The 72,089-nt window shown below is 34.3% G+C and overlaps 5 protein-coding genes across 6 annotated transcripts; 3 read left to right on the top strand and 2 right to left on the bottom strand.

Moving 5' to 3' along the window:
* The first annotated feature begins 21,223 nt into the window (after positions 1 to 21,223).
* Positions 21,224 to 28,208, top strand: Las (lipoyl synthase, mitochondrial). The gene is made up of 8 exons (XM_085958578.1): positions 21,224 to 21,363; positions 21,460 to 21,658; positions 21,754 to 21,887; positions 24,016 to 24,172; positions 24,748 to 24,805; positions 24,939 to 25,091; positions 25,332 to 25,453; positions 25,700 to 28,208. Exons 1-8 carry the CDS (start codon positions 21,319 to 21,321, stop codon positions 25,933 to 25,935), a joined length of 1,104 nt encoding a protein of 367 aa, XP_085814704.1. The 5' UTR covers positions 21,224 to 21,318; the 3' UTR covers positions 25,936 to 28,208.
* Positions 28,209 to 29,990: 1,782 nt separating this feature from the next.
* LOC147064076 (transmembrane protein 184C) lies at positions 29,991 to 40,875 on the top strand. Its single transcript, XM_085958577.1, has 6 exons — positions 29,991 to 30,515; positions 35,700 to 35,939; positions 36,670 to 36,951; positions 37,225 to 37,327; positions 37,687 to 37,861; positions 38,882 to 40,875. Exons 1-6 carry the CDS (start codon positions 30,253 to 30,255, stop codon positions 39,160 to 39,162), a joined length of 1,344 nt encoding a protein of 447 aa, XP_085814703.1. The 5' UTR covers positions 29,991 to 30,252; the 3' UTR covers positions 39,163 to 40,875.
* A 5,949-nt stretch (positions 40,876 to 46,824) lies between these two features.
* On the bottom strand, positions 46,825 to 56,167 carry Cnx99A (Calnexin 99A). Of its 2 annotated transcripts, none has more exons than XM_085958545.1 (13): positions 56,132 to 56,167; positions 54,958 to 55,080; positions 52,963 to 53,142; positions 52,618 to 52,767; positions 51,833 to 52,038; positions 51,517 to 51,724; positions 51,119 to 51,239; positions 50,805 to 50,947; positions 50,505 to 50,621; positions 50,274 to 50,414; positions 49,464 to 49,586; positions 48,874 to 49,077; positions 46,825 to 48,728 (listed from the first exon to the last, which is right to left on the bottom strand). In XM_085958545.1, the coding sequence occupies exons 2-13, from the start codon at positions 55,078 to 55,080 to the stop codon at positions 48,651 to 48,653; spliced, it is 1,794 nt and encodes a 597-aa protein (XP_085814671.1). In that variant the 5' UTR covers positions 56,132 to 56,167; the 3' UTR covers positions 46,825 to 48,650. The 2 variants fall into 2 exon arrangements, with proteins under 2 accessions (XP_085814671.1, XP_085814672.1); XM_085958546.1 differs by having other exon boundaries at positions 46,825 to 48,725.
* Positions 56,168 to 58,594: 2,427 nt separating this feature from the next.
* Positions 58,595 to 69,522, top strand: nSMase (neutral sphingomyelinase). The gene is made up of 6 exons (XM_085958547.1): positions 58,595 to 58,813; positions 59,236 to 59,409; positions 65,847 to 66,030; positions 66,935 to 67,089; positions 67,201 to 67,399; positions 68,602 to 69,522. Exons 1-6 carry the CDS (start codon positions 58,671 to 58,673, stop codon positions 69,034 to 69,036), a joined length of 1,290 nt encoding a protein of 429 aa, XP_085814673.1. The 5' UTR covers positions 58,595 to 58,670; the 3' UTR covers positions 69,037 to 69,522.
* LOC147064074 (uncharacterized) lies at positions 60,954 to 65,068 on the bottom strand. Its single transcript, XM_085958544.1, has one exon. The coding sequence runs from the start codon at positions 62,883 to 62,885 to the stop codon at positions 60,972 to 60,974; it is 1,914 nt and encodes a 637-aa protein (XP_085814670.1). The 5' UTR covers positions 62,886 to 65,068; the 3' UTR covers positions 60,954 to 60,971.
* Positions 69,523 to 72,089: the final 2,567 nt, after the last annotated feature.

Genomic DNA, 72,089 nt, shown 5'->3' with positions numbered 1-72,089 from the left:
ACTCAGAGTGAACTATGGATGATTTCTTGCAGACCAAATGGTCAAAATGTAAGTAATTAAATGGTCTAGAATTTAAGGTTAAAAATAAACAATAACATGTAAACGACTTATGCGATATCATTAGCTAAACGCTGTAAACTAAAGTTAATTTATAACTAATCTTTTTTGTATTATATAGAATCAAATTTTGCTTACGTAAAAATTTGAAATTTCGCTCGCGATCTTATCTGACGTAAGAGCTGTAAGAAAGAAAGAGAGATCTCTTTAATAAATGTACCCGTACGATAGAGCGAGACGCTCATCTGAACGAAAATAATTCATATCTTGAATAATTAAATAATACTAACTGAGCCAGCTGCCGGTCGCTAGTCTGTCCCGCTAGGTCTTGCAGACGGCTTGGCGATGTTGGATTTTAATATAATTGTGAAGTATGCATAGATGGCGCCATAGTTTTCCCTTCGGGATGGGTTCTTTATTCACGTCAGACAGTTTGACATTTCGCTGATTTGTCATTTTTACGATTTGCAAATCGTCATTGCCAATATAAATGTGGACTCATATGCGTAGTCTACTCAGGAGTCTGCCCTTCACAATATCGTCTAACACCGCCTTAGGCTGCTATGCCTAGCAGAACAGCTGGCAATCGCCGATTGCTACCACTGACATTTTAATTTTAATACAATATATGTGCAGTTAAATATGATAAATAATTATACATCTATATCATTCGAATATAAAGCAATATATTATGTGATTATCATAAATAACGATCCAATATTCATCATCATCAGCCGGGGTCAATCCACTGCTGGATGAAGGCCTCCCCAAGCTTTCTCCAACTCTCTCAGTCCTGTGTCATTCGCTGCCACGTATTTCCGCCGAACTTTACCAGTTCGTCAATCCAGCGGCTTTTGGGGCGACCCTGTGGCCGTTTCGTACCCCTTGGATAGCATTGGATGACGGCATTTGTCCAGCGGCCGTCTTTTCGGCGAGGAATGTGCCCCGCCCATCTCCATTTCAGCTGTTTGGCAACGTCTATTACATCGCGTACTCTTGTCTGCTTCCTAACCCATTCGTTTCTCTTACGGTCCTTTCGTGTGATGCCCAACATGCACCTCTCCATGCCTCGCTGTGTGACTCTTAGCTTTTGGACATCTCTCGTAATGAGGGTCCACGTCTCGCAGCCATACGTGAGCACGGGTAGCACACATTGGTTGAACACCCTACGCTTAAGACATAATGGTAGGTCACTCTTGAAGATACTATTCATACGTCCGAAAGCACTCCATCCCAGCTTTGTTCTTCGAGCAATTTCATCGTGCATGCTTCCGTCTATGGACACCAGCTGCTGTCCGAGATAGATGTAGCTGCTGACTTGCTCGAGTTGGGTGCCAGAAATACAGATAATTGCAGGGTCCGAAAAACAGTTCCTCATCACTTTTGTCTTTGAGACATTAATCTTTAGACCGACCGTTTGACTGACATCCGCGAGTTCTTGCATTCTACCTTGGAGGTCTTTCGGGTCTTGTGAGAGTATAACAATATCATCTGCAAAGCGCAGGTGACTGAGGTGCTCTCCGTTAATTGGAACACATTTTTCCTCCCTATAAAGTTTCCTAAATAAGTCCTCAAGAGTAGCGGTGAATAGTTTAGGTGAAATGGTATCACCTTGCCGGACACCTTTGTTAATGGGGAATTTACACGACCGTTTGTGGATTTTCACGCATGCTGTGGCATTACTGTATATACTGTTTAATATGTTTATGTAGCGTCTGGAAATTCCTTGGTTGCTAAGGGCGTCTATAATTGAGAATTTTTGATGGAATCAAACGCCTTTTCATAGTCTATAAAACCAAGATATAATGGCAGTTTGTATTCCTGGTAGCGCTCTATGATTTCTCTGACGACCTGTATATGATCCATAGTACTGTAGCCTCTTCTGAATCCGGCTTGCTCTCTTGTTTGGTTCTCGTCTAGAATTGTTTCGAGACGGTTTGAGAGTATTTTCGTGAAAACCTTATACAGAATTGGCAGTAGACTAATTGGTCGATAGTTTTTCAGATCTTCAGTGTCTCCTTTCTTATGGAGAATAATAATGGAGGCATTTTTCCATGACTCTGGGATGTTCTCTTCGTGCAGACAAGACGTGAACAGACGTGCGAGCACTTCGCTCACCGTCCTCCCGGCCCGTTTGAGAACATCGATAGTCAGCCCATCTTCTCCCGGGGCTTTTCCACTCTTCATGCACATTATAGCATATTCCACCTCTGTGGTAGTAACCTCGGGAAGAGGATCTCCATATTCTCCGTTCACCGGAAGATCTGAATTGATGTCAGTGTCATCTTTGTATAGAACGCTGTAAAACTCTACAACAGTGTCCAGTAGATGATCCCAGTTACGCACGATACTTCCATCTCGCGCTTTTAGTGTCGTGATCTGCCGTCTCCCTATTGACAGATGCTGCTTGTTCTTATGTAAGCTCCTTCCTGACGCAACAATTGATTCTACAAGGTTCATATTGAACTTACGAAGATCATCTCGTACGTTTTTACGTAGAATTTTGCACAGCGTGGAGTACTCGAGATCATTTGCAATTTGTTGCTCGCTTTTCGTACTCCTACGCAGCTTCATAAGATCCAACGTTTCCTTTGAAAGTTTGCTTACTCGTTCAACCACAGCAGCAACTGTCTCTTCCGAAGATTCTATAATGATTTTTGTTATTGTTTCGGTGTTTTGTAGGGAGATGGGGTCATTTTTAGCCTGGAAAGCCGCTAGCCTGTTCTCCAGCTCTTGTTGGAATTCGACTCTGCTTCTCAAACCTCTGCAGACTCTGGGCTTCTGCATCAGTTTGGATCTCTCACGTTTGATGTTAAATCGTACTTTACACCTTACCATTCGGTGGTCGCTGCCAGTATTAAATCTGTTAAATAAATAAAAAATTAAACGATCCAATATAACGTGGCAATAATCTCCTTCGGCTGCCATTGAGATAATAGAATAAGGTTAGCAGTGTACAAAATAAATTTAAACATTATTTTGTTTCATTTTCTATAAAAAATAAATACTTGCAGCCACAGAATAATATTGTAAAATCAAAATTTGAATTAAAAATTAACCTTAAACAATATAGTTTCCCGGTGCGGGACATTCATATCGAGACAAATGTCGATAAATAATGAAGCAATACATATTATATCTGAGAGGAATAGAACAATTCTGATAAAAATAGGAATTTATAAGACCTAAACATGTGGAATCAGCTTAAAGAGGCCTTCATCCAGCAGTGGATTGATACAGGTTGATGACGATAAGTAATGACGATATAAATGGGTAGGTATATAAAATCACAAATTTTAAAAATATAGCAATTTATATGACCAAGTAGAGTAGAATTAGGTTGGGATAACCTTCATCCAGCAGTGGATTGATCTTGGTTGATGATGATAATGACGATATTATGAATGGGTAAACACAATATCAACAATTTTGATAAATATAGCAATCGTTTAACCGCTAGTAGTAGAATCAGGTTGCGGAACCCTTTACCCAGCAGTGGATTGATCCTGGTTGATGATGATAATGATTGTGATGACGATATGAATATGTAGATAAATAACATTAGCATTTTTAATAAATATAGAAATTCAATACTGTCGAGAATACAATCAACGTAGAGAGGCCTTCATCCAGCAGTGGATTTATTGAGGCTCGTAATAATAATGGCATTATATATAGATAGGTGGATAATAATGTCAATGATAAATATGGCAATTCAAATGACAGAAAGGAATAGAATCAGGCTAAGGAGGCCTTTATCCAGGAGTGGATTGGTTCATGTCGATGTTGATAAGGATTATAGAAATAGGTATAATATCACAAATTCGTTAAACCGCTAGTAGTAGAATCAGGTTGCGGAACCCTTCATCCAGCAGTGGATTTGATCCTAGTTGATGATGATGATAACGATATGAATATGTAGATAGATATAATATCACCGATTTTGATAAATACAGCAATTTAAATGACAGAAAGGAGTAGAATCAGGCTAGGGAGGCCTTTATCCAGCAGTGGATTGGTTAACGTCGATGTTGATAAGGATGATAGAAATGGGTATAATATCACAAATTCGTTTAACCGCTAGTAGTAGAATCAGTTGGCGGAAACCTTCATACAGCAGTGGATTGATCCTGGTTAATGATGATGATGATAACGATATAATTATGTAGAAAAACATAATATTACAGATTTTGATAAATACAGCAATTCAAATGACATAAAGGAGTAGAATCAGGCTAGGGAGGCCTTTATCCAGCAGTGGATTAGTTCAGGTCGATGTTGATAAGGGTGATAGAAATAGGTGTAATATCACAAATTCGTTTAACCGCTAGTAGTAGAATCAGGTTGCGGAACCCTTCATCCAGCAGTGGATTGATCCTAGTTGATGATGATGATGATAACGATATGAATATGTAGATAAATATAATGCCACTGATTTTGATAAATACAGCAATTCAAATGACATAATGGAGTAGAATCAGGCTAGGGAGGCCATTGTCCAGCAGTGGATTGGTTCAGGTCGATGATGATAAGGATGATAGAAATGGGTATAATATCAAAAATTCGTTTAACTGCTAGTAGTAGAATCAGGTGGCGGAACCCTTCATCCAGCAGTGAATTGATGCTGGTTAATGATGATGCTGATAACGATATGAATATGTAGAAAAAAATTATATTACAGATTTTGATAAATACAGCAATTCAAATGACAGAACGGAATAGAATCAGGCTACTGAGGCCTTTATCCAGCAGTGGATTAGTTCAGGTCAATGTTGATAAGGATGATAGAAATAGGTGTAATATCACAAATTCGTTTAACCGCTAGTAGTAGAATCAGGTTGCGGAACCCTTCATCCAGCAGTGGATTGATCCTAGTTGATGATGATGATGATGATAACGATATGAATATGTAGATAAATATAATGCCACCAATTTTGATAAATACAGCAATTCAAATGACATAAAGGAGTAGAATCAGGCTAGGGAGGCCTTTGTCCAGCAGTGGATTGGTTCAGGTCGATGATGATAAGGATGATAGAAATGGGTATAATATCACAAATTCGTTTAACTGCTAGTAGTAGAATCAGGTGGCGGAACCCTTCATCCAGCAGTGGATTGATACTGGTTTATGACGATGCTGATAACGATATGAATATGTAGAAAAACATTATATTACAGATTTTGATAAATACAGCAATTCAAATGACAGAACGGAGTAGAATCAGGCTAGGGAGGCCTTTATCCAGCAGTGGATTAGTTCAGGTCGATGTTGATAAGGTTGATAGAAATAGGTATAATATCACAAATTCGTTTAACCGCTAGTAGTAGAATCAGGTTGCGGAACCCTTCATCCAGCAGTGGATTGATCCTGGTTGATGATGATGATGATAACGATATGAATATGTAGATAAATATAATGGCACCGATTTTGATAAATACAGTAATTCAAATGACATAAAGGAGTAGAATCAGGCTAGGGAGGCCTTTGTCCAGCAGTGGATTGGTTCAGGTCGATAATGACGATGACGACGATATGAATATGTAGATAAATATAATATCACCGATTTTGATAAATACAACAATTCCAATCACAGAAAAGAATAGAATCAGGCTAGATAGGCCTTTATCCAGCAGTGGATTGGTTAACGTCGATGTTGATAAGGATGATCGAAATAGGTATAATATCACAAATTCGTTTAACCACTAGTAGTAGAATCAGGTGGCGGAACCCTTCATCCAGCAGTGGATTGATCCTGGTTAATGATGATGATGATAACGATATGAATATGTAGAAAAAAATTATATTACAGATTTTGATAAATACAGCAATTCAAATGACAGAACGGAATAGAATCAGGCTACTGAGGCCTTTATCCAGCAGTGGATTAGTTCAGGTCAATGTTGATAACGATGATAGAAATAGGCATAATATCACAAATTTGTTTAACCGCTAGTAGTATAATCAAGTTGCGGAACCCTTCATCCAGCAGTGGATTGATCCTAGTTGATGATGATGATGATAACGATATGAATATGTAGATAAATATAATGCCACCAATTTTGATAAATACAACAATTCAAATGACATAATGGAGTAGAATCAGGCTAGGGAAACCTTTGTCCAGTAGTGGATTGGTTCAGGTCGATGTTGATAACGATGATAGAAATAGGCATAATATCACAAATTTGTTTAACGCTAGTAGTAGAATCAGGTTGCGGAACCCTTCATCCAGCAGTGGATTGATCCTGGTTGATGATGATTTAAATAATATGTATATTATAACACTAATTATTGTGAATACCTTTTAAATATTTTATTATTTTAATTGAATATATATAAGTTTCACTGGTTCAAAAAAAATTCATTCAAAAAAAAGTAGAAGATCAATTTTTGAAATATTTTTCCTTGGTAATCGTTAAAACATCAATACGTGCGCCCGCGTTGAAACGAAATAAATAGTTTTCATTGGAATTCCTATAAATGTTATTGTTTATTTGAATAATTAAGTTATCTATGGGTACTTGCTATAAATGTGAGTTATTATATAGTGCTGTACATCTTTAATAAGACATTATAAGACGTAAATAATCTCAGCTACAACTTGGTAATGATGTCGGATGGTAGTTTTTAAAAGTGTTTTTTTTGTGACTGTGTTGAGTTTTATAAAATTGTGCTCGATTTGAATTATAGCCACTCGAATGCATCTAATAAGTAAATATGTGGTGAGTAAATTCAAATAATGTAGTTTAGTATACATAACGTGTAAATACATAGTGTCAAAAGACTTTCTTTCCGTCAGAGGTGTAGAAACTTAACTTAAAACAAAGAACTCAATTCATAAAAATATAGATAAATCAGTTCTAATATGTTTATCGGTTAATCATATTATGATTATTTTGTGAAAATTGATTGTATATATCGGTTAAAACGCATTTTAAATTTAAAGCGGCCATCTTTGGTGAGTTGGTTTGAGTGTTGCAAACATTGTGAAAAAATAAATTCCCGACATAATCAGTTGTCAATAAAGTCGCCTGTCGTTCGAAAATGTATTGGGAAATGAACAAAAATCACCGAATTCAAATGGTAACCAATTATGCGGGTGTCAACTATGAAAAACCCATTTTAAACGATCCGAGAACCGATTATTTTTTTGAACCCATCGGACATGACGAATAAGGCACACTATCGCTCGCCAAAATCCGGAAAAGCTGTAGGATAATAATATATAGGAGATGATATCAAATAATGTTGTAATTAAAATCTAATGATAAGATATTATCATTAGATCGTCTCGGCTAGTATCGGCTCGTCTCGTCTCGGCTAGTATCGGCCGTACACACCAAATGTAAATGATAGATTAGTATTATTGATCGTAATAAAGTACGTATGAATTTAGTACGTACTTATGTAAAAAAGTAGATAAGAAAATTACGAAAATTGCGAATCTAATAATGTAAGTCTTGAGGCTTAATTTACAAATAAAAATTATTTCTTAGATCTGTCAACTAAGCCTTACATTTCGTTCTTAATTTGTAAAAAGATGCCCTAAAACAGGTGATCTTTGAACCTCGAAAACCCGTACTTGTCGTGGGAATATTATTTAGATCTGAATTTTTATCTTGACCTTATAGTGCCTCATAAATGTATTCGTATAAATTAAAGTCATGCTTCCTCCTTGAAGGAGCGAAAATGACACGGAAGGTACTGACTATAAAAAGCGACGCAAGATTAAATTTCGATTCATTCTCACAATCGTAAAATATTGGCGCGGTCGATTCCGACACGAAATATTTGTATATGCTAATATTATGCACCGTTTTAAACCGACGATCTGTCTTTTTATATTATTGTTATCCTGATATTCTAATCAGAAAATATTTACCTGATCTGCGTTAAAAGTACCAGAAGGGATTTGCGATGATTATGAAATTTTCCCTACCTGTGAATACCTGTAGGCCGCTTGTTTTTGACTTAATTAGACACTCGTAATATTCCGGGAAAGCAGGAAAATAAACCGCTTTTCCGTAATTGGTCCGAGGGTTTTACTCCTGGTCTGATGGAAGGAGGCAAAAACAACCTTATTGGTCCACTTTTCGCGTGTAAGCACGCTCCGAAAAGTCATGTACGGCTTTTCCTCACCTTTTTCTAAACTTTAAGTTATTAAAATCTATATTATGATGGCAAGTATCAGAACCCCTACGAGCTTACATAATTTCTTAATCAGAATTATTAACGGTTCTTCAGATAATTAATGAAAACCTAAGATTAGGGAGGGGGTTTTTCGAATCCCTGACGTCAGTTTTTCGGGAAGTTCCGTCTGACGGGTATAAAAGTCCGTGTTTTTCCATACAAATTCAGTCTTTGGCCCTCACTTCTAGAGATAAGTTCTCTAACCTGCGCAGCTCCTCTCGGAGATTTGACAGATATTCGCGTTATTTTGAAAACTCCATCGGGAGCTTTTCTCGCGAAGTACATGTAGCTTGTCATAGCGACCTACGTCATCACAATCTGCGTCGTTGATATAAACGCAGCGGCGGGAAATTATTCACTCGTAAGTGAATACGTCACTAAGTACTTAGTATCAAGTACTTGCGAATATAAACGTAAAAGGAACATGGTTTCCCAACCTTTATAGTCGGTGCCTCGATAATATAATAAGTGTGCAGCCATACCTATAAATAAAAATAAATATAAAATTAAATACAGATAGTTTTATACGATAATAAATATAGTTAATTATTTAGAAATAAAATATAGTGGTAAGACGTTTAATAAACATTAATTATAATAAATTTATTTATGAAGAAATAATTTAATAAATAATTAAAACAATACTACTGAAGATTTTTAGTTTAAAATAAATCCGCGATCTTTATCTCGGAAACACAATTCGGTATAATATAAACCGAATGACAGCTATCAGCTGTTTTCTAAAGTTTCGCTCACGTGGGTGCGGAACGAATTTGGATTAAAATAAATAAAGTATCTAAAGGATTCTGACGTCATCCTATTATTAGGTGGCGATTTCAAATCAATATATACCAATATTGTTGTGGTGTGTTCGCAAGTGTCGATAAGAACTTTTATTTGACTACCCCCTCCTATCTTACGCTGAGCTAGCCTAAAGCAGGGGTTCTCAACCTGGTCTAAGGGCTGGGCCGGTTGAGAATATAACGCCCTTGTGGTTTTACCAGGACCGGGGTAACGTCACTTCTATAATCTAACCCAGCCATTTCCAAACTGGGAGGCGTGGAGTGTTCCAAAGGGAGGCGCGAAAATTTTAACACAATTAATATAGCCACATGTTTGCAGTTTGCAAATGCATAGTTTATCAAACGGCCGCTAGTTATAAACTACATAAAAAAACAGTCCTATAAAAGGTTGTTTGCAAACCTGTCTGAAAATATGGCGACTAATTTTATAATACCTCACTTCAATACTATTGTGAAGCGCGCTGGCTATCTCGTGAAAAAATAAATAAAAGGGTCAAATCATAATGTTGAAATTTGAGGCAAACTTGTTAAGGAACGATAATTTTGTTGTTAAACTTGTCTATTTGGTTGAAATTAAAAAAAAAATGAGTGAATAAATCAATGTAAGGACCACTAATGCATTCACTGATTTAAAAAGACAAAGTGAAGGCATTCATAAAAAAATCGGAGCTTTGGAAATCACAATTACAAAAAAAAATAAGTTCGCCATGTTTCCACTTTTAAATGATTTCTGCGCCAGATATATTGAAGCAAACAAAAATCTATTTACTGAGTGTAGTCTTGGTTAGTTTGCTAATGCACTTTTCACATTATTTTATTAATAGTAAAAAAAGTAAAAGGCGCTGCTTTGTTTCAAGGCTATTAAATATTTTAAATATGTGGTTGTGCGTTACGTTGACGTGATACCTATTTGATGATTGTTATACTTAAATGATAACTCCCGTGTATAATTTAGGAAACACTACATTAGAGCACCACACTGCCCTTAACCTCAGCAATAGGTAGGTGGGTCCGCCAAAGATTTTGGTCTGGGTGCCCGCTTCAGGATGTGGGGCCCATGATAGAATTCATTTGTCAATGAACGATGATGAATTTGGATTGACTACTATTGAAATTGATTCTGCTAATAAATAAGCACATTCATTGCATGAAAAACAAATTATTTTAAAAATGAATATAATATAAGTAGTAAAATTGTTTATTTTAATATATTTTTTTCCATTTATGTATTAGTACATTGTTGACTATTTAAAAAGGTGTCTTTTCGTTAAATTTTAATTTCATTAAATAATAATGAAATAAAGGGGGGGCAGGCGCCAAGATTAGATTTTTTAAAAGGGAGGCGTAGTAACATAAAGTTTGGAAACCACTGATCTAGCCCATGCCACTTTTTTTCTAGATACCTTTATGGATACCTCGCATTTACTATCGAGGTTTCTTTAAGAGCTTTGGCACGCAAACTACTCTACTTGATGCTAATCAAATAAAAATTGTGCCGGCTGAGAGAATATGCCTTATTGAAAACTATTCTTCTACCCGCATCGGGTATTGCTAATTTGAATTCGGCCAGGGCCTATGAAACAGCCTTGCAAACACCCTGGAAAATTCTTTGTAGCGCAAGGCGGTGGTGATTCTGGTGAATATTTTGTCGTATTCATTGGGAACTGAGGACTGCGATTTGTAGCCAAGTTTTTCCCGTAGTAAAAGAAATGTCGCATAGGACTGATATTCTGAGCATATACTTATCCTATCTTATATGACTGCAGTCACTGGATCTGAAAGGCATGAATCATCATTACATGTCACTATTTATTATTTCTATTCTTTTTATTACATCAATACAGAAATTAAAAAGTGCATCTCTTCCGGCGTCGTTTGCTATGGTCCCCGGAAGGTCTCGAATGTCCGCATCTGCCATCTGTAATAAAAAGTTCAGGTTGTGCCGCTCCTTGCTAAAGATTTGACAATCTAGGAGTAAATGTAGGACATCCTGGTCGCTTCCGTCGTCGCATGGACACTTTCCATCAGATGTTATTTTAAACCGGTGCAGGTATTCTCACATGACTCCGTGACCTGTAAGAATCTGAGTCATCTCAAAACACATCCCCTTATGCACCCTGACGTCTCGTGCTGCCGAAATTGAAGGTAAAAACTTTCGGGTCAACTCCCCTGTCGGAGAGTTTAGGTATCGTGAGTTCCATTCGTTTGTAACCATATCTGAAATTGTAATTTTCGCGTAGCTCAGAGGAAATTTGTCATAAGTTATCGCGGTCTTGGATTTAGAGGCACCATGCCGAGCCAATTTGTCGGCTCTTTCATTTCCTTCTATCCCGGTGTGTCCCCTTATCCACTTGAAGTGCACCTCGGGGTGGCGCCGTCTCAGTATTGCGGACTTGCTGTGAATAGAAAAGATAATCGGATTAGTAGACAAAGGATCTACAATCGCTTGGATTGAGCTTTTGGAGTCCGAATAAATACAAATACCATGGTTTTTGATGAGCTTTCATTGGATTGGATCTGAGCCTGCCGACTCCAGAGCGCATTGGATGGCATAGAATTCGGCCTGTATTACCGTACAATAGCTGGCAAGGCGGTACTTACGATCCGCTATCTCACCGCCATTAATGTATGCCACAAACCCTGCACCAGTACCGCCGTCAATTTTGCTCCCATCCGTGAAAATCGGCATGTTATTGCATTCGTTGCTTTCCAACGTTGCAGGATAAGAAACCACTTCAGAAAATAGTTTAGCCGGGTGTGGCAGCCTTCTATAGTCCACCGGTTTTTCGTAAAGCCTATCGTCTGGCAGAAAACCTGCAAGGCCCTCTTTGTCCTTCTCTGTAAGTGAGAGCGATTTGTTTTAAACGTAAATCTAGAGGCATAAGTCCTGCTAGATCTTTCGTTGAATTTAGCGAAGCCGTGCGGTAAGCTCTGCATATTCGTATCGCTAGTGCTCGCTGAACCTTATTGAGTTTTTTTGCTATGTTTTTCCGTTTGGGAGCTTCATACCATATTATGCTGGCCGCATACGTGATCATAGGCTCAATAGCACAAGTGTAGAGAATTCGAAGAGCTTCAGAAGATACAACCCATGTGGGTTTGGCCATTCTTGCTAGTTTGAGCGAAGTCACCGCTGCTCTTTTGCAGATGCTGTCCGCGTCCTTCGACCAATTTAGTTTGTCATCGATTACTACCCCTAAAAGCTTAAAATCCCTAGAAAAAGATAGAGGTTGCCCATTCATCACCAGCGAAGGTGGAGAGGCGGAGAGACCTCCTAGTAAAGAACAAGGCATTCGTTTTCCCCGCGGAGAAAGACAGTTTGACCTTCCTTCCCCAGGCCTCGACGCTCTCCAACACGCTGTTAGTCATGGTTTCTAGAGAACCAAGTTCTTTGGATTCCACAATTAGCAATACACCTTCAGGAAACGGCATAGAGAGAAGATTGTCGAGAACTATGTCCCACAGGATAGGGCCGCAAAACGAACCCTGTATGCATCCCTTTGATGTCTCTTTGGTAGCAGATGCTCCAGCATATTCGACGAAGACTTCTCGGTCGGATAGATAGTTTTTGATGAGCCTGAAAATGTTAGCGGGACAATTTTTTACATTTTAACTGATGAAGATATGGCCACCGTGCGTTGTCAAACGCAACTTAGATATCTAGAGATACCGCCACTACGAGCTGACTATCGCGGTTAGCCCCCCTGATTCGATCAATTGCTGCATGAAGCGTGTCTTCAGTACTCTTTTGAGGGTTGAAACCGTACTGGTATTCGCTGAGCAGGTGTTTAGTCCGAAGGTTCCAGGAAACTCGATTAATAAATAATTTTTCGAGTACTTTGCCGAACACGGGCAGCAATTCGATGGGCCGATATGACGAGACGTTAGCGTAATCGTCCTTTCCCGGTTTGGGAATGACCACCACTCTAGCTACCTTCCAGGTTTTTGGAAAATGACCAATTCGCAAACAAGCATTATAATAAAAGAGCGACAACTATGCTAGGAACAGTTAAGAATGAATTGAGACAGATATCCGCCGTGAAGCTGTCGTGTCCCGGAGCTTTAGCTGAATTGAACAGCCTCATTGTTCTTTCGACCTCCTCGAGAGTGAAGTTCTCGTCGTCATCTTCCTTTGAAGGAATCGAGGCGGCATTTCGGAACAATGTCTGTTGCTCCGTTTCGTTTGCAATATTGTCGTCTGGAAAAAAATACGCAAGAAGAGCCTCTGCAGATTCGAGAGCTAAAGAGGTCATGCGACCGTTGATTGTCAGAGTTTCAGGCAGTTTGAACGCCTTACTTTTGAGCATTCTCTGAAGACTATACCATACATTATCTTTTCCCTAAGCCGAGCAATGGCTTTTCCAGCTTTCTAATTTCGCTTCCGCCATCGCAATTTCGTACTTATTCTTTGCGGCTTCAAACATCTGTCGAGTGAGCGGCCGTCGAACCACACCTGCTCGTTGGATTTCAAACATGTTTGATATTTTACTCTCCGAATTGCTAGACTTCGTCCGTCGATCACTATGCAAAATCGATTTGACATTCATATGCAATCATTCGGACCGAAAAAATCTGTAATTGTTTTAAGCATTTTCATTGATTAATTTGTTAATTTACTCATTAGAAGATGAGAGATTTATCAATTACTTTTATTTGTATTTATGACATTCATAAAAAAAACGTAAAACTTGTGTTCTTTTCTCTGTTATATTATTTTATGCAAGTTTATCTAAATAATAACACAAAATTATAGCATTATCGGAAGACATTACGATAATCGTAACTTTTGTCTTTTGGCTTTTGACTTTTGGCTTGCCAATGGAGCGCTGGCATTAAATACGGTACAGAATGCTCTAGAACGGATCACTGTCCGTCGCAACCTGGTAGTTAACGGCCCACATGCTCAGTGTAGGTCAAAATGGAGATTTTATGGTATTTTCAGAGCATAACCCTGGACATTCCTTAAACGTTGTAGATAATCTATTTATATAATTTTGAAGCCATCCTTTAAATTTATTTTAAACATTTTATGACTGCATAAAGTATTTTTATTAGATAAAATAGTATTTTTTTAAACCTCTCGCTCTAATGTTTAGAATATAGTCATATTTCAGTACATCCATGTGCAGTGGTGTTAAGATTTTTTAAATTTACTAATTTTTAAACGCATTTACAAAACCATTAGCGAAATTAATGTTAACATTATATAGTGACATATTTACGATAAAAAAATATATTTTATAATCTTTTTGATCCCAAATTTGACAAGAATTAGGCATTTTATTATTCAAAAATGGGCACGATTAACACATTTGAAGATAATTTTAAAGGTACTGATTATAAGCTATGTCTTTGATCATTCAAATGTGTTAAACATCCTACGAATAATGTTTGCTTTATAATAATTTATTGACCTAAGAATAAGGTAGTATTTTTTTGAAATACGCCATTTCTATTAGCATTTCCCAGTGGTTAAGCTACAACATACGGCCGTAACCATAAATTGACAAATGACAGCGCTCGAAATGTAAAATTTTATGAACCGGATCGCTCGATAATTTTACAAAAATATCTATATATTATTATCTAATTGTATATGTATTTAAAAAATAAGTGTGTTAGATTTTTTTTATTATATAGCATATGTCGCTCAGACGGTCAAATTAATATTTCCACGAGACGGAGCGATAATTTTGGGGATGTTACGAACCGGAACGGCGCTCCGGTGCGTTCCAATCCATTTCGAACCCTGACAAATGATAAATGAAGTAGGGAGTAAGATAATGTTAACGCGCGTGTTTGAACATGTACCTAACCGAAAAAAATCTTTTTTTTTAAATGGTACATGTTACCCTTAACCCACCGCCGGGCCGTTTATGGAACATTGCGTTGCTTTGCACCGGCCGGCTGTCGTATGCGGAGGTCCTTAAGTAAACTTTCGATGCCTCCCTTCAATGTCGAGTCTCAATTATTTTTTTGTCTCGGCCATCTTAAACGGACAAGTGCGACAAAACGCCAATTCTGTATTCTATAATCTATAGTATGTAAGTATCTCTTTTTTAATAATTTACTAGTTCAATAAGATCAGTGTGCTCCTCAAGGACACCAAAATCACTAGCACGTCCAACATATTAATTTATGTGAAAACTGTATTATCATAATATTGTAAATTTTATTAATATTGGTGTTTCGTGGAATAATGAAAGGAGTTTTACCTACCAATAAACCTCGTATTATTCATGTTGACTTTGAAGTCCTTGATATAGGGTTTACTCTTTCTACTTCGCGTGAGGTTATATTCTACTAATTTATTTTCCTTTTTCTTGTCGTTGGTCATTCCTCCCTTTTTATTTACTGGTCATACCCGCGCGTCTATTTTTTATGTAGGGAGTTTGGGACCCCTTTGTCTTCATTATGATATGGCTCAAGGAACCAGGTAGAAGTTACCTGGACTTAAAAGTCAACATGAATAATAAGAGTTTTATTGGTAGGTAAAACTCCTTTGATTATTCGAATTTGACTTGAGATGTCCTTGAGATATCTGTTTGTTATCACCTGGTGATGGGTATGCCAAATTCTTGTATGTGACAATGATTCATTGACGAGGTATAGACCATCGTGACTTTCTGTATGTATGTGGTTGATGTATATGGTTGAATAGAGAAGTTAATGGGTTCTTTTCCCCTTCTGTTGGTGGTGTGTCCATCGTTCTCTGGCAGTTGTCGTGAAATGTCGACTCACTACGCCAGTTACCTCTCTTTAATATATCATCTATTGAGTATATTTACAGTTTAAGGAAGCCACCACTGAGCGAACACTGCCTGGTGGTTCTTGTACCCCTGCTTCCAACAGTACTGACCTTATCCAATTCCCTATAACTATCCTGGTGGTCCTCTTAAAGATATAAATAATTCCGAAATATCCCCACCTTCCTCTCTCTTTGGGTTTGACATGCAGACGAGTTTCCGTAACCAGAATACTGGGTCGATTACATTTGACACGTGGAAGCGCTTAGCTTCCATTCCGATTGATGATGCTTGGCGGTATCTGTCTTTGCGCCAAACATTGGCCACACTATTATGTGGTCACCTTTATCCACCAATCCATTGTCTACTATCACTGAGTAGTGTGATGTCATGTACCCTTCGTCCCGATGCGAGAAGCAGCCGAGTAGGTAGCTGTCCTGCGAGACGTTTCGAATAGGTTGTACTCCACCGGTTTTGTTTTCCTAAGATGATCTACCACTCGTCTTGGATCCCAAACCGGTGGTTTGACAGATTTCTTTTTATATACCGAAATTGCCTGTAACATATTGTGTTATACTACCACGTTGATACTGATATCTACAATGATAATCGGTTTGCAAAATGTGGCTATGGCTGACCTATGCACCAGGATAGTGTTGTACGACAAACCCTCCATGTTGTGCAAGTAACTTAGGTATCTGGCCAATTCCATTCGTTGAGGGCTATTATGATCCACTAGGTTCATGTTACACCATGTTATTGTCTTCCATTTGTTCCAAGCTGGTTTGTAAATTTTTAGAGTCGAAAGCCGCCATCTGGAAGTAAGGAGTGCCATTTCTTCCACCATTCAATTGGATGTTATTTCACCCCACCCGAAATTATCCATAGTTAAAGGGATAGGTCCTGGGTCCTTGGAGGTGGACGGTTGGTCTCCATACCTACTAGTGTCGTATGTAGGTGAGATATTGTATAAGGAGGTACCATCACCCTTTTTCGTAAGTCCACTCCCCAAAAGCATTGTTTCCAGCTCAGTGCCACTAGTAAGTACTTCCCTTTTGCTAAGTTCAGGTGCGCTAGGACTCATGAAAGTAAGTTTGGTGGGGGAAATATCCACGCCAGTCTGAAGTTCTATACTCGGCTGAAGGCGTCGTGAAACAGCGCGCCACTGTCTGTAACGTCTCGTGACACATACGTTGCAACGACATGTGCTGTTTCGCTTGCGAATAAATCCACCTCGGGAACACACCACCTTTGAAACAGGGGGGTGGTTGCGGTGTTGATGAGGTGCCATTCGGGAATGAGTTATCTGCGGAGAGATGATCTGCCACGCAGTTGTAATTTCTGCGGAAGTATTGTGCAGTAAACGTGATGTTGGCTCGACTGGTAAATACTAGTATCTGTCGGCATAGGTTTAGGAGGGTGACAGATTTTGTGCCGCCCTCGTTGTTGATGTATCGTCGCTATAGGATTTGTTTCCCGAATAGACCAAATGTCAATTTTTCAGGAGACGAAAAACAAATTTCATTGTCGTATATTGAAATATCACTAGATGTATCAATCATTCTTTCTACACTGTATGATTGCAACATTATCTAAGAATAGATTCCAAGAATAATATACTGGTATAAATCAGTAAATGCACAGAAAATGCGTTTTATTTACAAGTACTCGTTGTGGATATTCGGGAAATTATTAGCGCTCTCTCAGAATAATGGATATTCGGGACAAAACATGGACGTTCGGGACTTAAGACCGTAGTGTGTTGCTGCACGGCCCACGGATTACTGAGTGGTCAAAAAGTACGCACCTCAAATGTTATATTTATTTACACGATAATTGTTAATGATTACTTTTACTATTTAAATATCTAATGATCGTAATAACCCAAGTTCGTAGGTAATAATAACATGCGGCATTCGCTTTTTTCGGTTTTTTTCGTAATAAGTAATAAAATAGTTTTTAATAATCTTTTTTTTTTATTCAACGAATAATTCACAAGATTTAAGAATGTACCACTCTAATTATTGAACATACATAATTTTGAAAATCACTTCTGAGAAAATATATTATAACCAATAGAAAAAATCTTTTTGAAAACAGTAAGACACCCGGCAGGAATCGTCCTGCATCTCCTGGGTTTACGACCCAGTCCACGAATTATCCACTATGCTACGAGGTGACATAATTATGACGACAAACTTTAACTATTGGCCTTTTAATACCTGCTCATCAGTATTCTTCAAAATCAAGCGACTATCGGCGATCGGTTTTTGTTTATTAAATAAAAGTAGGTATCTACTACTTCAATTACTAACCGACGTCACGGATTTCTCCAATATTTTATGATGGTACTTACTCGTACTTGCTAACAATTTTATATTAATACTTTTTCCAAAAAAAAAAAAAATCTATGTATATTATTATATCTATATATTTCTTTAATTAACAATTAAACTTATTACAAACCACCAAATAAATATAATATATTTACTATTGGAATGACAACACAAAATAATAGCATCTATAAATTAATTACCATTGGCTGCTAATATTAGGTAGGTACCAATATCCTAAGTATATAATATTCACCAAATAAATAGTTACTAACATACATATTAAATTAAATTAACTATCAGCGCATTCAAAAATAAATAATAGCATCGCCTTTATTTTCATAGAAATGCCTAGATTAAAAGTTAAATAAAGACAAACAATGTTTGGTTAATAATAATTTAAAATAATAATTATTTTTTACGTCATAGTAGTTGCCGGGTCATACTGTGGAATTCATATAACCGTTGGGATTTTGTGTCATTTATCAAAACAAAATGCAGTTATTTAGGTTAAAATACTCACTTCCAAAACTTTACTATAAGTTCAGGGCGAACTGGTGATGTATCAGCTATAAATGATCTCTTCAAATTTGATGAATTCACTATTAAAACAATAGTAACTTTAAAAACAATATCAATAAGACGAAATTTGAAAGAGCACTCCGGACGGCCGAAAAATATGAAAGTGGGCGTGATTGTTTTTGAGCTGGACAGCGTGAATGTGGGAGCGAGATGCACGGCGTCAGCGCGATTTGATTGGCTAAAAGTCATATTCGGGAAATAAAAACTCAGCCGAGATTTATTTCGACCGAAATTAACTTGGATATTCAGGTACGAATAGTTGGACATTCGGGAGAACAACACGGAGTAATTGCAACTTAACATGGCGTATTCGGGTTTTTCAAAAAAATATCTCTGTTCCTAGATAAAAATATATTGTTTTTATAAATGATTTCGGTAGAGTTCGATAAAAGAAATTGAACTGCATTAAAATGTCGATTTCGACAAAAATGGATATTCGGGAAACAAATCCTATAGCGACGGTATGCCACCACTGTTTTGTTGTCTGTCTGCAGAAGCAGATCTGATCCTATGATTGATTGTACCCGGATTGAATTGCAAACATTTCCTTCCAGTTGGAATGCCATGCCATGCTAACTGGTCTTTTTCCCACGTACCTGATAGGTGATGTTCATTCAGTTGGGCTCCCTAGCCTGTGTCGGCTGCGTACTCTGTTGTCAGGAAGTGATTGAACTCTGAAGAGCCTATCACCTCGGAGCCACCACATGATGTCCTGTTAGGCCTGTGGTGGGATTGTCGCCTATTGGCGAGAATGGGACCTCGACAATATTGATGACTGGAGCTTTGTAGCCGTCGGCAATGCAACATTCCTCGTGAAGGTAGGATGCGAAGTTAAGTCGCCCCAGAAAGGATTGAACATTGTGCCTGCCTGAGGGACCAACTGCCTTTTTGTACCTACGTTGTGTCAAATCTAAGGATCCTATCGCCTAGGGCCACCACATGATGTCCTGTTGGGCCTGTGGTGGGATTGTCATCAATTGGCGAGGATGGGACCTCGGCCATATTGATGACTGGAGCGTTGTAGCCATCGGCAATACAACCTTCTTCGTGGAGGTAGGATGTGAAGTTGAGTCGCCCCAGAAGGGATTGGATATGTGCCTGTCTGAGGGACCAACTGCCTTTTTGTACCTGCATTAGCAGATGGTGACGGAGTGCTACACACTTCTCCGGCGACAGAAACCTCCGCTTGTTGTGTGTGTCCCACATGATGTCCAGGAACCCTCATTGTTGGCTTGGGTTCAGACAGGGTCTTTTAATATTTATTAACCACCCTAAAGACTGTATGAAGGTTATCCTGTATTACGCCTGAACTGAGACTGTTTCTCGGATTGGTTGGCTACTAAGAAGTCGTCTGGTAAGTGAATATTCTCAGCCATTCTTTCGTAGGCGTTCGGCGACCCAATTGGTCAGGGATGCAAACATAATCGGAGCGGCTGACAGCACAAACGGGAGACGCGTGAATTGTAGGAGCTCCCCTTGGTAGGTTAGTCGAACGAATCGACGAGGTTGAGAGGTCATGGGTACCTGGAGGTATGCCCGGCTTAGATCTATGATTACTAGCCAGTCTTCTCTTTGTAAGACGGCTGGAACCTCGTAATGGTGAATTAGTTTGAATGGCTTTAGCTATAGGAACACATTCAAACGCTTTCAGTTGAAAACAGGGCATAGGGTCCCGTCTTGTTTCTTGATCAGAAACAGGGTTGAGAGAAAACTGGGGGTTGGACCCGCTTCTTCTAAAACGCCAGAGTTCTTTAAGTCCTCGATCTCGAGAGTGACCTCTACTGATTGTTGCGTTTGAAATTATTCTTTCCGTAAAAGTAAAGAAGGACTTACCAATGGTGGTGTCCGCACAAAAGGTATGCGGGCTTCGGCTATTATTTTTACCAATGTTGGGGGTGGTACACTACACCATCCAGACTCCCCGAAAGTCTCTTAGGCGGCCCCCAATGTTGTTGGTCGTCCAGATGCGGTCACCTCCGCTTAGAGTACGGATCCTGGTGGAGCCCGTATCTCCGATGGAGAACTCCTTTCCCACAGGACGTCGCCCCTTGGGAGTACCCCGGCCATAATGTGAGTTCGAGAGCCTTCCGGGACTCTGAGCTCGGAGGAATCTTTGATAGTGCCTCCCGAGTGAAGGTATCCTTCCGGTAAGGATCTGAGTCATGTTCTCGCAAATTTTATTATGCGTTGAAGACAAAGGGGTCCCAAACTCCCTACATAAAAATAGACGTGCGGGTATGACCAGTAAATAAAAAGGGAGAAATGATCAACGACAAGAAAGAGGAAAATAAATTAGTAGAATATATCCTCACGCGAAGAAGAAAGAGCAAACCCTATCTCAAGGACTTCAAAGTCAAATTCGAATAATAATTAATTCAAGAACATTAGAAGTATTTACGTGAAAATACCTTTAAATTATTTAATGAATTGGGAAAATATCTATAAAATAGCTGGCATTAAGTGAAATTTCTGTGCTCTTGCAACTTGCAACCCTACGTTGACGTATCTGTCACATTTTTCTACTTGCTCTTGCAGTGACATTATGTATAGTGGGTTTAAATTACGTTTCGATATTTGATTTGTTTTCAATACTAATTGTGTTTGACATGTTCCGTAGATGTGTTCGAAATGTTGGCTACCTCAAAGCTATTGTATGTTCATATATTTGAATCGTAAATACATATTTTGGAATATATTTTCATTTGATTATGACATCAGTAATGGTACAAGTATGTTTTTTCCCCTAGGACTCTCGTTCAAGTCATGCTTTAAAAATAACCTCAACACAATTACACACAAAACTTGAAAATGGACCTGACTTTAAAGATTTTCTTTCCGAAGACCCTCCGAAAGATTGGAAGGAATATGGTGGTAAACTGAAAAGAGAAAAGGGTGAAAATGAGAGGTTAAGGCTTCCTCCTTGGTTGAAGACGACTATACCTACAGGTATGATAATCTTCCCAATCAAAATATTTTTTCCTTGTATAATATATTCCTCTGTATTCTGTTGATTGTAATGTTATAAATAATTTCTATTAAAGGGTCAAATTTCAGTAAATTAAAAGAACAGCTGCGTACCTTGAAACTGAATACTGTGTGCGAGGAGGCTAGATGTCCCAATATTGGAGAATGTTGGGGTGGAGGAAAACATGGAACAGCAACGGCAACCATTATGGTAATTTTAGTAATTAAAATATTTGCAACATCACAATGTTGAAAATCCTCTAAAATTTACTTGATTGAATGTGCAATGCTACACTAAAAAGTATTATTAAATTTACCATCATATTTAAGGTTAAGTTATATAATTTAAACCAGTACTTACCTAGTGCCGGAACAGTTTCACTTACTTACTGATGTTAGTTAATTTCATTTATATGTAAGTATTTTCTGTTTTTTATTTACATTGGTCAATTACAAATTCCAACTTCTGTATCATGTATTCTATATCACAGCGCTGCATGCACTAACACTGATACGTCACATGCTCTTTACATGTTGACTTGTCATAGCAGATACTCTTTCTCTGTTACTATTGGGAGGAATTAAAACATTTATTTTCCAGCTTAAAAATTGTTTCTCCTCCTCTCTAAGTTCAAAATAATGCTGTTCGTCTGCTTCCGCAAAGGTTTAGGCATCTTAATGTTTAAAAAAATCCACACAATTTCGAGCGCACACTGAAATATGGGTGCGGAGATTGTAGTAGCGAGAAAGTAAATGCGGGGGGAAGGATTTAGTTCCTGAAATGACAGTGGTGTCGTAGAAAACTTGATATAGAAGTCACACTTTAGTACTTCAGCATTTGATCTTGAACACCTTTATTAACTTTCTACTAAGCTTGTTTTTCAATTTGGACCTAATAGGTTGAGCAAGTGGCTGACATCCATTTCTTGTAAAAACAAAAATCTGTTAAGAGCGTACATAAGTGAAACGGCAAATAATTTTCAACACTATGTGGAATGAAATTTTGACCGCGTTGCCATTCGGAGAGGGATAGTCGACCTGTTCACACGTCAATTTCTTTTGTGATGGAGTCGGATGAATATATTCTTAAATCGTGTAAAGATGACTAAAAAAACTTTCCGCATGTGCTTGAAAAAGAAAACATGTTAATGAATATACTATTATTATTACGAATATAATAATAAACATAACATAAAAAGGACGCATGTTGAACTTTTATGACAAATTATATTTCATTCAGTTTGCGTCATTTGCACCCGCGACCCGCAATCCGCGCATCGCCTAGTCACTATCTTTTTAGACCATGCCTCAGCTGAGGTATAGCCTTAATACAAACCTCCACTCTGTGGGAGACCCATATGACCTTATTAGGATCGGACATGATCGAATAATAATAATAAAGCAACCATTTTAAATAATGTCATTTTTATTGCTTCCACTGTTCCTTGTATATTTTTATTTGTTTAATATGAAATGTATTACAGTCGAACTCGATTATTACGATCTCGGACATAGCGAGATCTCGGATGTAATGAGGAAACATTCGTTGACATTTTGGTTTATGATTTTCTCCATACATTTATTCACTGTTATAACGAGCAACTTATCGGATATACCAAACTAAAATACTGTTAATGTGTCGATCGTTTAAAAGCATTTCGACCCTAAGCAATAAAATCCGATCGGACAGGATGTCGCCGGGGACGGATTACGTTTATGACACTAGTTAAGTTTATAAGTACCTACCTACCAAATTGTTGTTTTCGCCGACAATAATGGAAAAGTATCCACGCATATGGTTGAAATAAGTAAAACATCCAAGGTTTGTGAAGTCCATAGGTACCTACCAGCTTTCATTACAATAAACAACTCCTTTTGTAGTTTATGAAGGCCATGCTTGTTTCGAGAATTTTTATTTTCTACTTTTTTTGTTATGTGACCGCTCATTTAAAAATACCTATTCTCTGATATAACGAGCAAATTCAGTCGGTCCCATTTTCCTCGTAATCCAAATCCAAGTTCGACTGTAATTGATATTAAACTTTATTTTATTCATTAAATTTTATACTCCATTGAGAAATAAGTATTTACATTCTGATAAAGAAAAAGACTTTTGCCCTCTTATCTTACAAACAAATTCTCAATGTCATTACTATTGCAAACAAGTAAATATTTTAATACTGCCCAAACCTTCTACAGATACAAACTACATTGATTACCTATATTATTGTAGCGGGAAGAAAATTACAAAATTTTAAGTATCTACACCTACATCTCATTGAACATTATTATAATTAGTATTAATTATGTATTTTTTGGACCCTTATTAATTTATGCAGTTATTGGGTGATACTTGCACCAGGGGATGCAGGTTTTGTTCTGTAAAGACTGCACGAGCGCCGCCTCCCCCTGACCCGAATGAACCAAAGAATACAGCTCGTGCTATTGCTGAATGGGGCCTAAATTATGTAGTACTTACATCAGTAGACCGAGACGGTAAGATAATAATATTATCATTAGTTAATCTTGACGTTGAACTTTCAAATTTCATTGGATGGCATGCAATTCTAAATTCAGCAATATTTTTTTCCAAAATGAGATAATTTGCTTTAAAGTTTTTTCTTTGTGACTTATCCTTGAAATTGCGCAGATTGCAATTTCTTCTACTGCGCACGAATTACATAGGGTAAAATTAATTATTGTTTCCATTATTATTTCCGACTGCTCATACATGAAGCCTATTGCATTGTTTTCTCTCGTTCAGCGTAGCTCTAACTACGTCATATTTACTGTCAAAACTATTGAATTTCACGCTTATGTGGTATATTTACAGTAAGCAGTAGGATAGAGCATTGAAATGTATTCTAAAAAATGAGAGGAGATTTTTAATTTCTCAGATCACCATAATGTTGCACAGAATATCGAAATCGCACTGTGCCAATGAAAAATTAATGAATATTTTTTCATATTTAAGTTGAAGCTTTAACAGACATGGCATTCGTAATAATTCATTTGTTTTTGATATAATATGTAATGCTTAACGTGGTATAATTATGCATTATGGTTTTTAGATATGCCCGACGGTGGCTCTGAGCATTTTGCAGAAACTGTGAGAGAAATTAAATTACAGTAAGTAGGTACACATAATATAGGTGCATACAATACGTATGATGAAAACCTTCAGTATATAAATCAATATTTTATATAAACTTCAACTTAATATCTTGGATGGATAATCTTATCTTTGTTAACACATTTTTAGAAATGATGCCATTCTCGTAGAATGTCTAGTTCCAGACTTCAGAGCCAATGAAGAATGTATTAAGCGAATAGCTTTAAGTGGACTTGATGTTTTTGCACATAATATTGAAACAGTTGAACATCTTACTCCATTTGTGCGAGATATGAGAGCGGGGTATGTATTTTGTGCCAAAACCATTTACTTCAAATGGAGTATAGAATCTCCATTCAAAATAATTGTAATGAAGACGGTATTCTGTTCAGAATCATGGATTGTTACAATTAAATTATAATTTCACATACATATGTAATCAGAATCTTTTTTAACCCAATGCTTACTTGCATGTCTGTTAATAATTAGCATCTAATAGTTATGCATTATTGGGTAGTTGTCTAATTATTCATTTATTTCCAGATACAAACAGACAATGAAAGTATTGCAAACAGCAAAAGAAATAAATCCAGATTTAATCACTAAATCATCAATAATGCTTGGACTGGGAGAAACAGATGAAGAAGTTGAGCAAACCATGAAAGGTGAACCGTGTTATATATTGACCTTTTTATTAAAAGACTACTTTTCAATTCGTATAAAAGTTTTATCTATGTTCAGTTCTAAATATATTTTTTATAATATAATAAATATATATAATATATTTTTTTAAATATCAATAAAATATCCAAACTCGTAGCATTTGGAGTTCAAAATATCTTTTATAAAATCAATCAATATTCTTATATTATATCTTATATTATTATTTATACCCGATACATTTTTCACAGATTTGAGAGCAGTAGGTGTTGACTGTGTAACATTAGGTCAATATATGCAACCGACTAAACGCCATCTAAAAGTGGTGGAGTATGTGACACCAGAAAAATTCAAGTACTGGGAAGAAATGGGATCTAAACTAGGATTTTTATACACAGCTAGCGGGCCTTTAGTGCGATCATCATATAAAGCTGGGGAATTTTTCATATCTAATATACTAAAAAGCAAAAAGAAACAAGTTCTCTGATCAAAATAAATATTAATTCTTAATAATTAACGTTTTTAGTCAATATTTGTGTACATATTAGTTAACCTCCTTTCTCAAAAATGTTTAGTCATTTTTTTTTCAAATTCAAAATTTATCTCCTATCAATAATTCATAATTGAATCGTCAAAAATCGTGAATAGGTTATAAATTACAAAATCATTTCAATATCTTCACAAAAGTGGAACTAAACATCTGAAAAATGATCAACTCAGTGTGAAGTAACTGTCGGTCGCCACCAGGTTTATCTCAGTCTAACCATGATGTAGCCACCATTAATAAGTCTAATGAATAACATGAATAGTTTATACTAAATCCAATCAATGGGTAAAACTGATGTTTAACTCTATGAGGTATTTCAAAACACATTACAGCATTTTACAGTTGATCGCAATGGATACATTTTGGACATATCATGATAAGCGTAATTTCGCGATCAACGTTTTTAAATATGTAAACATTCAACAGGTATTTTTTGATAATAGCTATTTCGGTTATAACACCATTATCGAGACTACATTATTAATAAACTTAACAAAATTTCTCACAAAATAAACGTCATACATAAAATAAAAATTATATGTATTTCTTTGCAATAAACTGATATAATTATCATTAATTTGGTTTTGCGTTATAAAAAAAAATCTACGAGGGATGCTATGTAAAATTTGTCAATAACTGTCAAATAATATGATTGTATGTGTATGATTTCACTCGTAACTTTTCCTGGCATGTGGTACATGCCAAAATAAGTGTGGAACAAAAAAGATATTAAAAATACATTGCGATACAACGAATTCGCACTTGCTGGTGTTGCGATGTTATCTGTATTGTCCAATGTCATGCCTAAAGATGAGAATATATCATAAAATACTTGAATGAATGCTGTAAACATCAAAAATAGTTTTCAGAATTTACTTGAACTACAAAAGCCCTCAGAGTAGGTTCGGTCTTGACGATTCAATTACGAAGTAGCAAACAAACTTAAAAAAGCAATATCCATTGTGTTTTCTTAGCTTCATTATTGAAACATAATATGAATGTTTAAGTATAATAATAATTGATTAAAAAGATATTATGTTTTTTACAAAAATAAAAAAAATAAACTTATTTAGCACTGTTGATTTTTTAACCCATTTAGAATATGAATAGTTGAACCGTTACCAATGTGAAATAAATAAGGGAGCCTAAATATTTTTTGTGACTGTTTTCACTAAGAGTCGGTATACGATACAGGATGTTTACCATTGATCTTACCTTGGATGACAAGTCGAGGAATGCTGTACTTTTGTCCTCTCATAATGTGGCCGAGGTATTGTGGTTTTCATACTACGCAGAACTTCTCGGTCCTTTCCAATTCGATAGAGAACTTAAACATTTGTCACCCGGTCAATCCAAGGAATTTTGAGGATGTGTCTATACAGCCACATCTCGAAAGCTTCAACTCTCCGTAATATCTATTGGTTATCGTCCATACTTCCATACCTTTGAATTAAGAGAACATAACAATAAACCGTACACAGTCTCAGACCTAGGTTAAGGTCTCGATTGCTAAGAGGCGTCTCATTTTGAGAAAGGCTCTCCTTACAGTCTCAATTCTAGTTTTTATTTCCTGAGACTGGTCCGTTTTCTCATTGACCCATGTTCCTAAATATTTATAATGGGTCGCACATTCAATTGGTTCACTATTGAAAACAAAACTCATGTTGGCGTTTAGTGTCGCTATTTTGATACTAAAAATAATTTTGTTTTCTTGAGGTTCATTTTTAAACTAAGAATTGCTGATCTCATTGACCCTTTCTACGAATTGATGCAAATCTTTCAGCAATGCGTCTTCGGCGTACTGTATATTATTGTTAATAGGTTTTCCCTGCCGATTCACCTTGTAAGGTTAAAAAGCAGACGTGGTAATATACACCCCTGTCGTACACCGTGTCGAATTTTTAACTCCACTGATTTTGTTTTCTATCTTACTATTTGCTGTCTGTTTCCAATATAGGTTAGCTATCAAATGAATGTCTTGCATTGATGCCTTTCTCATTTAATTTGAGAAGTTTAGGATGCATTATTGAATACCTTCTCATTATCAATGAAACATGTATATTTGCATGATTTGTGAATTTGCATTATGATTTTTGACATGTGGCTCTTCAAACTAATTATTATTATTGAACTCGTTGCATTTTTTTGCATAATAAATGTCGATTTCAATCAACCATCGGGAATTATGTTTGTTACATAAATTCCAGAAGATCTAAAAAATGGAAAAAATTGGCAAGGGGTAATTTTGTAATAATGTCGATTTCTAGAGAATTTTTTAAATTAGCTTTAATAATCTGATATACTTACAAATACTATGTGATATGAATCACACTATTAAAGTACATTATTTCTGAAATTCATATCGTGAGTATGAAAAATATTATGCCAATTCACATAGGTAGGTACATAACTTTTGAATATAACACATTAAACACAAAAACATGGCCTATACCTAATTAATCAATGGCTATATAAGAAAATAATATAGAGAAAAAGAAAATTACAGGATATTTTTCAAATCAAGACGGAAATAGGTACTTTCAGATGTTTCTAAAAACAAGTGAACTAAAATTTTCGGTAAAGCCGCGTTGACACGATCCGAGTACACTCGAACCGAGCGCACTCCTACGAGACAACTTCCTACTAATTACTCCTATCCGAGCTAGCTCAGAAGAGTAGGATGCGGTCCGAGTAGCTCGGATAGGAGTAATTAATATGACGCTGTCTCGTACGATTGTACTCGGATCGTGTCAACGCGGTTTAATTATGCCGCAGATGCCCGCATGAGCTTTTATATTATTTTTTTTTTGCAAAAACAGTTTATTCCATGTAGACAATTATATTAAATAGGTAGGTACATAGACTATAGATACATCTAGACGCCACCCGTTGCATTGCTAAATGAAGCTGCGTGCCATGCGTTTGGTTTGTGAGCGAGCGAACGCATTCGTCTACAAATTTTCGAGACCATAGACCATTTCGGTAGTGCTCGCACTAGACGCTCAGAATTAAAATATAATTTCCTATTTTTTTACGTTATATAGTATTTTTAAGCGGTCAAAATGCAGCCATTAGGTAAAGATATCCATAATTTAAGTTATTTTAAAGAAACACTAGGTCACTGATATTAAAATATATAATAATATACAAATAAATTATCACGAACATGTATCAACTTACCTATGAAACGTAATACCATCTTCTTGCTTATCAGTACGGCTACCATATTTTAATACAACACACAAAACCATCTTTCCTACTTAATTAACTAAAAATATTTACCACTGACTTTATGTTTAACACAAAAAATAGCAATTTAGCAACACGAGCTACGACGCTACGTGAAGAATTTGTCAGCGATACTTTTGGAAACTACCTAAACATATGTAGACCTTTTATCTTACTCTAGCGCATGTCGCAGAGATTATAAGGGTGCCGAATACTTTCTCACTCGCACTCATGCATCGTTTTTGTTCAGGCCTTGGGTAGGTACCTTTTTCTGTCGGCGCAGATGCTTTTCGATCCAATTTGTTAATTTAAAACTTTCATACATTTTGATGCATCATTATCACACACTAAGGTTAGTTGAGTTGGGTTTGGTCTAAAAAGAAAGTTATAAAAACTCATGAGGGCATCTGCGGCACATTTATCAGATTAGGAACAGTTATCGAGAAATCAAAAGCTCTACTCTGAAATTTCTTTCCTCCAATTGAACCAAAATATTTTTATAGGATTCAATAAATTATATTTTTACCTACATACTGTTTTATTTCACACATCTTGCTGTCACCTCAAATATCTGATTTTTCAAAAAGTTGAGAGTGAATACCTAGTTAAAATAAATTTAATGAATGGAACAATAAATTCCCACCTATAATAATTACTAGGGAAATAATATATGGCTTCTGGCAGCCCTAATGACAGATTAAACAGTGCTGCCAGTCTAAAATCGATTATATATTTTATAGAAAATAGCAACAAAACCATTTACACAGTTTTGAGTAAAACACACAAGGTTGATTTATGAATAAAGCTTTTCTATTTTTAAAAAATATTACACTGGTGCTAATCGATTTATATTTCGTGAGCGCAGCTTTATTCGTATTGAAAAGTGTGGTGTGGTGTGGACGCATCAAAATAATAACAGCTGATAAACATTCCCCACAAGTATTTACTCATGACATGAATCACAAATGACGTCTTCTGAGTTCTGACATTTTGATAAAAACATTGAAGTAAAAGTCATGTAGGTAGAAGATGTGTAGTGAATGTTTTTCATCATTTCTGCGCCAATGGAAGGCTTGGATACGGCCGCTTTGTGTCACCGTTTACGCTTTAGTTATTGTTATCGTAGTCCCAATTTTAATTGTAAACTCTATACACAATGGCTTCAAGAAGAGAGACCAAGGATCTCTCGTCGGCGGCGGCTTTGTTTTATTGGCGATACCTATTTCAATCTGGCAAATAACTCAACACATGGTGCACTACACAAAGCCGAGTTTGCAGAAGCCAATTATAAGGTATTTAACTCTCAATATTCATAATGAATTTCTTGGACTCTACACTGCATCTTATAAAACAATGCAATATCTTGAACATTCTCACTTCATTGAAATGGATAAATTATTCTTTAATTTATTAGCGAATTTTTTCACTGAATTTCAAGTATGTATTTATATACTTTCTCCGACATGATTGTTTATAATTCATTGTAAGTAATAACATCTTTTGCCCAAATCTATGTTTCGATTGTAGAAGAGATGTCTCATTTTTTCAAAAGTGATTCTTTCCATTTCAATTCTGATCTTAATCTCATGGCATGGTGTCCAGTGTCCATGTAGTCAGGAACTGAAGTTTTATTCATTTTTCACCCTCTTTAAGCGCCGGCTAAACGGTCATGCTTCACCACAAGCTTATCTGCGCAAACCAGTTTGTATCGGAAAGCCCGTGTGTATGGACGGTAAAACTGTAGCTCGTGCAAACTGAAAAGCGCGGCCTGCGAACACCCGTATTTTTTGCACAAACTATACCGCGCAGGTAAGTCGCTGTCGTCTAGCCGGCAAATTACAGTCCTGCACCCAATGTTCAGGCATACATCTCCGACTTTTTGTTTACTGACAACCATAAAAAGATTTTTTTGCATATTCATACGAAATCTGTACGTAGTACTTATGGTATTTACTTTAATCAGTAAACACTGTGTCGTCAGCATAACGAAGGTTATTTATCCAATTTACTTTTAATTAATAATACTTAATTTACCATAATATAGTGGAACCCCGATCTACCGTTCTCGCTTAAATCGTTTTCCCGCACCGATCGTTCATTTTTGAAAGTCCCGCCAAACACCCATAAAAACAATGTTAAATAATCCTGCATTAACCGTTCCCCGATTTGTCGTTTTCCTCGATCTATCGTCTAAATTTTATGGTCCCGTCACAAATCGATGTGTGATTAACACAAAAACGTATCTACAAAAAAAACCTTTTTTAGTTGAGTATGCAGAATTGTTCACTATAATCGGTTCTATCTGTAACACAAAGACGTATCTCCATATTATATTACTATGAATAAGGAAATAATCTAAAACTTATCACATAATTTAAACGAAAAAAATTAACACAAAAACATATCAGCTGATACATTTTTGTGTTTATGGAATTTTTCTGACAGTCTGGAAACACACAAACGTATCGCCTTGTTTTTCAACTGTCAAACTGTTTCTTTTTCATTTTACATAGTTTTTTTCTCAAGAAATACTACATAAAAATAAAAAGACAATAACTCCTAACTCAAAAACATAGGATGATATCCCATTTTTTCTAAATAATGAACATCACGTATGATGAATCTATAAAAACTTTTCACTGTATGGAAAGGGAAAAAAATCATTCTGATGCATAAAAAAAAACTTTATTATTCATACTTCATACATTCATACCAGTTTTGCTAAAAAGTCTAATCTTGAAAAAACTTATTTTCTCCACTCATTAAAACTTGCCAATTTGTTGATACATTTTTGTATTAGGTAACAAACTGCAAAAAAAATTATTATTATTATTATTGCGAAAATTTATTGGTAACACAAAAACGTAAATGGGTCGACTTTTTTAAAACAGTATTTTTTCAATATAGATCATCAAAATTACATTTTGTTTTTTTAATTTATATAAAAAAGAAATGAAATTACTTTAAGATGTTGAAAACTTCATCTTTCTATCATTCTTAGTTTTATAAAAATCCTCTTGAAACAAAAAAAAGTTTGTTTTGCCTCTCCTGAAAAATCGACTTTTTGTAGATAGGTTTTTGTGTAAATCACACATTGAAATATTATCCTGATTGACCGTTTTTTTGAATATTTTTCATTTCGCTTTCGTAGAATTGCTTATGATACATACAGACCTTTCAGTCGCGTCGCTTTGTTTGCACAGGTCAGTCGGCGCTCAGGCTTGCCTCGCATCTAGTATCATGAATTTTTCACTAAGTCGCAACTAAAATGCCCCCCATGAATAAAACTAGAACTCTAGCCGAGAAACTGAAAATAATTCAAGACGTCGAAAGGAGAAAAACGAGTTTTTTTTTTAAATTTATATCCACACTTAACGTTTTTTAGGGGTCCCTTTAAATCCATAGAATCGGGGTTTCACTGTATTATAAAACATTACATAGTTCAGAATCATCCCATTTTGAATATTTAATTATGTACATAATGTGTCCCTTTTAAATTAAAAATATTCTCTTTTTTTGTTCTTAAAAGAAAGTCTGGAGAATAAACCAATTGAAGTTACAGTACAAGTTTCCGTTAAAGACACATCGCACTGAATTATCGTTATATTTATTATATTGCATCGATTGTGCCCTTGAGTTATTTGAAGCAGTAAATAAATTCTCGCCTCATCCATCATCACGAACAACTATTACCGTCTTTCATCTGCAATACCTATCCTCCATCGAACCAGAACTAGAATACTACATGCTTAATCTCGGAATTGGCGTTAATTCCCTGACAAACTATTTCGTAATATTTTTGTAAAGAACCACTCTATCTGTTTATTTAACTTGATCTGAGATTAAAAGACAGGGTACAGCTCATTAAATTGAATACTAATAGTTCCTAATTCACCGTCTAGTTGTTAATTTTTTTCTGATAACAAATAATAATTCATATAAACCAAATGTTTTCCAATTTTATTATCAATGTTAGTAAATGATCACATGCTCTCGCTGTGCACTTGCATGCCATTGTGATAAATGAAAAATCATGATATTGTCATATCAACAAGTTTCACTAAAATAATCTCGATGTACTTATGTAATTAAAATAATACATTATGACACATACCGTAAAATAATGCCTAGCATAATTAGAGTTCGGTATTTCCCGAGAAAATCTCAATCTCGAGATTCGGGATTTCCAGAAAAAAACTGTAAAAATCCTTAACTCAGTGTAAAAACAGACAAATTCGAAAAAATATGATTTTTTTTTATTTATGTAAGAAGACAAACAAAATAGATGTAGGAAAACAAAAATAATTCAAAACATTACTTGTTAAAATAGAATTTCAAAAAACACAGACTGTCAATCGCTGCCTCTGACAACCGCGTACGCTTTTGAGACACAAAATTCAATGATGTTGCAAAAATTGCTCTCATTTTGAGTCGACATTGGCTTAATTGTGTTAAATGCCCCGATCAGTCTTTGAATGTTTTGTGTTTTCTGTCCACTTTTTTCATATAGAAAATCGTTTTTTCAATTAATATTTGATAATAAAGAAATCCCGAGAAAAGATTCTCGAGATCCGGGATTTCCCGAAATGTTAAAAATTTCAATTCTCGAGATTCGGGATGGAAAATCTCGAAAATTTCTCGAGAATTCCTGTCGGGAAATTCCTGAAACCCAACTCTAAGCATAATTGAATGAGGTAAGTTTTTACATGATATCTACTACTGATTACTACTAAGTATCTAATGATTACTATTAGTTTTTACTCTCTATTCTTTTACTCATTATTTAACTATCTGTAGAGACTCATATAGTACAAAATATTCTGTGTTGCTTACGAGATGAGCTGAATTATTATAATTACTCGTTTATAATACAAACAAAATATAACTTTTTAAATTGCAGGTTAAGTATAAAGACAGCAATATAGCCACATTATAAAACTGTCTGTATTTTAATTACACATAAAAATATTATTATCAATATAAATGAAATGCATTAATTTTTCTATAAAAACAAATAGGGTCCCTGGGTCAGTTGATTTCTTGTTAACATACTTACAAATTGCTGAGAATACATTTTTATTAATCGAATCTTTCCTTTATTTTTTGCAATATTTCTTTGTTATACAAATCTTGTGGAATTCGGACTGTTATTTATGAGTATCTAGCTATAATTTATATCACTACATAATTATTATTATTATATACAATACAACATTGAATAGACACAAAATTTAAGAATTTTGAAGTCTTATTGAAAATACTGTATAATTTTCAAATACCTCAGAAGAATATAGCATTCTCAAATCTTGTGTCTTATTCGTTGAATTAAAAAAATAGTTTATAAATTATTAGCAAGTAATAGTAAGTAGTAAAGTATAACGTACTTAACGTTATATAAATTAAATAATGGAGTAATCCGCGACGACGGTTAGTAATACTAGAACCGATAGCCAACATTATAACGCGATGCGATAAGCATTTCATGTAACAACTACTAGTTAAAGTCGTCGTAATTACCTAGGATGCCCGTAGCTTAATTGGAAAAGCATACTGGTGTGAATTCAGCAGAAACAGGTTCAAGTCCCGTCGGATGTCATATTTTTTTCTAGAAAATGATTTTTTCTAGTGTGTATATGCATGAGATGTTTTCAAATTATGTATATTCAATATATATAGAATGTTACATTCACAAATCTTGTGTCTTATTCGTTGAATAAAAAAAATAGTTTATTTAATTATGCAATAATAGAATTGTTCCCAAGTATAAAGACATCATAAGCCTAGTTGTAGTAACTAATTTGGTACCTCAATCTAATTACAAAGTCAGGTGCATTAACTTGGTGAAGAATAATACCTCAATAAGGCATATGTGTCGGTGAGTTTCAAAACCGCTATAACACTTTTTCATTATGTTCAACTAAATCAACAAAAACTTTTTGAACTATAATGGTTTTTGAATGTTGATTGACCATTGATTTTGTTTCATAAATGACAGTTAATCATAGCGGCTTTTGAAAGAGGCAATAAAATTTTTATGTAGAGATTTTAATAACGAATCCAACAATATATATATCTTAATTATTTCAAAAAAGTGTTATAGCAGGTTTTGAAACTCAGCGACACATATATGAAATTTACTTCGTATGAATCGTAGTCTGGCCAGCAGCTCAGGGGATAGAGCATTCACCCGGACATTGATAAGATGTGAGGTTCCCATTTTGCTCTAGAATATTTTCAAATAAGTATGTTTGCTGAGGTATTTCAAAATGATGTAAAATCTATATTATTATTTATGCAATCTGTAAACACAGTAATAGACGTTTGAACATTGATCAATATTTTTACCTGTTTATATTTTTTTTAAATAATTTGAATATTTTACTAGCGTGTGTTTGCTGTCACCTCTTATTGCCCACTATAAAATTGACACTAGTGCAGATTTACCTGACTATTGCTAACTTTCTGTACCTTTCAAGAATCTTGTGGATGGTGCCGATTTATGCTGTTAACGCATGGCTGGGACTCCAGTTCCCTGAGCAGTCGATATACATGGACTCGCTCAGAGAGTGCTACGAAGCTTATGTCATATACAATTTCATGAAGTACCTACTGAATTACCTGAATCAAGATACAGATTTGGAAGCATCTCTCGAGACAAAACCACAAGTCTATCACATATTTCCACTATGTTGCCTAGCGCCGTGGGAAATGGGCAGGTACTTTTTTTTATAATCCTTCAACTCCTACATATTTTTGAATGAAAAAAGTGCCATATTTTTATACAACATACTTCAATATTCTAATTGTAGATCTCACGTCGTCGTATTACTTTTTGTTGTTAAAAATAATTCCGAAGGTGTCAATAAATGTTTAGTTACACAGTATGTGTCAATAATCCAGTAGTAAAGAATGCCTGTTAGAGGGAAGTAGGCCAGGGATCACCCAAAAAAGTAGTTTTGTTACAAATATTATTTACTGAACATAAAAATATTATATTTTACTGTTTAAATTATAAAAATAAATATGTGTATAAACTAAAGCAACCTAAATAAAATGCTTCTCGATAAACTTCTCCTTTTCACCCGAACAATCTGGAATATTATCTGTGACGTCATCGGCGTGCAAGTAACCCCCCCGTTGATCACGGGTATACAGTTTAGACATGTTCGCAATAAGCAAAATTTCATGATCAACTGGGAATTTAAAACAATTTAAAGTATGAAAACACTTTATTAATGAACTAACAAAAACAAAAAAAAGTTATTTATTCATTCACATTGCCTATTTTATTAATAATTCTATAATCTATGGAGATGTCACTACATTCCTTTAATGTCTTTTATTGCAAAATTAAGTATAGGTTTCCTGTTCACAATACGTCTATAATTATTCTCTATGCTATTTTTTAACCTTTGTAGCGTTTACCATAGATCATTTTATTTTCAGGGAATTCGTGCACATGTGTAAACATGGTATTTTACAGTATACAGTTGTGAGACCGCTGACAACAATTCTCTCTGTAATATTTGAATTAAGCGGAGTATATGGAGAGGGAACTTTCAAAGCAAACGTAGCATTTCCATACATGGTCGCAATGAACAACTTCTCACAATTTGTGGCTATGTACTGCTTAGTTCTTTTTTACAAAGCAAATAGAGTGGAATTAAGACCAATGCAACCGATTGGCAAATTTCTTTGTATCAAGGCTGTGGTTTTCTTTTCGTTTTTGTAAGTATTCTTGTTTGGATTCTGAATCAATACTGTCTTTAAATATGTAATATACTTATTATTTTAACATTTCAATTCATTCACATAATTCGCGTGAGAGACGTGGAAACACGTTATAATAATTAATTTATAATAAATTAAATTGAATCATGCTTGTGGTATATTGTTATATAATAAAGTACATACTTAATTATATTTTTATGACCCTAGTTTCTATCATTTTGAAGACTTAAAAATATGATTTTTTTTAAATATTGTAATCTTATTTTTCAGCCAAGGATTTATTATAAATGTTTTAGTATATTATAAAGTAATATCATCTATATTTGATACTAATGACCAAGAAACTATCAAAACCATTTCTTCAGAGTTGCAGGTATATTATCTATACTTATTTATTTGTTTATGAATGGCGTGATGCTATGCACTAGAATTTTAATTATAAAATTGGTATTAAAATGTTGATACTTATGTATGTCTTTTTGTTGGCATCTCATGCATTCCAACTACTAGTAAGTTGTATTACACAACATAATGCCAAGATTTAAAGGTCATAAATAATCCAATTTACACATGTTTTTTAATTTCCATTAGGTTTAAGTAATTTGCTTTAAAAATCATAAATATTGTAATTAATAATATAAATCAAAACAGCCTGTTATAGTAGAATATTTTTACATTCTGTCTACTGTTACTATTTATTATATAATATATATCTATCTTTTTTTTTTGCAGGATTTCCTTATCTGCATTGAAATGTTCATAGCAGCAATTGCGCATCATTATAGCTTTTCATATAAACCCTATGTCATATCAATGGAAGACACGCCGTCGTGTTTTGGTGCTTTCCTCGCAATGCTCGATGTCTCAGATGTCACAAACGATATATCGGAGCACTTGGGTGTCGTTAGTAAGTATCAATGATGAGACAGTTTGTTACATTTGCGTTTGCCACATTTGACTTGTAGTAAATAGAATTTTTTACTTTTTCAATCATTCCAACTGGTTCTTTTTAATGTATAAAACTAGAAAATTAAGGAATACCGGTAACATTTTCCAGAAGTGACATTCGACTTCATAGTTATGTTTAATAACTTTTCATGATTTCCCAATCTTAAATGGATAAGTTCCATAAAAACTTCCAACATCCATACTCTAGGCAAAAAAAAAATAGTGAAAAAATTCTTCTTACAATAAAGCCTTTCAAAAGCATGATCATGTAGCGCATCACTGCATCTCAAATTAATGACTGAATTCAAACATGGGAGTAGATTACGGTTGCGTTGCAAACTCACAAAATATCATTATTTTCACCCAGCCAGTGAAAGTCAAAGTATATTATGAGTCCTGATTATCTAACCCAAACGGAATTGCAGGAGGATCAGACAATGGAGAAAGAATGATACTTGGAACGGTCAGAAACAAGTTATTAACCCTTTGAACCCTAAGCTCAAGTTTCTGGTAATGCTGGTTTTATTTTCAACCGATCTGAAGATTACATTGTTTATATTTGAACATAGATAATTTTGAAAACACTTCTGAGAAAATATATTATACTTAACCAATAGAAAAAATCTTTTTGAAAAAAGTAAGACACTCGGCTGGAATCGAACTTGCGTCTCTTGTATAATTAGAACGGTACATTCTTAAAATCTCATGAACTATTCATTGAATATAAGAAATAGTTAGTTTATTTTTTGTCTGCCAAAAGTTGATACACTTCCCAGTTTACAGACCTGTAAGCTTCAATGAAAAATAAATATACACTTTTGGCTATGAAACATTCTTAAAATCAATATTGCACATTTTTTTTTCATTTTGACATAATCCGGAATGCTGAATAATCAGGAATCTACTTGTAGTAATTAATAAATATATTTGTACATACTAGTAAAACCACTTTATTCTCATTCCCATGGTATGTTTGCAGGTAGTTCATTAAGTAGAAGAATCAGAGGAAAATCAATGTATAATCTGGCGAGAGGGGATGATGAGAGTTCCAGACTTGTCAGCGGTGACATTGGCCCGTCACACTCTAGCGCCAATACATCCATCAACAGCCCTACATATATTGATGACATTATCTCTCCTAGCAACACTGAAGTCTTCATTCGAAGTACTTACGGGTCAACCGGCAATACGGGAACACCCGCTAAAGATATCGAAGACAATGACCATCCCGTCGACGATGGTAATAGTAAGAGTTGTTAATAAGCCTTTGTATCAAAGCAAAAAATGTGATAAAATTTATTAAAAAACCACTTTTTTATTTCTCGGTATGTTACGACAGCCTAAAAATTATCTGCCAAAAATGATTTTATACTATTTATGTAAACAAAACATTGCGAAGTTGGTTGATTAATGTATTAGTTTCCTCGGAGAAATAATGTAAAGCAGCATTTTCCAAACTTGCTCGGAACACTGATGGGAAAAACTCTAAAAGCTCGAGAAACTCAAGAACCCAGGAGAAGAAGAAAAAACCTCAAGAATTCAATAAATTCAACGATCCAATAATTCACTATTACAATATTTAGTTTACACTATGGGTAGGTAGTTATTGTAATTGAGATTTCTTGACTTGATAATTCTCGATAAATTATAAGTAAAGTTGATTCTTGTTGACAGAAATATTTTATTTTTATGATATTCACAAAAATTTGCTCGCAAAATACCCTAAATAATTTTTGTTCAGAAAAACAATAAACCAATCTCAAATTATCGATAATCAAATATTCTTAGGTTTTGAATCTTCAGAACAAAAAAAAACTGAAATCATGTTCTCTAACAGCTATGAACTGGGTTAAATGAAATTTTTGGTTATTAAAAGGTCTCATATTTTATTTAATATGTGACTCATCATTATTAAACTTACTCGAAAATTATTTTCTTAAACTGTGTTATTTTTATTTATTTTTAGTAAATTTATTAACAAGCAAGTTTTTTATAATATGTCAAAAACAATAATCAATTCGATGAAAAAAAATATGCCATGATCAAAAAGTTTGGGAAATGCTGGTGTAAGGAATAATAATACGAGACGTCTTATTACAAAAACCGATAGGTTCACAATTCAATATTTCAATGTCAGTACCTAGTAAACGAGGTTTTGTGTATCAAACCTTCTTGGTGGTTTTAACGTTAGTTTCTTTTATTCATCGTATTTTATTTTCAAATTATAACAAAATACCTGTTTACTGATAAACCCCTTTTTGCAATGAATATATTAAGGCTATACCTCAGTTGAGGCATGGTCTAAAAAGATCGTGATTAGGCGATGCGCGGATTGTCCAAATGACGCGAGCCGAACGAAATATAATGTCATAAAAATTCAACATGCGTCCATTTAATGTTCTGGTTATTGTTCTATTAGTAACAATAATAACATATTCATTGACATGTTTTCTTGTTCAAGTAAATGGGTAACGTTTTTTAGTCATCTTTACACGATTTAAGAATTAATACCCTTGTCGCCATCACGAAACAAATTGACGTGTTCACAGTCGACTTTCGCTCTCCGATTGCCAGCGAGTCCAAAATTTCATCGCACCTATACTTGAAAATTATTTATAATTATTAAATACATTTTATTCACTCTAAACAATTCTGTAATTTATTAGGTTTATAAACATTTTTTACATATGTGAAATTGTACATAGCTTTGTTAGATTTTGTCCATATGTGACTTATTGGTTTTTGAAATAAAATTAGATGTATTGATTTAATTTAGATAAATAATAAATTGATTAGGTAGACTCGGCTGTCAATAAAATAAATGTGCATTTATGTGAAAATATAATAGCTTTCCTTATAACACCTTATAGCGTATACTTCGAATTTTATAATATGTCAAAGGTGATCCTGCACACAGAAAATTGAAACGACATCAACTTAATCTCAACTCACAAAAACCAACCAAATCGCTTTCCCAATCCTGCACACAGACACAATTTATTCAATATCAACTCAACTGTCATAGGCTAACTATCATCTAGCAAAATGTCAAAACGAAGAACCAGTACTGTTGGGTTCATTAATTGATAACAATATTGAGTATTTTTAAATCTCTTGGACAAGAAAGATGTCACAATCATCCGCCATTAATGAGTTGCATGTTTAAAATATTTATTCACATGCCTAAAGCCCATGGCACATCGTTACTAATTTAGTTGTGCATTAAATTACATTATTATGTTTTGTGAATGTCAATCACATTACATAGTTAAAGTTGCGGTCGAGTCAACTTCGTGTGTATGAGCCTGCTTAGAATCTTTAATTTGTTCTCATATACTCTATAATATATCTCATCTAGATATTTTTCCAAATGATCTGTGTATCAAATTATAAAAACCTATATTAAGCTTTCATTTATTTTTATATAATTTAATAAGTTCACAATATGTGTAAATAACCTATCTATTACTACTATTAATATGCCAGCCACATGGTATACTAATTTAATTTAATAAATTATCTTTATTGCGTTTTCAGTGTGGATGTGTTCAGAATGGATGTTATCATATTGTCAATAAAAACAGATTTTCATTTTTTAAATGTGTTCTCTATAGCAGTGTAACAAGATATGCCCATGATGATATAACAGAATTTACTGTCAGATTCCAAAGATATGAATCGCATAACGCACGTGTTATCTAATTTTTCCCCCTATTATAATATGTTATCCGTTATACATAAATGGCTCTGAAAGTTTAGTGATTTTTGTATTTCATTATCAAATTCCTGATTAGATAGACTGCATAATATGTTTTCGGTAGATAGTATTCCTCTGGGATGATTTATAATTCAATGGTAAAATTTATTGATATGTATCTCATTGAAATGGTATGGATTTTTTTGTCGTTTATCATTAAAATATTTTTAATGCATTGTCAGGTTTTCATTATGATTGTGACTTGTGTAGGTACCTTCTGCTTTACTATGAAGATTGTTTTGACATTCACCATCAAAAAGTGGTAAAGATGCCAACAAGATACAATGAATAAGCAATATTAGTTATAAAATAATGTAACCTGATTTATACCATATTTAAAAATACCCTTCCGATCATTTATCATGAGATACATAATAATTAATAACATGTTGAAATCTTAGTTTTTTAAACCTGACAATTATTTTTTTATCACATTCTTTTATCTCACAATATTGAGTTTTATGAGCTTCTTAAGTATGGACTATCATTAAGTTACTATATTAAATAATCTTTTGTATTTCTTTTTGTTTCATTCAATTTTCACATGTCACGGTCCTTTAATATAGGTTGGATTTATACCCGCTTGAAAATATATATTCTCCATGTAAAGTAATTACACATTACACAGTAGGTTGATACATCGACATTTTATTGACTAGTTGACAAAACTGCAGTGTAATGTTTGTCAATCTTTCAAAAGAATACAAACAATCTAATACTATTACATATTATCCTAAGACATTTTGGAAAACACCAATTTCTTTTTTAAGGGACACTTTGTTAATATTTTCACTTCGATTTGCTCATCCCCAAATTGTCTACAGATCGAATTGGACACATTTGAAAAATATCCGATGATTTTACAGAAACGTGATGTTTAAAACCTACATTTTCTTACATACCGTATTCGATTCGCCATATTACTATTCACATCCAACAGAATGACGTTTTCGTCGCTTAAGACCTTCTAATCCTTTATTGACAAATGGAATCGATTATTTTAATTCAAATATCGTATGTACGCATTGGCGCAGTTAATTTTTTTCCGGTGAGAAAACCATAATCTTGGTACAGTTCACTACATACATATCGTCTGACACAGCGCCTTCACAGGTTTAATTCCATAGATAAAATAATTGATATTCCAGATTTGATTTTTTTTAATACTTCACAGCTATTCACACACTATTTTCTATTGAATAATTACCTATAGAGATTTGAAGCTACCAATAGTTTCCATAGATTATAATAGCCATAATTTATGTCAAATTTGAATCTACTGTAGACAAAGTTGCCATTGCAAAGAATGAAACAAATGTGGAAGACATAATAATATTATAACAACGGATGATATTATAATCCACTACCACTACGGGATGAAGGGTTCTGCAACCTGATATGAATTTGTGATATCTCTATATATATAAAAATCTCGTGTCACGATGTTTGTGGTCGCACTCCTCCGAAATGGCTCGACCGATTTTTATGAATTTTTTTATGTATATTTGTTAGGTATGAGAATAGATCAACAAGTATATTTCATACCGCTAGGTGATTAGGGTATCTCTATCCAGAAAAAAATTTCTTTTATTTTTTTGACATTTTTTTTTTTGTATTTTTTTTATTATTTGGCATCAAAAAATACTTATAACCCCAAATTTTCACCCTCCTACCCCCACCCTCCCATTTTTTAATCGCGATTATATTATTTTTGTATGAACAAATTTAACCGTCGTTCGTATTTCAAACAGAACGAAATTATTTATGTTGTTGAATGACAGATGGCGCTATGTCCGAAAAGAATTTAAGAGAAGCGTCGCATCATTTTGACATTTCATTTGGCATATCACAACGCAGTGCGTGCAAAATTTTGTACGATTTATTTTAATTTATCTATTTTTGTGTGTGTGTATTACAGTGCACAATGCTAGCAAGACGCAAGGGGGGCCATTTGGGCCATCGAACGAATAAAGCAACAAACATGCAAAATAGTAGAGCAGAAAGAACAGATGAACAGATCCAACAAGATAACAAAAACGTGCGTGTGAGCATGTCGCAATTGCGTGCATCTCAATCACAAGAGGCACGAGCTGAACGAAATCAACGACAATTGGAACGGAGCCAAGCGCGCCGGTTTGTAGTTAACACACGCAGAGCAAATGACTGACAACGCCAACAAGTACATCGAGCATTTACATCCGCTTCGTTCCTTCGTCTCGCATTCGAGTAAGAGCCAGATATTGAATATTCCGCTCATCCGAAAGTGCTGATTGGTGCTATAGACAAAGAATGTCCACATTGTCATGCGCTCAAATTCAAACATAGTCAGCCGGGATGTGTTGCGCATCAGGAAAAGTGCAACTACCAGAAATTGAGATACCACCAGAACCATTGAACGGCTTGCTTATCGGCACGGTTCCAGATTCAAACCTGTTCCTGAAGTCCATTCGCACATTCAATTCATGCTCAAATGACTTCGTTCGGAGCAACAGAAATAGTTCACAATACTGCGGCAAATGGTCAACAATTCCATTCTACGTTCAAAATCAAAGGCCAAGTATACCACAAAGTAGGCTCATTGCTGCCAATGCCAAACGAACCACATAATTTTTTACAAATCTACTTCATGGGCGGTGAGGACATCAATCATGTGGATGCACGTTGCGGCTACAATAACCTCAATTCGCCTAATGCCAGGCGCATCGTCGGCGAACTGGGCGCCCTATTAAATGAGCACAATGAATTATTGAAATTCTTCAAAGCACACATGCACGAATTGCAAAGTGACAATCACGCTATTGTCATCAATCCTGATAAAATACCAGCTGGAGAGCACGTGCGTTGATTCAATGCACCTGTTGTTGACAACATTGCTGGAATCATGGTTGGCGACCGCACATCGACGCGAGAAATCGTGATTCGAAGAAGAAACAATAATCTGGAGTTCATCGCTGACACACACCGTTCATACGACGCTCTCCAATATCCGCTTATTTTTCTGGAAGGGACAAGACGGATATTGCATAAACATTAAACGAGATCCTGTCACAGGTAATTCATTCATTATGAACATCATTACTCATTTTGAATTGAGAAAATGAATGGTTAGTGTTTTTTTGTTTTTATCGGCGGTCATCGTCTACAGCGCTCCATTCCTCTTTCTGTCATAGATCCCATCTCCACACACGATACATTCGTTATTTTTTATTTAACAACCAAAATATTCACTAGAAATAATTTATATGGCAGAACGTTTGCCGGGTCAGCTAGTTATAATATAATATCTGCCTATTTTTATTGTCCTTATCATCGACCTGGACCAATCCACCGCTTGATTAAATCCTCCCCTACCTGATTCTACTCTTTTCTGTCATATATTTATCAAAATCGGTGATTTTATATACCTATTTATAATGCCATTATCATCATGAGCTTGAATCAATCCACTGCTGGATGAAGGCCACTCTAAGTTACTTGTATTCCTGTCTGTTGCTATATTTATCAAAATTGGTGATATTATATTACCTATTCATAGAGTCATTATCGTCAACCAGGATCAATCCACTTCTGGATGAAGGTTATCCCAACCTAATTCTACTCCACTTGGTCATATGAATTGTTATAATTGTGAAAATCAGTGTTATTATGTACCCTGTCTTTTTATAACGCCATTATCATCAACCTGGATCAATAGACTGCTAGATGAAGGCCTCTCTAAGTTGATTGTATTCATGTCGGTCATATTAATTGCTTTATTGCGACATTGAAGACGGTATTCATCTGTAAACCAATCAAATTGTATACACAAGTGCACAAACACCCTCTCAAATTACCCCTCAACATTCACAAGTATTACTATCACACATTTTTCAGTACGATGTCGCTTGTCAGGCATTAGAGTGAAGAGGTGAGGTGTAATTAGATGTCTATGACTTGAAATAGTTTTATTTAAAAAATATTGTTCCATTATCTCACTGGGGTTATCCCAGGTTATTGCCCATGCCCGGTCTCACTATAATAATAATTGTTTCTTCACAGCATTAGACTAGTTAAGATGTTTATTTATGAAGACATTACAGACCAGTTTGACGAGCAATTTTTCATACTGGTTTTCATTTTAATATGAAATAACTATTGCGTAAGGATGCAGCTCTTTGAGTCGGTACAGTTAGATGGTTCCTTAACTTCTTCATGTCCCGCGGGGCAGGGGCTGCAGTTGTAAGTTTAATTTCCGCATTTGGCAAAAATCACATTTTTTTATAGCATATTTAATCCATAAAAAAAAAACCCAATATGTCATCACTTCATATAGGTAAATCATTCTACAGTGGCACCATAGGCGATTCGCGCGTGTATTGAATTACTTGCGACAATGCCTGTTTCAATGCTAGCAAACAATATAACTGCAAGCCGCATATGTCGTACCCATGGTGCCACTGTAAAACGATTTACCTATACCTGCTTAGGAATGAAAGTGGTAGTTTTTTTTTTATTCATAACTATTACCTTTTCATGAATGATGTTGCTATTCATGTCATATTTCCAGATCAAATACTAATTTGTCGAGATTGATAAATCTGATTCACATAATAAAATATTTTGTTGGAAATTCAATATTATTACTATAACAGATGTATTTTCAATTAAAACCCTTATTCTTACGCATCAACAAGGTTTGAGACCATTAATAATTTGCGATTGTAATTTGATAGTCAAGTGGTTCAAAGTTTAATGAATCTTAATATTATGCTAATAGTACACGTGCACGTATTTATTGGCGCCAATAGTGTGTATTTTAAACTATCGCAATAATAATCGTTTACACGTGAAAGTACTGATTGTCTCGCCAACCTCATTCTTCAAGCGAGACGGGATGTTGTCATTGTATAGTGCTATTTGACAGGTTGTAAAGTTAGTTCGCCACCATCGTTCTACTGCACAGGCGCAGATATCTCACAAGTTCTTATTGTCACGTGAAAATTCAGAAGCTTCTGAACTTTTTTGAGCATCTTGCAACTTACACAATAATACATTTTTTTGTTATGGCCGCGACAATACGTACTGTCAGCAGTAAATCGTGCATGTGTAAATGGGGTATTATGTTATAAGTGTGCAGAATTACCCAATTGAATAGAGATTGAAATCGGACAAATAATACACAAAAGAACATTAAAAATGTTTATTTAATTCACACATTCAAAAAATTTGTACACTGTAACCAAATATCTGTTCATATTAATTTTATTTCAACAACATCAATGCTCTATATAATGTTGTTCAGGTTCCATGTTAATATTTATATACAATTTTATCTGAATTTATTATTCTGATGCAAATGTCTATAATGCGGAACACTTAATTTTATCACCTGGAGTAGGTACATGTAATAATATGTATTTTGTTATCAGTCAACAATAATTTAATACAATTTAAGCAACTAACTATATCATATCATATATTAAATTTGTTTTTGTATTTATACAAATTATATGCTACAGTCGAAAGAAAACCTAATTCTTTTAAAATCTGGGCTAACTTAACTACGTAGTTAGAAAAAGTACTGAAATATTACATTATCATGAAATGTTAACTCTTCTCATGATCTTAAAAATATATTCTTTAACGTTGTTTTCGACACACAAAAAGTATAATCAAAGAATATTACAAGCCGTGCTGCGTACAAATAAAATAATACATTGAATGCGGTCACGAGACTTTTTCTTCTTAATAGAAAAGTACAAAATAACAAGCTAATGTTCAATATTGCCTACTACTTGCTTAAAGTTATTATTAATACTACATTTTTAACTGAAGTTAATGAAGTTTCAAAAAAATAAAACCGTGTAAAACAAAAAATACCACAGCTTTTCAGTTCTGTTCAATTTGAATGGTGAATAAAACCATAAGGAAGGTTGTTCAGGCGAATAAGTAAAAACTAATGAAACTAGAAACCGTGCCAAGGTAAAGTTTCACAAGTTGACAGCGACAGCACATTAATAAATTTATTTATTTGGTAACTGTGATAAAATGTGCTCGGTGAAATACATAGCGCAAGCAGCAAACACAAATAACTTATCGAGGATAACTGACGGTGCTTAAAGTTTACAAACCAATCAAAGGCAAACAATGTAGAACACAATACATTTTAGTGGAATCTCAGCCGATTACTTTACAATATTGTTACATCTTCCTTGCTTAAATTGGTCATTTTTTAGAATCATTTTTTTATCCATCAATTGCTTTTTCACTATGGATAACCATAGATTGATGAAATTTGATGAAGAAAGAACTTAATTTTCGTAAATATTGCTTTAGTTCAATTTAAAGCAGGGTATTAACTGTTTTTGATATTGAAATTATATTTAGCACAAGCAGAAAATAACTAACAAAACTACCATGTATGTTCTATAATAATCTTGAGTAGAAGCTGCTCTCGTTAATCTTAACACCTCAATGACAGTATTATTATAATACAGCATTACGTATTTTTCCATTATGCACTGTTTGCTGCTGCATTTGAAGAGATTCTCAAAAATCTCTTGATCGGAAGCATACTCGCGTATTGTTTTCCTTCTGCAATGTGCTACATTTTACATCTTACTCACTGTTGAACACACACACCACGTCAAAGAAAACAATTATACTTGAATATTGAATAGTAACGCACACTTGCAGAAAGAAAACATCACCGTGGATGGGGATCGGTATGCATGTTTGGAAAGAAGAACAAGATTATACTACAGCCATACTTAAACAGAAGACAATAAATCTTACTCGAGTTTACCGGTTATAAATTCTGTCGATGCATTGAAAACATGTCACAAGCAAAGTACAAAAAATATAGTCAATAAAAGAGATGGCTATTCAAAGTCTCATTGTGGAAATAAGAAGAATAAATAATAAATATTTCGCATCATTCTTCCTTGGAAAGGTTTCAGACGGTCCATTGCGAAACGACTAGGGCGGGACAGTAACCTCGTCTGTGATAAACTTACTCTTTACGAATTTTTCTTTTACGGGGCATATCGCCGGCCCCTTCATTTTCATTTTCAACTGAAGGCTCACCCTGCTAAAAAAAATATCTACTTTACCGACAATGTTATATAAATAGTTCTGAATAATTTTGATGGCATGTTTGAATTTCAAATTAATTCAAAAGATTGACATTTGGGATACAGATATTATATTTAAACCTAAAATATTATAGACATTACCTGCAACAAAGGTTCTTGATCGTCCGGTTCAAGTCCTTGCTTCGTGTTGGCCGATTGAGAATTATCTTCCTCATCCTGTGACCCTTCTTCGTTATCATCATTTTCAGCATTCGATTCTTCTTCATCCAACTGATTGTGCGGCTGATCTTCCGTTACGGAATCATTTTTCTTAGCTTCAGCGTCTTTCGCTAGTTCCTCCGTTTCCTGGACACCAAATAATACATCAAACGTCAGTGTATAATATAAATATAAAATAATAAATTGAAACCTTAGATTGAAAAAATACCACTCGAAATACATTACTTTTGTGTTCATATAACTTAAAATCTAGCAAACAAACTACTAAAAAGTTGATACTACTAGATAATTATTGCATACTATACAATATACTGTGACTTTTGATAAATTGTTTCAAATTGTCATGTTATTTATTATATGGGATTCAATTTAGGAAAAATCAATTAATACAGTTTAGCAAATAAAAACCTCCAATAAATAATGGATATAATATTATATGTGTATGATTTACAAGTTAACAGAATGTTGTAATATAATATGTACAAGTAAGAAACTAATCGTTTAAAGATTACCGTTGAGGGTACGCAGCACATGAAGATTGTAAGTCCAGTAAGCAGAGCAATGACCAAAACGTATACAGCCCAAAGCCAAGGGTTTTGATCGGTCGTTTTGACTATCCAACCCCAAACGCTATCCTATTAAATCAAATATAATACAAAATTGTACTAGCGATACTCACACAATACAAAACACAGGATGGGATTATTTATCAGTAGATATGCGGGTACGGATATAATAGCAAAAAAGAAATTACATAAAGACGAACGCTATGTGTGCAGATCGGTTTGAACTAAGTGGCCAACAAAATGATTTGGATGATTTTATTGGTTGTTTTAACCTCTTTCACTCTTTTATGGAGATACCAGATGTAAATTGAAACCGGAATGGAGCAATATACAAAATATAAAGCCCACCAGCCCGGCTTGTAGTTGAGTGATTTCATGATTCGACCCCACAGAGACACCTATTAAAAATATGTATACAATTTAGCTTCATCCGCAAAGAAAATATAATTGGTACTACATCATAAATTATCTATGAATAAACTTATTTTATTCTATGCATGATTATAATTAAGTCAAATTGAACACTGTTACAAAGGAGTATTATGATATATTGTAGTGTTTTGTTAGGTATTAAAGATTGTGTGCAGCGTTAGAGATGCAGAGTCGTGATTTATCGTGAAACCACTCTTGACAGAGTCAGTGCCGTCACAAATCCAGAGGTTCCGTTTTAAAAGACATTTTTAGGGAACGACAGCCTAATCTTTATCAATTTAAATGACTCCTCAGCCCTGAATATAAGAAAGATATAACACATACGGAATCTTGGTCCAACTTGTTGACTTTGAGATGGAAGGTCTGCTGGGCCCACGAGAGGGCGGCGTCTTCATCATCGGTGATGACAATATTGTCGAATAGGAGGCCCTGCGACATCGACCAGAGCTCGATTCCCACGGCAGCCTAATAATCATAAAACAGATGATGGGTGTAATTGCATTTAATCATTTTTTATTCTCCGTTATTAGTTCAATTATCATATGAAAAGCTCACAATAGTTGTCATCTTGAATGGTTTCTCGTCCTTGAAGAAATAAGGATTGGGAATTTTCTTGGGTAACCATTTCCCTTGATATTGGGGATTGCTCACAAGAGATGCTCTCCATACTCCCTGGAAAATAAAACAAAAAAAAATGCTTCAAAAATTGAGACTAAACATCTCAGCCCAATAGTGCCAACACTACAAGTTGGGAAGAAATCGTTGACATTCTGTTTTTGAATGAAATATTTAATATCAATCATTATGAAACAATAATTACTAGAGTACAGGACGGTTGTAAGATAAAATCCGAACCTTATAATTGGGATTCGTTATCAACGGAGCACTCCATCTTCCGCATCCTGGAGCGTTTGCACAGTTTGGATTTTCAACTAAAGGCGCTTCCCACTCTCCGTCCATATCCACATCCCAGTCGGAAGGTTTCTCTCCAGTCGGATCTATTAAAAATAACCACAAGTCATGAAATCTGACTAACAGTTGATAAAAAAAATTGTTTTCATTTGTTTCACGTACCATGACCATAAAATATGCCACTGTATCAATGATGACAAATAATATGTGCTGTTAGGTCCAAGGAAGTAAGTGTGCATGAATATTGCTAAAGTTACCTGGAATCATTTCTAATTCATCATCTAACCAACCGTCCGGTTTGACAGCTTGAGGGTCAGGCAACTGAGGAGGCGCAGTCTCGTCCCAGTCCAAAGGCTTGACTGCAGTCGGATCGGCAATCTAAACAATATCAAGATAACTTTGAAAATATTTTTGAAACAAAAATATTGACAATTCGTTATTCCAACTTAGAGGAGAATGTCGCACATTCAATATTTATACCCCAGAACTGATGATTCATAACTCTAATAATATTTTATGCAAAAACCTTACAAATGCTTGCCACAATTACATACATGAATTAGAGAAAAATGTGCTCAATCTTCAAATATTATAATGTAATCGTGAACATAGATATAAATAAATTGAGGTATTGAATTTGAAATATATATTATACCCTTTCTCTGTCGTCCCAATTGGAAGGTTTGAAATCATTAGGATCATCGATTTCTTCCGGCGGATTGACTGATGGAGTGAAATCTTCCAGAAGAGATCCGGAGTTGACTTCCTTATTATCCAACAAGACGGAGAAGCTGTTGTCCGGCTTGATGATAAGAGTGTAAAGATGTGGCCTTTTATCTTTGAACGGCTCCTCTAAACGATCACTGCAATAAAAGACCAATTAATCACTACTATGGAGAAATACATTTGATAATATTTACAGCAACTTTAATGAATACAGCTCGTATAATGGTTTGAATAGTTTTACATACTTAGGCTTTTTACAATGCTTTTCTTCAAGTGTTCCATTTTTGGGATTTCTATGTCTAAATATGAAATGTAATTTATGATCGTTGCCGCATTTGTCCGGCCCGAACATAATCGTATATGGAGTCTTATCGTTGAACTGTTTAAGATCTGTGGATTCCTTTCCCGAAGACAAAAGCTTAATGTATGATCCTCCACACTCTTGCCCCTCCTGTAAGTCATAAAACAGAGTTATTACATTATGCTTGCAAATATAAATAGAAATATAAAAAAATAGAAAAATACTTGCAAAATGAAATAAAAAAAATTGGGATAAATTTAACGGAGACGTGGAAATACGAGTGTAGTTAAATACTAGGCAGTTTAATTATTGATAATACATAATATATTCTATAAATCGTTGCTTATTAAATTTGTCTTCCTATTTTACAAGTTATCCTGTGAATTAATCAACTCTCCTTTCCCCTGACTAAACTCGACAAACTAATAAATAACAGTTCTGAACCTTTTGAACACTATAAGCTGTATACACGTATGGTCGTTGCCTAATTCACCAGCCTGACCAACTATCGTCATTACCCTATTGTCTGGTATAGCAGTCTGTGACTTAAGAGGAATGGAATACTCGTATCATGCTCTCACATAACATGTGTTTGCAGCGGTGTGACACCATAATATAAAAACAAAATATCTAGTTACAGATTGATTGAAAATTAATTCAGGACCAGGATTCAAAGTAGCTGTGCTCATTAGATGAGGAGCTTAGAGTTCAACGGGTTAAAATACATACCTGCATTGTAACTTCATATTGTACAATAAATGGTTTATCCGTGAAAACAAACGGTCTATTGAGACGAGCCGCAATGGCGGCATGTTTAACCTTTGATTTCAAAACCAGTCCCATGTCACCTTTCAATATCGGTCTTTGAGGCTGTTCCACCTGCACAAATAAACGTTTATTATTTATTTATGATAAATGTGACATAAGTTTCAATAAAGAAATAAAACACTCCAAATGAGATTCAGGTGTCTACATCAAGATCAAGTTTAAATGAAAATATTTGTCAAAACGAACAAACAAATAAGTAATGATTTTATTTACACGAGGGAAAATTAAGTTAGAAGAATGGGGTACCTGCCACTCGCCATCATATTTGGCGATCTGTTCATCGGCGCCATCTTTCTTGGCTTGTGACAAAATCCACTTCAGCTTAAACTTGTCGGGGTCATCGAAATGTTCAGCAAAGTAGTATTTAGAAGGAGTTGCTACTGGACTTGTGTAATCTATGGCTTCAGTCTCTGCCCCTCCTAATTCCTAAATTTGATTATTAAAGTTACAATAAGTATCAATCTGGGTCACAAAGAAATAAAGCATCACTTCTGTAATAATCCATTATTCTTCATCATACTTAGGTATATACCTTTCAGCAAATACAAAATATATATAATAAATATTTTGTAAAAAAAAGCACATTTAGTATTACATGCCTGCTCTAACCTTACATAGGAAAGTCAAAATGTACAAATACATAATATATCTATTTGTTAAAGACAATGAGATTCAAAAATGTATTTGTATACTGATGTGATAAAAGATATCTAGTCACAAAATTACTACCAACACTCATAGAGCTTCACCCATGATGACTCATTTTTATCTCAGCATGATATACAAAACAGACACTGAAATGTACCACATGCTATGTATACAACATATTTCACTAAAAATAACATAATAGCAAAAGTCGCAAATTTCTTAAGGGGGCTAAACACAAAACTGCATGCATGATCAATCTTTTTGTATAAGCACACACAGAATCCCTAGTACCTACACACACCACAAGTATGCTTGAACAGCGCCAGGTTGTGCTTGGACTATGTTGAGCTCAGACGACGAAGATGCGCTCGCTTTGGCTGCTTTAGTCCAGGTTTTCAAAAGAAACGTGGAATGTGGTGTAAAAAATGATCAATGAATTAATTTATATGCCACATCCTTCTTCGTCTTAATACGATACTCTTTGGATTGAATATGCCAGACACATGGTTCACGTTGGTACATTTGAATAAACTTGTCAATGATTCTCGCTTCCCTTTTCGCTGTCATGACGCATTCTTCACTACTGAACACTCGCTCGCGAATGATGTTCGCTTAAACTTTTATACACACGTAGTTATGCTTGCAAACATAGCTTGCAGGTGAAAATAATTGGATCAATCTTCAAGCAACTTGTACAATCAAAATGCATGCGCAAAATATAGTACAGACACTCAAACATGCTTGTACAAAAAGATTGATCACGCATGTAGTTATGTGTGTAGCCATCTTTACTGAGACGCCCTTACAAATGAAGATTGAACAGTCGACTTTCAATTTGGACTCACCTTATGCACCTTAGCAAAATAAAACCTCATTGGCTGCAAACTGTCTAATACCAATAAACCAATCAATGAACTGCCCCGATTTCCTTACGAAATGTCAGAATTTATGTACACATCAAACCTATGCGAATTTACCTAAAAGCGTATCCAATGTGGTAAATCAACGAGTTCTGATAAAAAATGATTTTAGGATATTCTAGGATTGATTTACTAGTATATTTTATTTGGTTTTATCAATCTTCTGAACATTTACAACATTTATTTTATTACATCACGGTAAACTGATTTACAATAATCGAGTAATCTACATAGACGATTTTTTCGTATTTTAATCATTCATTTCCACTATCTGTAAAGATTATAGCAGTGAAGAAGGTTGCTTGTTGGACGAAGGTAAATCGATGAGTAAAAAAAGAGGAATAATTATTGGTTAACACCAAACTAAACACAGCGATAGGCAAAAAATTCATTCCAAGTAAACGCTCTATGATCAAGATATATTTATATATAAAAATTACTGAATTTGTCCTATTCCCCCATATTACTAACAATAATAATTGATGTCATTGTTTTGTCACGTTTCAATACATACAAAGGGAAGGATAAATCAATTTGCACTATTTGTGGTAATTATTAAATTACCATCTTCTAACAATTTCTCATAGTTAAATTAATTACTATTAGTCATGACAGGTATTGACTCATACCCAATGACGTACATTTCTAATACATACTTATTTGTTTTACTTACTTCGGAAACAACACCATCATCAAAATCATCATCGTCATCTTGCGCAATGACTACTCTGCTGTCGAAAACGGTCCATAGTAAAATGCCGTAAATTCCCAATAAGAAAAGGTAATTGGACTTCATCTGAAAGAGAATTGTTTTACAATCAAACTAATAATATAAATATAAACAGTTAAGACACCAATCCAGATGAAAAAGATACAGTTTATCCAGAAACGGGCACCACTAAACATTCGAAATGAAGTTGACTCGGCGACTGGGGTTATTGAATTATTCACTTTACAGTTATGCTTCGCACGATTTGACAAATCGGTTTTCATAGGGGTAACCAGTAAAGGGTAAACGATGGTGTCATCAGTAACTTTATGCCACAATTAGCAACTAAATTTCCCTACTCATTGTAAAGGATATGGTTATAGGTGCTTCAATTTTGTCATTCAACAAAGAGATAATCTTGATTGCTTATAGGTACATACATAATTTGAAAAAATACTGTATGTCTGTCGCATATTTTATAAATGTGGTTAGGTACAAATAAAAATTGTTGATTCAAATTTAAAATACAAATTAAATTATTCCTACAACGTGTGAGTATTTCAACTTATAGGTATACCTTCAATGCACTAGTGACTAATTAAAAGCCACCACAGCAAAATTGATAAAATATTTGACACACAAAATTATTAACCACTTCAAACGAGAGCCATCAAAATAATTATATTGGAGAGAAGCTCCATAAACACCACCGCGATTCAAATGACTTTAATTGAAAACAAGTGAAGCGAGATTATTTTGAGTGATGAAACAAATAATTTAAAAATATAATCCACATCCTGCATGTACGTACGTAAGTACATGCTTTAATTCAATTAAGCTTTCGAAAGTAAGTACGATACCGGCGAAAAGTGAACCCCATGAATACAATTAATATCTCTTTGTATACCATTTTAAAAACATTAGGAGAATAGAATAAACCAAATTAAGCCGGAATGGACATAAGAACCAATTTTCGTAGAAAATGAGATTTTTTAGTACTTTAAGAAAATAAATAACAGAGGGCTTTTCTTTACAATTTTCAGAATACTATAAAGTTTCAAAATTCCACCTTTAAATTCAGACACCATATAATAGTTTTAAATAAAAATATATTCGAGAAATACATAAATCGTCATACCTTTGCCCCACACACGGTTCGGCAATTTTTTCAAGTGATCAAAAATTTCATCCAATCATCAACAAACAGTTGTCACGCAGAGTGCTACCAGTTGCGAAATGAATTTAGGAAATATTATAATATTTTTTGAGTACTTATTAAAATTTTAATTATTTTATTTATAATTTTTTTGAATGAAATATTATTTTACCTTGTGATTTCTAAAATATATTTACCCAAACCAAAACCTAGGTACCAAAAAATCCACCTACAAAAAAAACTTAAACATATTTGGAAAGTAGTTTGCACATACCTATTACTTATATTAAATTATTTCACAAATAAATAAATGAAATCACATAAAATCATGGCTTGAAATAGACCGGAACGCACCGGAGCGCCGTTCCTGTTCGTGAAATTCTAAAAGATACCGTTCCGGCTCGTGGCTTCTTTGAAAATTGCGTTCCGTTTCATGTTATTGAGATAATATTGCTTGTAGGTATGTAGTTTTTAAAGTTGTAAGATCTGATTCATTGGGAAAAATTTGCCTGCGGCGCTGACAAATTATATATATTATTTATTAATGATTAGTCCTACTATAATATAATATAGGCAGTTCGGACTTCAGATGTATTTACAAAAAGGGCTAAAGGGGCTACAAGTCCAGGACCTTAAATTAGTAGGTCTCCGGAACCTGAAAAATAATTTGAAATCACAAAAGAACCTTACAGCGAAGGAATACACAAATGTACGAGCTTCTAGAATTTTGAAGATAAGAGCCCAATTCTAAGAAAATTGACGAAAAATAAGTGATTTTGCAAAAATGAGTAGTTATCCATTTAAAAAAAACCAACATTTTAATGTTGTATTGGGGTGGGGGAGTAATGTGTATTAGCGCAGAGCCTCTTTAAGTATAAATGAAACCCTGATTATTAGGCATATCGCGCTTATGATATCCGAAAAATATTTAACATAATTTGATATTTTTGAATGATTATTCAGCGCTCCGGTTCGTAAGATTTTCTATTTCGAGCACTGCATAAAATACCTAGTTTGTTTCACAAAATAAGAACCATTCGTCACTCATTGTAAAACATTGTTAACTGAATTTTGACAACTAGACATATTGGTAAAAATGTTTTCACTGAGGTTCCATTGAAACAAATCAAATTATACCATAGACAATATATGTACAAATTGTATGGGTAGAAAGTAAACCGGAAACGGTTTGAGATTTGCCGAAATTTGAAATTTAGATGATAAGCTTTATTCGACATTTATATATCGTGAGATGTTCATATTAATATTTTAGACACTTATACCTTACACCATAGGAGTCCACTTGAATTATGTAGGTATATTATAGCTTAATAATCAATACCTAGATATTATTCATAAGTAACCATACGCGAACAAAAAACCGCTTTTGGTCTTATAATCCAATGACATTAATATGGACGAATCATCTGGAAAAGAAAATGACACTCACTTTATTGTCGGGTCTGCCGAATGGCATAATCTGTTATAACGCCGTTACAATAAAGGTGATATTGCTATAAATTCCAGATGCTTTTTGTTGGGTCTGCCGAATGGTTCGGTTCGAACGGGTTTGCTCAAATGAACATTGACATTAGAAACACTGCTCTAACCCCAATGCGTGATATCGCATAATGATATTGCGTGACGTCTACCTATACATGCGAATGCGCAAATTTACTTGTTAGCTACTGTATTGAGTGCGTCGTCCATTAATAATGTCATTGTTATTATCCCAAAATTCTAGCCATATTTTCTATGCAAAAAGTTCGATTTAATATCATTACCCAGACCAACAATTTATTTTCATTTTATTTATGTTTTGTAACGGAAATTCTAAACTACAAACTATGTTAAATCATCCCGGAATGATCAGGTTTTATATTATCTAACAAATTTTATCAATTTATGTTTGATTGTCGCAAGTCACAATATTATCATAATATCATTATCGACACGAAAACAATCAACAAGTGAGCGATTATGAAAAGCTTTGGGCAAAGTATTTTTTAAAAACCTTTGTCATAGGTACTTATAAGTCTTAAAAATGAGCTAAATGGCTATATATTCCTTGTACATTTAAAATAAATTAATACGACAGTTAAATTTGTGTTATTGTAGACGTCGAGCTAAGGAAGTTAGAATTTCATAACAAGTTGACATCTCCGTAAATGTGTCGCTGTTTCAGAGACAAATAGGTTGTTGAATTAATTTTAAGTACTGGCAACACTAAATAGTCGTTAAAAATCGCGTTCCCGACTTCCCGTGGAAGTGGAAATTCTGCCAAATGGTCCGAGATCCAACCGTTGGTTGAATTCCATAGATAAGATACTTATTGAATTCGTTGGATTTGTTCGATTCAAGTTCAGTAGAACGAACCTGCACAAAGAAAGGGTAGAAATTCACAAATCTCAAATTGACCGCGCCCGCGGTCTCTCTTTGAATAATTATTATGGATGACAATTTAAGGATCATAGTAAAGATTATCTAATCATTATGATCATCATAGTATTTTGGTAAAACAATGTGGGAATGTTTTTTCGTTTTTGTCGTCAACATTATTGCGAGTACTTCTTTATTTCAACAACAGCCGAGTGTCGACGTTTTTGACAGTTGCAAAATGCAACAAAATGAATACGAAGTTAATGTTATCACACTAAATTGCTGGTTAGTTATATATCTACCACTTATATATTTAATGCGGTCTCTCAATTACAACTTTAGATCTTATGTGCAACGCAATCGGTGGAGCCTTTCCAGATTAATTTTGTCTAATAATTAAAGTGTTTACCTTCCTAAAAGTATGGAACCATCCAACATCTTAGTAGCCTTCAATAATTATTTTGGGGATAAAAATAATATTGTAAGCATTGCTTAAATAAAAATCTATACCTATACACTAGGTACCACATTTTTTCATAATCTAAGATTTCTACTTTAATAGGTACTACTTTGTTGGCTGCAGTGATTTAAATTAGATCTTAAATTTAGTAGGTAGTTTAAAGGTCTAAATTCCACTTGAACAAACAGCCTTTCAAATAAATAAAAGTGTGATTTATTGTGAATGTTAAAGTTTTACTCATTTTTAGGGGTATTCCTTATGTATCCAAGGACAGAAATGAGAGAATGACTGCCATTGCTGCATACTTATCCAAAGGACTTCATGATATTGTATGCTTACAAGAAGTATGGGATGAGGGAGATTTCAACCTTATAAAAAATCAAGTCATCAATGTTTTACCATATTCCCATTATTTTTATAGGTCAGTATAATAGCATCATTATAATATAATAAATAAAAAGGCTGTTTTCCCTCGGACAGACCTCCTAAAAAGTGAAGAAACATTATTCTTAATATTGTTACAAACATGTTACTAAATCATTGAAGTGTTTATTATAGCTTTTAATATATGAGTTGTCAACGAAAATAACAAATTGCTTTAAGGTTTTTGTGAGAAAAGAGAATAAATTTATATTAGCACACTCCATGTGACATCACGAAATAATAACACAATTTTTTGAAATTCTATGGGGTATTATAAAAAGTATTACAACATTCAATTGTCTAATATCATGTTTTAATAATCAAATACTATTATTACCTATCCTAAGACATTTTGGAAAACGCACTAACTGCTCATTTTATCGACAATTTATTGATTTTTACATCTTCACTTCGATATGTGCGCTACCAAATTATCTACCGACTGAATTGAACAAATTTGAGAAATATATGATGATTTCACAGAAACGTGACATTTAAAATCCACATTTTCGTACATACTGTATTCGATCCGCCATATTACTATTCACATTCAACGGAATGACGTTTTCGTCGCTTAAGACCTTCTTATCTTTTATTGACAAATGGAACCGATTATGGCGAACATCATTTTTTTCCAGTGGGAAAACTATAATCTTGGTACAATTCACTGTGTACATATTGTTTGATAGCGCCTTCACTGGGTTTTTCCATAGACTTACGGTAAGGAATATTCGAAATTCGATTTTTTTTAAATTCTTCTTTATTTGAAATGATAAAAAAAATAGTGTATTAATAAGCTATTAAGGTAAAGGCACTAATGGTTGACACATTAAGAAAAAAAATCTGTTTTTTTTTATATAGAACACATATTTATTCATATATTTAAAAATCCGATATCTTAATCACTGCACAAAACCCTTACTTATTATATTATAATGAGAAGAAATAAGCAATAATCAAATACCCTTTTCAATTAAACATTTTTGGATCCTATCTTTTATCACCAATGCTTGACATGGCAAAAAAGATGAATCACTAATAATTGACACCTTAAGACACTAATAGTTGACACGGAATATTTTGGTATAATTTTCATGTAAATATTTTCTCCTTGCCTTTTCTGCTACCTCCGTATTCATTAACCGTCAACCTCAATCGGTGACTCAAATTTATATTTAATCCTGTCACCAGTTATAATCATATTTGGCGGGGACAGGGCTCTAGCTATCTGTGTTACATTGATAACACTTATATCTGATTCACTTTCCTTGAAAATTGTTTTTGTATTGCCATGACCTCCAGATCATTTTCATTAAATATCTTTTGGACAATGCAGACATATTTGTGATATTTCTTTTTACCAGGGAATTTAACGAGTATGTAATCACCTTGTTGTAAGTTTTTATACTCGGTATTATTTTCCTCTAGCTCTATATTATCACTTTCTGCATCTTTATCGGAGTCTATATCATCAATACTATCTCCCGAATCTATCCACTCTTCGTCAGTACTTGTATCACTACCATATTCAATCTTGTTAGTTTTCTTTTTCATAGTCTTTTAAGTTGTATTCTGCTTATTGATAAGCTTTTGGTTTTTAATTTCTTCATTGAGATGTTTTTTCTTTCTTCTTTCCTCTGCCTTCCTTTTCCTTTCTTCTTCAATCGCAGATTTCTTATTTTCTTTGTCTTCGTGGTATTTTTGCCAATGAGTGGATGAAATGACTGAGGGAATTTTCTGTTTTTTCCTTTTGTTAATATTTTGTTTAGGCTCAGGCCAAAACAAAGCTCTTTTGAATGGGCTTGGAATTAACACGTTAGAAGTTGAAGGTCTAGCAGGAGTTGCTTGTGAAGTCGCTTGACTTGTTAATGGAACTTTAGGATCGTTATGTTCATTTTGCTTACTAAGAGTTTTAGGATCGGGTAATGTATTTTCTGTCTGGTCTTCATTAATGGGATCAGGCATGGTGTTTTCATTAATGGCATCAGGTATGGTGTTTTCATGGGCTATATCTTCTAAAATACACTCATTTGCAGTAGCTGGTAAAGATTGATCAATCGCTGTTTTCCCTGCTATTTCATCTTTTTTCTGTTTTAATAGAGATTTAGTTTTTTTATATAATTGAAATAAAGACAAATCTTGGTTCATTCCCAGCCACCCATCACGACTATTAAAAGCCATAATTTTATCTTTGTCAACATATTTTTCCATAAAGTTAATTCCTTCTTCCAGTTCTTTGATCAATGTCTTGTGTGCGAAATAATCTGTATTGATCATTGTGTCTCCATTGTCATCACAACAAACTGCATCAGGATTCCATGGCAATAGACCACATTTACGAAAACCGTTCTGCAAAATTGATGGTACCAATGTGTCTTCTATTACCCTTTTTAACAAAGGACAAAAGTGTATTTTTCTCAAAGTTGGTGAGTCAATGTTATCTATACGCCACTGATGCACTGCACTTTTCCATGTTCCTTTCAGGCTCCGGAAAACAGCTACATCCATTGGTTGTAGTAAATGTGTGGCATTGGGATATAGTGCAATCAAAATAATCCCATTTTCAGAACAGAACTTACTCACATGGAAGGTCAAGTGAGATGTATGCCCGTCCATAAACAGAATGACTGGCTTAGGAATCTTATTTTCTTCCAACCATGTATTAAATATATTGCAGATGTATTCATAAAATGTTTCACCTGTCATCCAGCCACTATCAGAACGTCCAATGCCCCAAGACCCAGGCACTGAGAGACACAAATCTCTCGGTATTCGTTCATACTTAAAGATCACCATGGGATGTATAACATCGCCAGCAGCGTTTCCCCCGAGGAGTACAGTAAGGCATTCTTTTTCATCTGAGTTAACTTGTTGATAAACCGACTTTTCTCCTTTAGCTGCCAGTACTTTGTTACCCTTGGGGTTTAGCAAAAACGCAGTTTCATCCACATTAAATAGGCGGCGGGGGTCTTCAAAAATATTATCAACATTGTTTTCTGTTAAATAAGTAATTACCTCTGCAAACCAATTTCTCAATTGAAGGTTTGTTACCGAGGCTCTGGTAGATGTCAAATTTTGAGAGACTCGAGTAATAAGGTCCGGATGACGTTTTAAAAAGCTTTGATACCATCGCTTACCAGGTCTACCATTAGTAAAGGGGGTCTCAAATTTTAAATCATCCACTATTTTCTTTACGCTGTCTTGCAGCTGAATTTTTGTGATAGGAAAGCCAGCTTTTGCAACATTTTTTACCCATGTTACCAACATTGCTTCTATTTCTTCGGATACGTATGAACTTCTTCCCATTTGACGCTTTATAGGAGTTTTACCTTTAACTTTATATAAAAGTGTAATTCTAGGCACACCATGTTTTTTTGAAGCTGTTGCAGTTGGAATGCCTTGCCTAACATCCTGTATAGCTGCCTCCATATCTGCTTCCGAGTATCGAAACATTTGTCCTTTTATAGGCGGCATTTTTCTTGAGGCAGTTTCTCCGTCTTCTGTGGAACCAAAAATTTACATACCTATTATTTAATTTACCTAGTAGTTGACACATTAAATTTACCTAGTAGTTGACACATGTCTACTATTGGATAGGATGGACGAAAAATATTATTTCTTATAGGAATCAAAACAGAATGAAAATATATGCTGAAATTATTGAAAAATGACTCTTAATGCAACTTTAATGTCATCACTAATAATTGACATACCCTGTCAACTATTAGGTTTTCTTTATTTTTGTGGTTCAATAATTGACACCCATCCATTTCAGGCATAAATTTAAATGTATTATCACGAAAACCCTTCAAATCTACACTCTATTATATACTATCACATGTAAGATACCAAAAAACAGAAGTGAAAACATATTAAGTAATAATTGCTTACCTGGAAAAGTACTGTGTTCTTAATTTTTTCGGTAAGAAATTTCAACACACGTGCTCACGCTGACACATACTTTGCAATACTATTCGTCACTTTAACGGTTTGGCTTACGAAGAAATGAGTTTTCACTGGTTCATCACAGGTGGCATTGTGCATATTTTAAAGCTATTTTCGAATCAATACATGCACAGGCGTTCTTATTTGAAACAATATATTCCGAAAATGTCAACCATTAGTGCACTGTCAACCATTAGTGCCTTTACCTTAACACACAATTTTTTTTATTGAATAATTACCTAAATATATTTGAGGCTACCAATTTCCATAGATTGCAATAGTCATAATTTATGCCAAATTTGAATCTATTGAAGACAAAATTGCCATTGCAAATAATGAAACAAATTGATATCGTTATTTTAAACTTAAACAATCTGACATTAGTGAAAGACATCGTATTATAACAACGGGTGATATTATAATATTATAATATCTACATATTTATATCAATCCATTATGGGCTCCGCAACCTGATGCTACTCCTATTGGTTATACAAATTGTTATAGTTATCAAAATTTGTGATATTGTATAATATCTACCTATTTTTATCGTCCATATCATTATCGATCTGGACCAATCCACTGCTGGATAAAGGCCTCCTCAACTTAATTCTACTCCTTTCTGTCACATGAATTGTTATATTTATCAAAATCGGTAATATTATATATCTACCTATCTGTTTATAATGCCATTATCATCACGAGCCTGAATCAATCCACTGCTGGACGAAGGCCTCTCTAAGTTAATTGTATTCCTGTTAGTCATATGAATTTTTATATTTATCAAAATTGCTGATGTTATATCTACCTATTCATATCTTCATCATCATCATCATCAACCAGGATCAATCCACTGCTGTATGAAGGTTATCCCGACCTAAGTTTACTCCGCTTGGTCATATGAATTGCTATTTATCAAAATCGGTGTTATTATAATATACCCTATCTTTTTATAACGCCATTATCATCATTAACCCACTATTAGATGAAGGCTTCTCTAAGTTGATTGCATTCCTGTCGGTCATATTATTTGCAACTAGATTGTTATATACGTGCGTCACTATGCAAATCAATATGAAACAAAGAGATTAGATGGTGCTAACAGAGAGGGCCTAAAAATTTGAGTCTGGTGCATTTTTGCCAACCAAAAATCTATTACAATGAAATTTCAAACCAATTTAGTATTTTCAAGTTTCATTTTTAAGAGTATTTTCATTATGAAAAGTTTCCGCAATAAGGGTTTAATTTTCGGCAGATGCCTATATACATATAAGTATATATAAATCTCGAAAGTGCCGAAATGCGAAATTCAGTTCAATGAAAGCAATATTATATATTAATAACAATTCTTCGTATAGGCATATAACGGCATCTTTTCTATGGAAATAAACTTCTGAAAAGGTTTACCTATTTCCTGTGCTGTTTGCAAAAGTTGCGAGATGACTAAACTTGTACCTAATTTCATACATTGACTGGTGATCCTTTTTTTGCTTCAATTTCATACATTTAGGCTCTATCTCTATGGAATTTTTTTCAACATTTTGGTATAAACCCCTTTTTAATTCTCGAGGATTCATTTCAATATATCAATATCGGCTTTGCTAAGACAAATAAATAGGTATTAATAACAATTTGCAACATCACATGATAGCAATTTGAAAAATGGGTTTATTCAAAGATGTTTTATCATTTTATATTTTTCATTCAACTATTGTGCCAAAAAAAAAAATTAACTTCGTCACGGAATAACCTTTTATGACATACTTTTGAGTCACTAAAGATAACATTCTAAACAATCAAACCCCATAAAGTACCCATTTCACCATAAGATCCCTAACGCTAGATATATTATCTTAATAAGCACACATGTTATTTCATTTACATGTAACTTTTTGTAGGTGTTTCTTCCATACCAGAAAATATAGTAATATGTATTGACAAACTATACAATCCCATTCTCCATCACTAGATTCTAGGGCCTTCGATGACTAGACAAACATTTTGTACAATAACCGTAATTTACAAATAACAATTAATTCTTGAGATAAGAAGACTACCAGATACCTCACTACAGTGTATAGTTGTACACGGTATTAATCTTTTGGACATTTTTTTTCAGGCAGAATATCTTCCAAATTATACTGAGATTCATTTAGCATATAGGTCTAGCGATCTTTTTTTTGTTAGCATTAGTCACAAAATAACCCGAAATACATTGGTGATGCAAATGTCGAAATTCAAAATGCACAATATTATTTATAGTTGCTTAAATCTTGTTATTTTGTCTAATGAAATAAATTCTAACTAATCACAGGTTCTTACCGTTCTTTGCATGCTAAGACATAATATATCCATTGAAATGTTTTCTATTTCCAGTGCCAGTATAGAGTTTGTAATTAAATTTAAATTGTTAACATTGTGATGTTAGTATTGAAGTTGATGGTTTTACCAGCAGAATATTTAGAGCTGATTTTTTCTTTTATTATATAGTGGTGTCATGGGATCGGGAGTCTGCATACTGTCAAAATGGCTGATTGAGGAAGCCTTCTTCCATGCGTGGCCTCTGAATGGATATGTTCACATGATACATCATGGAGACTGGTTCGGTGGAAAAGGCGTCGGTCTCTGCAGGATCAAGCATAATGATTTAAACATTAACGTTTACTCGGCACATGTGAGTGAAATAGTTTATTTTCTGTAATATTTTGTATTCGAACCTGGGTCCCACGACATTATAAACCGGTGTAAGCTGCTGGACTATCATTGGTGAGATAACATAGACTAGGCAAAAACAATTATTTACTAATGACAAGAAGTGTGATGCAATTAGAAAACCCTTCTATATTTTACCATAATGCAACTAATTAAATACTTAAGTGATATTTTTCTTCAATTTCATGTTCGGATTCTTTAAGAAATATGAAGAAAAAAAGAAAGAGTTTTATTTTTCTCTACAGTTGGGTTCCAAAATTGTGTCTCGACTGACTGAAAATATTTTGTCCTTCGCATCAAAAATGTTTACTTTTTGTCCTCGGAGTGATAAACATACTTTTACGATACATTTGTGAACATGTCAGTAATATTTGCAATTTTTGACAACTATGAAATGTTTGAATTGTGAATTTATGGGAAATGGTCCAGAGAATCTGCCAACAACTCTTGCCGCAGTTCAACATTCTAACCAGGACATTACGTTGTGAGGACACCGGAATTTTGAATTCAAAAGCGGGATCGAGTGGTGGCATGTTTACACATACAATAATTTTAAATTATCGCGACTTAGTCTATTGAATACATCAACAAAATTAAATAATTCAAGAAAATTAGATTATCGTTAACGATGCTATCAAATAGGTTAACTGCATAATAGACAGCATCATATTACGTCACATTCGTTCTCGAAATAGAAAGAAACGTTTTAAAAGAAAAATTGCTCTTCGGGTGTCTTTTATAATATTTCTTGTGCAATCTTGTGTCAGTTTGTGTTTTTAAAAACTACATTAATTATTTCACCCTACATTTTTCCTTATGAAATATGTATTCCTAATTTGATATACTTTTAATGTTTTATGTTTCAGTTACATGCTGAATATAGTGCTGATGATATATATCTTGCCCATAGAGTATTACAGGCATTCAACACGGCACAATTTATTAAATTGACATCATCAAGCGCTGATCTTATCGTGTTGGCAGGAGATTTGAACATACAGCCGCATGATTTAGCTTACAGGTATAATTATCATCATCTTTCTCCATACCCATCCGTGACCGTGACCTCATGTAAATCTTATGTCTATTAATTAAAATATTAAATGTCTCTTTTTCTCTGTTTCTTTTGTAGAATAATCTGTCAAACGGCTCGATTAATGGATTCCTGTGCAGCTGCCTTAATTTCGAACAATATTGGTTTAAAACATATGTGTGAGTTAGGGACAAATGAGAGAGATGGTAACAGCTATACTGATCCGAACGAAGGCCGCAAATACCCTAAAGGAAAAAGAATTGACTACATACTCTATCATTCAGGGAAGGACTACTCGGTTAGTAGAAAAAAAAATTACAGTAAAACTAAGACTATAATATAAACAATTACGTTTTCATTGTTACTTCTGAAAACTTTGAACACATAAGGATTTGAGAAGTCAGTTTAATCACTAGTCAACTGATATTTGAATAAACAGACTAAAGACAGAAACACATTATTATCACATCACGTGACCTCATGTGCTAGACCCACAAAACTGCAAAACCGACAACCCACAAAAACATTGTCAATTACTTATCATTTGTAGCTTTCTTTCTAATCACTAAAAACGAAAATATATGAGATCATGTGATTAAAACACACAGTAGGAGTTCCATTGAATTAGATATGCTATAATAGCTTTAAAATCAATACTTATTATTCATAAGTCATCGTATGCAAACAAGAAACCCCTTTCTAAAGCCACTCTCTTCCAGTTTAGGATGCCCAAAGTCTTTAAATCCAACTTGACACTATCCTTCTTATGAATAGAAATTATGTTTTAGAATAATATCTTATGCATTTATAATTAAAACATTGATAAAGTTACCATTAAATTATTAAAGCCGCGTTGACACGGTCCAAGTACGATCCAAGTAGACTTGGATAGGAATAATTAGTATGAAGATATCTCATCAAAGTAACAGCTTCATACTATTTATTCCTATCCAAGTTAACTTGGATGGCACTCGATCCAAGTACACTTGGACTAAGTGCCATCCAAGTGCACTCGTATGTGATATCTTCATACTAATTATTCCTATCAAAGCTACTTGGACCGCGTCCTACTCATCCAAGTTAACTTGGATAGGAATAAATAGTATGGAGCTGTCACTTGGATAGGAATAAATAGTATGAAGCTGTCACTTGGATGAGACATCTTCATACTAATTATTCCTATCCAAGTCTACTTGGATCGTACTTGGACCGTGTCAACGCGGCTTAATTAAACTATTGATTTATTATTAATCAATTTATATTGTGGAATTTTCAAATTTTTTGGCAGGTATGTCAATTAAAAATATTTCTAAATTTCTTTTTTTCTTTTTTTAAATGGGAACAATTTTAATCACAAGTACAACATTGCTGTGATGGACGGCTCCACGATGTCATTAACGTTTTTGAAATGTCTGATCTAAATTTTTACATAGATATTGAAATTCAATGAAAGCATGTTTTAAAAACAATCATAACAATTATGCCCTTTTCATTTTACAGGCTGATGTCATCAATTATAGCCTGCCAATAGGTGAAAAAGTTCCTAACCGCTCTTTTTCATATTCGGATCATGATGCTGTGTCCTCCGTTTTAAGTATTAACAAATCTTTTTCTCGCAATACCGATAATACATACCCAAAAGATTATGTTGACACTTTGGTAAGTGCTATAGATGTGTGTCACGGTGCCATTTCTACGTTGAAGTACTCAGGACGAAAATATCTCATATATGCATTGAGTATCTTTCTTCTTCTTTTGTGCACTGTGGGTATGGCGGAGACCACGTATCTTGACATTCCGAGACTATTAATTGTTGCCGTTCTGTTTTATTTTTTATTTATGGGAACACTGTGGAACTCCATGGAATGGAATGGTGTTCTAGCCGGACAGAAGTCTCTAGAGATTATTTATCAAAATTTAATGAAGTCTCAATAAAGAAAGTGCCGACAGTGATTGTAACAAGCCTGTTAATGTAGTCTTTGTTGCTGGAATCATTAATTCTATTTTATGGTCATATCACTTAAACATTTGTCTTTTAAGAAAAATGTAATTCTAATTAACTCATTTAGTGATAACACCGCGGTTTGGAGCAGTTGGCCATTCGATATAATTAACGTGTTGTTTAAATGTGGTAATTAAAATGTAATTAAAACTTCAGCAGTGATTGTGTTGATTGTGGTAAGACAAAAAAGCGTCGAATTTTTATAATATATTTGTAAGTTCAAAAGTAGTAACGTTAATTAGCAATTGATAGTAACGACTTGTCTTACTTTATGAAAAGTATAACTTGTGAACAAGGAACTAAGCATATCCACTGAATTGAAGCATTGCATTTTTATATAGAACAAATTCTGTTAGATAATATAACAAATTTAAGGAAAACAATAAAATCAAATAATATGTAAATGAAATGATTGGCTCAATATGTATATTATGAATTTTTAAAACAAAACATGTTGAAGTTCTTTCAGGCTACTGGTTTTCAAATGTATTAGTACAATGTACTATAATATACTAACATTAATATCTACTAACTTATTATTATGTATGTATAAATTTTTTATAATTTTCCATTGAGATCAGTTTTTTAGTCTGGCTTTTGCCTTTCAGCATTATCAGACTATGTATGCCTACCTATCAAATGTATAAAACTAACAAATTTAATACTGATATTATGTTACTATCAGGGCTTTGAACCGTTATTTTTTTTCATTTCGGCTCAAGTAAAAAAATATTTATATCAGTTCGATTCCGGTTTTCGTTCTGAAAAAAAATAACAGTTTTTCCGGTTTTCGGTTCAGCTCTTAATTTTTAAATGTTTTTATTTGTATTAAAAAATCTACCATAATTTAGAACATTTTATGGCATGTGTATGATAGCCCGGTGCCATAAATTTTTAAAATAATATATAAATTATGAGAATTTGTCGAGATGTGTTACGACAACTGAAGTGGTGAGTAAGATCATTTTAACGCGCGTGTTTGGACATGTTCGGTTCCGGTTTTCGTTCTGACAAAAATAACAGTTTTTCCAGATTTTGGTTCAGTTCGAAGCCCTAGTTTATATACTGTAGAACCTTATTCTATTCAGATTTATTTTTGATCACCATTTTCGTATGAGTAAAAAAAGTGAATTTTAAAAAATTACTATTAGAAGGGCTGGACATAAAATGGATGTTTTATAATTTTTTCAATTATCTGGATTTATCGTTGACCAAACTATCTTCATCTCCAATTTGTCCGAATAATCGAGGTTCTACTGTACATACTATGTATGTTAATTGAATTTCCATAAAGTACCATCAGTGCTTTCCAACCTGGTTCTTTGGAGATTAAATAGACACCATTTCAATTAATAAATAGCAGCAGTTAGGCAGAGGCTACCTGAGACTATAAAATGTTTTAAGTGTTCTGCCAAACAAAAAAGGTTGTACATCACTGGTCTATAGACATATTACTATATTCTTACAACCGTGCCACTTCTATATTGAGGCCAATATGTCATAGTGTGGAAGGATGTAAGCGGTGGACATTGAGATATTCAGGAAAGATAAGGGGAGTTGTAGTGAGTAGGTATTCGTACTATAAATCTTTTCTAGTAACTTAGGGCCGTATGCATGAGATTCCCAAATACTTTATAAGCTAAACACTGCTCCTTTGCTTGCATGAGTGCAAATGTAATCAATTGTTTAGTGACGTCACGAATGTGACGTCATATGTGTTATGGCATCCATATAATGGCAAACTTATAAAATTTTATTCCCCGAGATTAATTTAAAATTTTGAAATTGTAAATGTGTCTTAAAGTGTTAGAAATAGACCTTGAATTTCAATTTCAATTTATTTATTTTACATATTGTGGACATTACAAATTATAAGTTTAAGACTTTCACAACATGACATTTAGAAACAAAGAAATATTATTAAAACAGTTTTATGTACATAACACAAGAGATAGATCAGTATTAAGTTATTCTACAGTATAAATGTGTAAATACAAAAAATATTAAGTATATAGGTACAAGGAAATACACCGGATGAGTTAAGCAGACCCTATTTTAAGAATTTAAAAAACAACGTCCACCTAAATTCACCCTCACGTAAGTGGAATATATCAATATCCGAAGCGATTTCATTAAACATGGTTATTGCCCTCCCAATTGGCATTACTAATGGCAGGTTAGTTCTGCACCGTGGGAGAACAAACAACGGAGGCCCTCGATTCCTAAGGTAATTATCAGAGACACACAAGCCAACACCACCAAGAATGGCAGAGTTCACATTTACGCCGCGTATAAGTCTGAAAAAATATGTAGCTAAATAAAGATCCCTTCTAAATTTTAAGCTACAGTATGTAAGCATCCCTAAGAGAAAATCAGTCGGATAGAGCCACGGATAATATCCATACAGCCGAAAGTAAAGGAGTCTTAAAAATTTCTTTTGGACTCTCCACCATAAGGGCGTACTTCAACTGATGCGGGGCCCAAACGACAGACCCACTCTGAAGTCTGCTTCTAACTAAGGAGTTAAAGAGAATTTTTAGTACCGTAACATCCGAAAAGACCCGGGAAGTACGCAAGACAAAGCCCAACATCTTTAGCGCCTTTTTACAAATGGTATCTATATGACCACTTAACGTCAGTTTACCGTAAAACGTAATTCCAAGATCTCTTACAGATGATATTCGCGAGAGAACTCTGCCATGCATCGAGTACTGGAAAAACAATACTCGTGAGGCTTTAGTAAACGATAAAACATTGCATTTATCAATATTGAAGTCCAGTTTGTTACGCCTGCCCCAATCTAATATATTATCTATATCAAGTTAGAGTTGACGACAATCGTCCAAGGTGACAACTTCCATGAAGAGTTTCAAGTCGTCAGCAAACAACAAAAACATAGCATTTTTAATTCACCTCTAAATCTACACTTGACCATAGTATACCTACCTGCTAAAAAATGGACCAATCTGCTGATTTTATTTTCATA

This window comes from Rhyacophila brunnea, unplaced genomic scaffold (genome assembly GCF_057557595.1).
Source record: "Rhyacophila brunnea isolate RB1 unplaced genomic scaffold, BYU_Rbru_1.0 scaffold_8, whole genome shotgun sequence".
Taxonomy (NCBI): Eukaryota; Metazoa; Arthropoda; class Insecta; order Trichoptera; family Rhyacophilidae; genus Rhyacophila; species Rhyacophila brunnea.
Note: the sequence above shows the minus strand (reverse complement) of the source record. Positions and strands in the feature narration are given on the sequence as shown.

Bases quoted from the DNA above. Each gene is read 5' to 3' on its own strand.
- Las (XM_085958578.1), top strand. From the start codon at position 21,319: ATGTTCCGTAGATGTGTTCGAAATGTTGGCTACCTCAAAGCTATT. The intron at 25,092-25,331 runs GTATGTATTTTG...ATTTATTTCCAG, and splicing joins GTGCGAGATATGAGAGCGGG to ATACAAACAGACAATGAAAG. The intron at 25,454-25,699 runs GTGAACCGTGTT...CATTTTTCACAG, and splicing joins AGTTGAGCAAACCATGAAAG to ATTTGAGAGCAGTAGGTGTT.
- LOC147064076 (XM_085958577.1), top strand. From the start codon at position 30,253: ATGTGTAGTGAATGTTTTTCATCATTTCTGCGCCAATGGAAGGCTTGG. The intron at 35,940-36,669 runs GTACTTTTTTTT...TTTTATTTTCAG, and splicing joins GCGCCGTGGGAAATGGGCAG to GGAATTCGTGCACATGTGTA. The intron at 37,862-38,881 runs GTAAGTATCAAT...GTATGTTTGCAG, and splicing joins GGAGCACTTGGGTGTCGTTA to GTAGTTCATTAAGTAGAAGA.
- Cnx99A (XM_085958545.1), bottom strand. From the start codon at position 55,080: ATGAAGTCCAATTACCTTTTCTTATTGGGAATTTACGGCATTTTACTA. The intron at 51,240-51,516 runs GTATAATATATA...GATATTGTTTAG, and splicing joins ATTGGGACGACAGAGAAAGG to ATTGCCGATCCGACTGCAGT. The intron at 50,415-50,504 runs GTGAGCTTTTCA...TATGATTATTAG, and splicing joins CATTCAAGATGACAACTATT to GCTGCCGTGGGAATCGAGCT.
- nSMase (XM_085958547.1), top strand. From the start codon at position 58,671: ATGTGGGAATGTTTTTTCGTTTTTGTCGTCAACATTATTGCGAGTACT. The intron at 66,031-66,934 runs GTGAGTGAAATA...TTTATGTTTCAG, and splicing joins TTAACGTTTACTCGGCACAT to TTACATGCTGAATATAGTGC. The intron at 67,400-68,601 runs GTTAGTAGAAAA...TTCATTTTACAG, and splicing joins ATTCAGGGAAGGACTACTCG to GCTGATGTCATCAATTATAG.
- LOC147064074 (XM_085958544.1), bottom strand. From the start codon at position 62,885: ATGCCGCCTATAAAAGGACAAATGTTTCGATACTCGGAAGCAGATATG.